At 41.6% G+C, this 60,948-nt stretch overlaps 1 protein-coding gene across 1 annotated transcript; it reads right to left on the bottom strand.

Annotated features, from left to right (window-relative positions):
• Positions 1 to 21,658: 21,658 nt before the first annotated feature.
• Positions 21,659 to 39,335, bottom strand: LOC147861896 (nuclear pore complex protein). The gene is made up of 25 exons (XM_087322162.1): positions 39,170 to 39,335; positions 37,590 to 37,860; positions 37,384 to 37,459; positions 36,857 to 36,926; positions 35,144 to 35,259; positions 34,955 to 34,989; positions 34,736 to 34,855; positions 34,491 to 34,649; positions 33,917 to 34,009; positions 33,679 to 33,846; positions 32,470 to 32,571; positions 30,777 to 31,012; positions 30,075 to 30,132; positions 29,829 to 29,917; positions 29,608 to 29,739; positions 25,101 to 25,223; positions 24,910 to 25,005; positions 24,644 to 24,829; positions 24,374 to 24,545; positions 24,036 to 24,186; positions 23,748 to 23,950; positions 22,568 to 22,706; positions 22,271 to 22,422; positions 22,042 to 22,158; positions 21,659 to 21,958 (listed from the first exon to the last, which is right to left on the bottom strand). The coding sequence occupies exons 1-25, from the start codon at positions 39,250 to 39,252 to the stop codon at positions 21,893 to 21,895; spliced, it is 3,213 nt and encodes a 1,070-aa protein (XP_087178288.1). The 5' UTR covers positions 39,253 to 39,335; the 3' UTR covers positions 21,659 to 21,892.
• Positions 39,336 to 60,948: the final 21,613 nt, after the last annotated feature.

Below are 60,948 nucleotides of genomic sequence, written 5' to 3'. Positions count from 1 at the left end.
AACAAAAGTATGTGACGAAGATCCTAGAAAGGTTCAACATGTCGAACGCAAAGCCGGTTGGCTCAATGTTGCCGACAAATTGCAGATTGAATGCGAAGCAGTGTCGGAAAGGGCAGAAGGAAAAGGCTGAGATGAAGAAGGGACCATATGCCTCAGCCGTCGGCAGTCTAATGTATGCTATGGTTTGTACGAGACCGGACATAGAATTTGCTATGGGAGCAATAAGCCGATATATGAGTAATCTAGGGAGAGAACATTGGGCAGCAGTGAAGTGGATACTCAGGTACCTGAAAGACACCTCAGAGGTGTGCCTAAGGTATGGTGTCGGAAAACCTGTGCTGGAAGGTTTAATTCGGACATGTCTGGATATACCGACTGAAGCCAATCCACGTCAAGGTACATGATGACCTATGTAGGGGGAGCAGTGTCGTGGCAATCATGACTGCAGAGGTCTATAGCCTTGTCGACTACAGAGGCAGAGTATATCGCGGCGGTAGAGGCCGGAAAAGAGCTGATCTGGATGAGAAATTTTCTCATCGAACTAGGCATGGAGCAAAAGGATTTCTTGCTTCACTATGGCAATCAAAGCACCATACACCTAGCCAAGAACGCGGCATACCACTCCTGGACCAAGCACATACAGAGAAGGTATCACTGGTTGTGGGAGAGTGTCGAAGAAGGAGAGTTTTCCCTTGTGAAGATCCATACCGACGACAATGGATCTGACATGCTAACGAAGAACCTACCTATGGACAGACTCAGAGTCTGTCGACAAAATACAGGACTGACAGATTTCCTCCCACAGGAGTGAAGGGGGAGTTTGTTGGGAATATGCCCCTCCAGTGGAAGGAAGAGCCGACTATTCGGAAAGCCGACAGTCGAAGAGTCGAAAACAATGAGTCGACTGTTTGAGAATTCGGCTATTATTATTATGGTAATAATAATGATGATGTTAGGAAACATGTCTCTCCGGATGGGGAGAGAGAAGAGCCAAGTTGATGGGCCTCGGTCGAAACCGGAATCGTGTACATAGCCAACTCGGGAGACTATAATTGTAAATAATCTAGATGTGCTCCCCATGTGGGCTAGGTATGTAAATAGCCAGAAAGTTGCGTAAGTATATATGAAACTAATGCAAACTTTTGGTTTGTGTGTCAGTGAGACGAACAGAGTACTGTGCAGGAGAGCGAAAAGAGAGTGTGTGTGTGTGAGCCGCACCATAGCTGTGTGAGTAACAACAGACGCGAAGAGTCTTGTGCGGCTGATACACTCAACAGAGTGTTGTATTCCTCTCAGTGTTGTATATCCACTTTGTATAGTGAAGATTCTGTTCATCCGTGGTTTTTCCCCGTTTTAGGGTTTCCACGTAAATCTCTGTGCATCATTGTTCATTGTCTTTTTTTTCTTGGCATATTTCTATAATTCGTATTTCAGCGCGTAGTTCATTTATTGTGATCTATTCCGCATCGATTTCTCAACACTCCATCGGTTGTGACGCCTTATTATGCTACATTTTGTAATTCTTATTCTACTTGTGCAATATACACCTTCTTCTTGAGTATTCCTTTTTCTATCTATCTTGTGTTCTCTCATCTCTCCTCTAATTCCTCTCACTCATACACATAAGGCACATCTCTCCTGCTACACAACAATCATACCCAATTCTTTACATGGTATCAAAGCAATTTGGTAGCTCGATCTAGCCCACTCGGCTCATCGTGATCGTGTGTTGTGCTCTACGCCAACGTTCAAGAAGAACCGGCTCATCGCTATCGCAATACCACTACATAGCTCGTGTTTGAAAGAGAAGGAAAAGAAGAAAGGAAGCTTAATCGACAATGAATACTCAAGTGGAGAGCGCTCTCCCTAGCGAGAAGTTGGACCGAAACAACTTCGCATCTTGGGAGTACAAGATGCACCAATACCTTGTCGGCCAAGGCTACTGGGGTTACATCAAGGGAGCACAGGAAAACGGACCCGACCCGGAAGACGCCGACTATGCAACGTGGGCCACAAGAGCCCCCAGGCGATCAAAGCACATCTCGGTCGTGTCCGAAGCTGGACAAAGGGAAGGCAAAAATGCCGAAGTATAAAGATGATCACTTCGACAACAACAAATCGACTCACTCCCTCAACAGTGAGTTCGAAGGCCTTGAGATCCGGACAAATGGAGCGGAGAAAGTTGTAGTATCCGCAAACGAGAAGCTCCGTCGATCCTCCCGTGAAAAGAACCCCGTAAGCCGATTCGGCTACAATGATTATATGGCATACCATTATGCCTTTATGATGAAGGTAGCAACACATGGAATCAACTATCAAGAGACCTTTGCCCCAATGGCAAAGATGACGATAGTGCGGACCGTGATTGCACTTGCAACAACAAAAGGGTGCCACCTCCACCAAATGGACGTCAACAACGCCTATCTTCAAGGCGAATTAGAAGAGGAGGTGTACATGGTACAACCACCCGGCTTCGAATCGCGTACTCATCCGAAAGCCGTGTGCCGACTCAAGAAGCCACTCTACGGCCTCAAGCAAGCACCACGTGCTTGGCATTCGAAGATTACGCAATATCTTCATCAAAACGGCTTTCGAATGTCGAAATCCGACACCTCCATCTACGTATGACACGACTCTAGAAGCCTAATTGTCATCATCCTATACGTGGATGATCTGGTCATTGGAGGTGAAAGTCTAGTCGACATCAACAAGGTCAAGTCCCTCCTCTCCGGCTAATTCAAGATGACGAACATGAAGGAGCTCCATTACTTCCTTGGCATAGAAGTAATTCGAATTCCGACCGGCATTTTGATCTCTCAACGGCACTACATCCTCAACTTGTTATAAAAGTTCTGGATGACTGGATTGACGATCCCTGACTTGCTGAGCTTGAGGGGGAGTACAAGCGAGAACCAGATACCGTCCGAACCAGTTACAAGCCGAAATGGACACCGGAGATCGTCCGAACCGGATACCAGCCGAAGCGGACATCAATCAAAAGGAACCGACCCGAGTTGAGCTTCAGGGGGCGTGTTGAGAATCAAGCTCAACATAGCACAACGTGTGCACACACCTTTTGAGAATCAAAGGTCAACAGACACACCACCACCCTCTACACATTAACTATGTGTCATAGAATCATATTCTATGACACATAACTAATGAGTTACATATTCCCCATGACTATGAGTCTTCACATTCCCCAAGAGAGAGAGTGGTTGTTGTAGTTAGTTAATGAAGAGAGAGGGTGACTATATATAAAGCACCCTCCTCACACTTCATACTAAGTCGGTTGTGACTCCTTATTATGCTACATTTTGTAATTCTTATTCTACTTGTGCAATATACACCTTCTTCTTGAGTATTCCTTTTTCTATCTATCTTGTGTTTCGTCATCTCTCCTCTAATTCCTCTCACTCATACACATAACACACATCTCTTATGCTACACAAGAATCATAACCGATTCTTTACACTTTCAAACTCAATACTTCTGGATATTTGGAATTCGAGGCCACAATTGTAACCCAATACATGTAGATTATATCACCACCAGGATTTATTTCTTGTATTTGTCAATTCTGAGACTTTTTTCGTATAAAATGCAACCAAAACTAGACTTAATGTTTCCATTGCCAGGACTTGAACCCAGGTCACTCACGTGAAATCCAATTATCCTAACCAACTAGAGTTGATCAAGTTGAAGTCTCTCTAAAATAAAAGAAAATTTCAATTAACCATAAATTGTGAAAACGCAAAATGATACATGATATCCTCGTGTTGCCATCATGGTTCTTGGTTTACTAAAGGAGAGCTTCAAGTATGTTTCCTTTTAAGTGAAATTTGATTTTATCCCCTTGAATGAATTATCGAGAAATGTCGTTACTTTAATTAAACAATATACCTTGTACCTTTCATACGAGTTAAAATGAGTTCAATCGGCTAATATGTTAAGGTTTATGTTGTAGAAGACAAAGTCTTTAAAAAATTGAAAGAGTCATCCATGATTGGGAATAGAGTTAATATGATATTTATGGTAAGACCTAATTTTGAATATGCAAGACACATGATACGCTTTAAGTTTTTCAACAAGTAACGTAGTATACTTTTTAATTCAATACTTATGGATATTTGGAATTAGAGGCAACAATTGTAACCCAATACATTCAATACTTATGGATATTTAGAATTAGAGGCAACAATTGTAACCCAATATATGTAGATTATGTGACCGCAAGGTTTTATGTCTTGTATTTGTCAATTATGAGACATTTTTCGTGTAAGATGCAACCTGAACTACACTTCATGTTTCCATTCCCGAGACTTGAACCCAAGTCGTTTGGGTGAAATCCAACTATCCCAACCAAGTAGACTACAACAGAGTTTACAAAGTTAAAGGATTTTTCTCTGAAATTCAAGAAAATCTCAATTAACAATAAATGGCGAAATAACGTGATACGCTTTAGCTTCTTTCTGGGACTTGAACCCGGGTCAATCGGGTGAAAGCCGAGTGTTCTAACCATCTAGACTACAATGACGTTGACAAAATTGAAGGATGTTTCTCTAAAATAAAAGAAAATATCAATTAAACATAAATTTCAGAAACGCAAGATGACACATGATATCCTAGTGTTGCCTTCGTGGTTCTTGGTTTACCAAAGAAGACCATTAGGTATGTTTCCTTTAAAGTGAAATATGATTTTATCCCCTTGAATGAATTATCGAGAAATGTTGTTACTTTAATTAAATAATATACCTCGTTACCGTACAGTGCATCACAGGTAAAATATTCCCGCTAACCAGCAATTAAACAATATACCTCATAAATTTCATACGAGTGAAAATGAGTTCAATCGGCATTTTATGCTAAGGTTAATGTAATAGAAGACAATTTTTTTATCAAATTAAAAGATTCCTCAATGATTGGGAATAAAATGAATAATTCTAACCTACTATAGCATACAAGATTTAATAAGATATTTATGGTTAGACCTAATTATGAATGCGCAAGTCACATGATATGCTTTAGGTTTTTCAACACGTATTATACTTTCAAATTCGATAAGTATGGATATTAGGAATTACAAGCCACAATTGTAACCCAATACATGTAGATTATGTCACCGTAAGGTTTTATGTCTTGTATTTGTCAATTATGAGACATTTTACGTGTAAGATGCAACCTGAACTACACTTGATGTTTCCATTCCCGGGACTTGAACCCAGGTCATTCGGGTGAAATGCAAGTATCCCAACCAATTAGACTACAATGGTGTTGACAAAGTTAAAGGATTTTTCACTAAAATAAAAGAAAATGTCAATTAACCATAAATTGCAGAAACGCAAGATGACACATGATATCCCAGTGTTGCCTTCGTGGTTCTTAGTTTACTAAAGCAGAGCTTCAAGTATATTTCCTTTTAAGTGAAATGTGATTTTATCTCCTTGTATGAATTATCGAGAAATGCCGATAGTTTAATTAAACAATATACCTCGTACCTTTCATACGAGTGAAAATGAGTTCAATCGGCTAATATGTTAAGCTTTATGTTATAGAAGACAAAAATTTTATCAAATTAAAAGATTCCTCAATGATTGGGAATAGAGTGAATAATTCTAACCCACTATAACATACTAGATTTAATAAGATATTTATGGTAAGACCTAATTATGAAGTCACATGATACACTTTAGGTTTTTCAACATGTATTATACTTTCAAATTCGATAAGTACGGATAGTTGGAATTACAGGCCACAATTGTAACCCAATACATGTAGATTATGTCACCACAACGTTTTATGTCTTGTATTTCTCAATTATGAGATTTTTTTCGTATAAGCTAAAACCTTAACTACACTTGATGTTTCCATTGGCTGGACTTGAACCCGAGTCGCTCCGGTGAAAGCTGAGTATCCTAACCAATTAGACTACAATGGTTCTTGGTTTACTAAAGGAGAGGTTCAAGTATGTTTTCTTTTAAGTTAAATGTGATTTTATCTCCTTGTATGAATTATCGAGAAATGTCGATACTTTAATTAAACAATATACCTCGTACCTTTCATACGAGTGAAAATGAGTTCAATCGGCTAATATGTTAAGCTTTATGTTATAGAAGACGAAATTTTTATCAAATTAAAAGATTCCTCAATGATTGGGAATAGAGTGAATAATTCTAAGCCACTATAGCATACAAGATTTAATAAGATATTTATGGTAAGACCTAATTTTGAATGCGCAAGTCACATGATATGCTTTAGGTTTTTCAACACGTATTATTATACTTTCAAATTCGATTCGTATAGATATTTGGAATTAGAGGCCACAATTGTAACCCAATAAATGTAGATTATGTCACCACAAGCTTTTATGTCTTGTATTTGTCAATTATGAGACTTTTTTCCTATAAGATGCAACTTGAACTAGACTTGATGTTTCCATTGTCGGGACTTGAACCCGGGTCACTCGGGTGAAAGCCGAGTATCCTAATCAACTAGACTACAATGGAGTATGGAGTTCACAAAGTTGAAGGATGTTTCTCTAAAATAAAAGAAAATCTCAATTAACCATAAATTGAGGAAACGCAAGATGACACATGATACCCTAGTGTTACCTTCGTGGTTCTTGGTTTACTAAAGGAGAGCATCAAGTATGTTTCCTTTTAAGTGAAATGTGATTTTATCCCCTTGAATGAATTTTCGAGAAATGTCATTACTTTAATTAAACAATATACCTCGTACCTTTCATATGAGTCAAAATGACTTCAATCGGCTAATATGTTAAGCTTTATTTTATTCAAGACAAATTTGTTATCAAATTCAAAGAGTCATTGATGATTGGGTATAGAGTGAATCATTCTAACCCACTATAACATACAAGATTTAATCAGATATTTATAGTAAGACCTAATTTTGAATGCGTAGGAGACATGATACGCTCTAGGTTTTCAACACGTATTATACTTTTTGTTGAGAATCAAGCTCAACTTGGTCTAGTGTGTGAACTCACCTTGAGAGTGAAGAGACACCTCAACGATCAAGAGTCACCATTATGTCACCACTTTGTATTCTAGCATTTAGTATGAGTCATAGAACCATATTGTATGACACATAACTTATGAGCTTTCACATTCCCCATGCTCCATGAGCCTTGTAGTTAATGAAGAGAGAGAGTGACTACATAAAGCACCCTCCTCCAACCTTGTATAATGTTGAGTCTTTCTCCTTTGTCAATATACCTTTACCTTGCGTATTCCTTGTCTCTCTCACTCTCTCTCTCTCTCTCTCTCATACACACACATAACTCATATCACTTCTGCTTCACAAGAATCAATCTCTTGATCCTTTACATGGTATCGGAGCGATTTGGTAGCTCGATCTAGCCCATTCGCCTCATCGTGATCGTGTGTTGTGATCTACGCCGACGACCAAGAACCGGCTCATAGCTATCGTAGCTTCGCTACATAGCTCGCATTCGAAGAGAGAAGAAGAAGAAGAAGAATTGACATAATGAATACTCAAATGGTGAGCGCTCTCCCTACCGAGAAGTTGGATCGAAACAACTTCGCATCTTGGGAGTACAAGATGCATCAATACCTTGTCGGACAAGGCTATTGGAGCTACATCAAAGGAGCGCATGAAGACCGACCCGCCGAAGCGGCTCCTGGATACGCGACATGGGAGCAAGCCGCAAGCCGCGTGATGTATTGTTTGGCAACATGTGTTCACGACCACATGCTCGGCTACATTCGAGAAGCCAAGACGCCGAAGGAAGCGTGGGAAAATCTACGAAAGATTTTCGCCGCCAACACGACCGCGAGGAAGCTTCCACTCCGCCAAGAGTTGAAAAACATTCAACAAAGGGACATGTCCATCACGACATACACCTTGAAGATCAAGGAGCTTTGCGACTTGCTCGGCTCAATAAGCGTAAGTATAGATGATGATGAGGTCCGACCTACAACAGCAACTCCCAATTTCGGTCGCAAAACCGAGGCCAACGAGGAACCTTCGCAAGAAGGGGGAGCTTCCACTCCGGCCCGAGCCGTCAAAACACAACCGAATGTGGATATTGCGGAAAGCTCGGCCACCACGAAGACGAGTGCCAAAAGAAGATGCGTGAATCGGCTTCCACAAGCCGACAACTCACGAATTACGCACACAACTCCGACTACGAAGATCGTGGCGGAATGTATGCGCACAACTCCGACCGTGGCGGAATGTTCATGATGAAACATAGAGCAAACTCTATGTCAGCCACTACCTCAACTAGTGCCTCCGGTCCGGAAGACGTATGGTTTGTTGACTCCGGAGCCTCAAACCATATGACATCCCACAAAGAATGGTTTCTTGAACTTCGAGAGCCGGAGCGACCCGGTTATGTGGAAACCAGAGATGACACTACGCACCCGATTCGGCACATCAGCAATGTTCCCTTCAGTGAAAGAGGTAAACAAACATACATTAAAAATGTCTTGCATGTACCCACCATCACAAAGAATTTGGTCTCGGTCGGCCAAATGGTTGAGCAAGGGATGCAAGTACGATTCGACCAAGAAGGGTGCTTCATCGAAAAAGAAGGCTGAATCATCACACGTGGAAGAAGAGAGGGCCGGATGTTCATTCTCAATTCGCACGAGATGAAATCCGCCATGGTCGCGAAAAGCACAAAAGCCGACTCCGACATAGAGCTATGGCATAAGCGAATCGGCCACATCAATCTCAACAAACTCAAACCAATGAAATCGAAAGGAGTCGTCATCGGACTCCCGACATTCAAAGAGAAGGAGATTGAAGGTGTATGCGAAGCGTGCCAATTCGGCAAGCAACACTGACACCCATTTCCGAAGGAGCGGAATGTGAGCAAAGGCGTACTCGACGTAATTCATTCCGATGTATGGGGTCCAGCTCAAACGGCGACATTCGGCGGATGCCGCTATTACGTGCTCTTCATCGACGACTTTTCTAGGCACACTTGGATCTACCCGATGCGGCAAAAGAGCGAAGTGTTCGGACACTTCCAAAATTTCAAGAATGAAGTCGAGAAAGCCACGGGCCGACATGTACGATGCCTTCGATCGGATGGCGGCAAGGAGTACTTCTCGGACGATTTCACAGCATATCTCCGAAAGGAAGAAATTCAACGAGAATTCACTTGCCGACACACTCCGCAACAAAACGGAGTAGCCGAGCGCAAAAATCGGCACATCCTCGAAGTAGCGCGGGCCATGATGAACGAGAAGCATATGCCCAAGTCATATTGGGCCGAAGCGGCAAATACGACCATCTACCTAATGAACCGGTGCACGACATCTGGAAAGAAGCCGAACTTATCACATGTTCGGATATTCGGCTCCATTGCGTACGTGCACATCCCCGACGAGAAGCGTCAAAAGCTCGACCCGAAGTCGGAGAAATGTATCCTCGTAGGATACTCACTGGAGCAAAAGGGGTACAAGTGCTACAACCCTTCAACTCGACAATCTCGAGTAAGTCGAGACGTCGTCTTTGACGAGTCTGCATCCTGGTACGCACCAGAGACAACTTCGACTCCGACCCCGCTCGACCCGGAATCCATCGAACAAGAGATAGAGGATGAAGATCACCTTACGCGCATGTTCGAAGAAAGTCCGATCACGACCCGACTGAGTGGACCACAAGAGCCTTTGAGCGATCAAAGCACATCACGGCCTAGCCCGAAGATGGACAAAGGCAAGGCGAAAATGGTGGAATACGAAGACAATCGCTTCACCAACGATGAGTCAACTCACTCACTCGACAGTGAGTTCGGCGGTTTCGAGGTACCAATCGGAGCAAAGAAAGCCCTCATCTCTGCAAATGAAAAGGTCCGCCGATCCACTCGTGAAAAGAACCCCGTAAGTCGATTCGGCTACAACAATTACATGGCGTACCATTACGCCTTTATGATGAAAGTAGCGACAGTACGGGAGCCGGAAACCTTTTCGGAAGCCGTGAAGGACCCTCGATGGATCGAAGCAATGAATGAGGAGATGTAGGCACTACGGAAGAACGAGACGTGGGATCTACAAGGTGAAGTATAACGTCGATGGTTCCGTCAACCGCTACAAAGCTCGACTCGTAGCGAAAGGATACGCTCAGACACATGACGTCGACTACGAAGAAACCTTTGCCCCAGTGGCAAAGACGATGACGGTGCGTACCGTAATTGCGATTGCCGCGGAGAAAGGGTGGCACCTCCATCAAATGGACGTCAAGAACGCCTTTCTACAAGGCGAATTAGAAGAGGAGGTGTACATGCTACAACCACCCGGCTTCAACTCGAGCACCCATCCGAAAGTTGTATGCCGACTCAAGAAGCCACTCTATGGCCTCAAGCAAGCACCGCGTGCTTGGCACTCGAAGATAACGCAATATCTTCATCAAATCGGCTTCCGTATGTCAAAATCAGACAACTCCCTCTACATACGAAGCGATTCCGCAAGTCCGATCGTCATCATTTTATATGTGGATGACCTAGTCATTGGAGGTGAGCATCTCGTCGAAATCAATAAGGTCAAATCCCTCCTTTCCGACAAGTTCGAGATGACAGACATGAAGGAGCTCCACTACTTCCTCGACATCGAGGTAATTCGGACTCCGGCCGGAATCATGATCTCTCAACGGCACTACATCCTCAACTTATTATACAAGTTCGGGATGGCTGAGTGCAAATCCGTGGCAACCCCGCTCGATCGTAATCTCAAACTAGATGCAAACTCCGGCACCAAAGCGTGTGAGCCGACTCAGTATCGGCAACTCATCAGGAGTCTCATCTACCTCACGATCACTCGACCCGATCTCAGTTATCCGGTCGGTCTCCTTAGCCAATTCATGCAAACACCGCGTGATACTCACTTGGATTGCGCTAAGCGAGTTCTACGGTACGTGAGCGGCACAATGGATTGCGGCATCCTCTACAAGACCGCGATGCCAATACGACTCGAGGGGTACACAGACGCCGATTGGGCCGGCTACAAAGCCGATAGAAGATCAACCTCCGGATTTGTTTTCTCCCTTGGCAGCGGAGAATTATTCTGGAGTAGCAAGAAGCAGCCCATCGTCGCTCTTTCGAGTACGGAGGCGGAATACAGGGGCGCAACCGTAGCTGCGTGTGAAGCCGTATGGCTCAAGAGGATTTTGAAGGATCTGGGCGTACCCATCAAGGATCCGACTTCCCTTTACTGCGACAACATGAGCAGTATCTATCTGGCTCGGAACCCGATGTTCCACGCGAGGACAAAGCACATCGAAGTGCACTATCACTTCATCCGAGAGCGCGTTTTGGCTGGCGATGTCGATCTACAACACATAAGCACCAATCTTCAAACGGTCGACATCTTCACTAAAGCCTTAGGAGCCGACAAGCTATGGCAATTCATGACCGATCTCGGATTGACGATCCCTAATCTGCCAAGCTTGAGGGGGAGTACTGAAGACACTACGCAATAACGCGTAGATTCCGAAACCACACACCGTAGCAACAAAGAGCCGATCTACCGCGCAAAGCCGCGAAGAAAGACACAAGCCGAAACACAGACTTCGCAACTACGCACGCAAGCCGAAGCACAGACTTCGCAACTACGCACGCAAGCCGAAGCACAGACTTCGTAACTACGCACAACTGGAGCACAGATTCCGCAACTCCACATAAAGCGAGTCGACGCGGACTCCCGAACGTGAATTGAAGCGGATTTCGGATACCGTCTGAAACTGACCCGACTTGAGCTTCAGGGGGCGTGTTGAGAATCAAGCTCAACTTGGTCTAGTGTGTGAACTCACCTTGAGAGTGAAGAGACACCTCAACGGTCAAGAGTCACCATTATGTCACCACTTTGTATTCTAGCATTTAGTATGAGTCATAGAATCATATTCTATGACACATAACTTATGAGCTTTCACATTCCCCATGCTCCATGAGCCTTCCTCCCACCTTGTATAATGTTGAGTCTTTCTCCTTTGTCAATATACCTTTACCTTGTGTATTCCTTGTCTCTCTCTCTCTCTCTCTCTCTCTCTCTCTCTCTCTCTCATACACACACATAACTCATATCACTTCTGCTTCACAAGAATCAATCTCTTGATTCTTTACACTTTTAAACTCAATACTTATGGATATTTGGAATTAGAGGCCCAATACATGTGGATAATGTCACCACAACGTTTTATGTCTTGTATTTGTCATATGAGACGTTTTCCGTAGAAGATGCAACCTGAACTAGACTTTATGTTTCCATTGCCGGGACTTGAATCCGGGTCGCTCGGGTGAAAGCCGAGTACCTTAACTAACTAGACTACAATGGAGTTGACAAAGTTGAAGGATTTTTCTCTAAAATAAAAGAAAATGTCAATTAACCATAAATTGTGGAAACACAAGATGACACATGATATCCTAGTGCTGCCTTCGTGGTTCTTGGATTACTAAAGAGGAGCTTCAAGTATGTTTCCTTTTAAGTGAAATGTGATTTTTTCATCTTTGATGAATTATCGAGAAATGTTGTTACTTTAATTAAACAATATACCTCTTACCTTTCATACAAGTGAAAATGAGTTCAATCGGCAATTATCTTAAGCTTTGTATTATAGAAGCCGAATTTTTTATCAAATTCAAAGACCCATCGATGATTGGGAATAGAGTGAATAATTGTAACCCACTATAACATACAAGATGTAATAAGATATTTCTGGAAAGACCAAATTTTGAATGCACAAGACACATGATATGCTTTAGGTTTTTGAACATGTATTATACTTTTAAATTCAATACTTATGAATATTTGGAATTAGAGGCCACAATTGTAACCCAATACATGTAGATTATGTCACCACAACGTTTTATGTCTTGCATTGGTCAATCAATTATAAGATTTTTTTTTGTATGAGATGCAACCTAAACTAGACTTGATGTTTCCAATGTCGGGACTTGAACCCAAGTCGCTTGAGTGAAAGCCGAGTATCCTAACCAACTAGACTACAATGTCGTTGACAAAGGTGAAGGATGTTTCTCTTAAATAAATGAAAATGTCAATTAACCATAAATTGCGGAAACGTAAGAGGACAGATGATATTCTAGGGTTGCCTTTGTGGTTCTTGGTTTACTAAAGGAGAGCTTCAAGTATGTTTCCTTTTAAGTGAAATGTGATTTTATCCGCTTAAATGAATTATCGAGAAATGTCATTACTTTAATTAAAGAATATACCCCGTACCCTTTATTCGAGTGAAAATGAGTTCAATCGGCAATTATGTTAAGCTTTATGTTATAGAAGACGATTTTTTTATCAAATTCAAAGAGTCATAAATGTTTGGGAATAGAGTGAATAATTCTAACCCACTATAACATACAAGATTTATTAAGATATTTATGGTAAGGCCTAATTTTGAATTGACTTTGATTGGGAATAGAGTCAATAATTCTAACCCTCTATAGTATATAAGATTTAATAAGATATTTATGGTAAGACCTACTTTTGAATTGAGTGTGTAATATGTAGAAAGCAACGTGCGGAAGCAAGTATGAAGACTGAACAGAAGGAAGGAAACTCAGGTTCAATGGAGAGCTTGAGCTTACACGGTATACGCGGGAGAGACAGAGAGAAGACACAAAAAGCTATATTCAACAATAATACTCAGTCTGTACATAAGACGTGCTTAGTGAACATTTTTATACAAGTCCTAGAAGGACTGACCGAAGTACTGACAGTACTTCAATGCTCATCAAGAGCTCCTGCACTAACTCCCAAATATATTCCTCACAGAATATCTTTCCTAAGGACCTCCCGGTGTACGCACTTGGCCTAACCGATCGGTCCCAACCGATCCGGTCCTCGGCTTCTTCAGCCGAACCGGCCGATGTTGAGCTTGTCTCTCAACACTCCCCCTCAAGCTCAACTCGAGGCTCTTCGGGATCCTCGGGCTCACAGCTCTGGTTCCTCCTGGCTTCACGCCTCGCTCGCGCTCCTCGACCTCTTCGACTCCGCGCACTTCGACCCTTCCGGTCGGCTCGTCTGCTCATGCGGCCCTTATCAGCTCTTCTGTTATTGCGGTGTCGACACTTCTTCTGTTGCCTTTTCTTCCGCTTGGGCCTCGGTTGATTCAATGTGTCTGAATCAAACATCCGAACCGACTCGGCTACCTCCGATCGGTTTTCGCTCTTGTCCGAGTTGGCTGTCTCCAACTCGTCTTCGGTCTTCTCGCCTTCGATGGCGTCATCTTCCCCATGCGTGGTTGGCTTCGGCTCTCTCCTTCGGTTGCTCCCCTTCTGTCTGCTTCCGAACTTTTTCGCGGGTCCGCCCTCGACTTCTTCAGCCAATCCGATGTCGAACTTGTCAACTGACTCGGTGTCGCGGTGTCCGCTCCTTTCCTGCTGCCTTGCTTGCTCTTTCAGGACTGTTCTCCCCCTCAAGTTTGGCACGTCAAGGTGACGCAACCCGAGCGCACCTGAGAATTGCCGCAACTTGTCTAGACCAAGAGGCTTGGTGAAGATGTCGGCAGCCTGCCAATCCGTCGGAACGTACTGAAGTTCGACTTCACCGGAAAGGACACGCTCACGGACGAAATGGTAGTGCACCTCAATGTGCTTGGTCCGTGCGTGGAAGACGGGGTTCTTCGCGAGTTGGATGCTGCTGAGGTTGTCGCAGTAGATCGTCGTTGGATCGGTCACCTCCTCTTGCAGGTCCTTAAGTAGCCGCTTCAACCATATGCCTTCGCATGTCGCGACAGCCGCTCCTCAGTACTCAGCTTCGGTGCTCGACAGAGCAACTGTCGGCTGCTTCTTACTGCACCACGCAATCGCGGCACTCCCGAGGGAGAACGCGTATCCAGACGTGGATCGGCGATCGACGGTGTTGCCAGCCCAATCAGCATCGGTGTAGCCGATTAACTGCGCGGTTGCACCGGTCCGATATAGCAGTCTGTGGTCCTTAGTGCCGCTTACGTACCGAAGTACATGTTGCGCACACTGAACCTCGTCGGAACCTCGTCGGGTCGCATACCTTTCCCGTATCGGGACGAAGCTTGACGGTTCTGTCCAGAGGAGTCGAGATGGACTTACAGTCGGCCATCTCGAGTTTGAAGAGCATACTCAGCACGTAATGACGTTGGCTGATCAATATGCCTTGGGGGGTACGGATCACTTCGATCCCGAGGAAGTAATGAAGGTCTCTCAGGTCCTTCATGTCGAACAATGCCGCAAGCTGGAGCTTCACGCGGTCGATTTCACCTAGGTCGGCGCCGGTGATGACCAAGTCATCAACATACAGTAAAATACTAACCGGTCCGAGTCGACCTTTCCGGATGAACAAGGAAGAGTCCGATTTTGACGTGACGAAGCCCATCCGACGCAATTGTTGCGTGATCTTCGCGTTCCAGGCACGCGGGGCTTGCTTCAATCCGTAAAGGGACTTCTTTAGTTGGCATACTGCCGAGGAGTTCGTTCCAGAGTGAAGTCTGGGGGGTTGTACCATGTACACCTGTTCCTCAAGGTCACCTTGCAGGAACGCATTCTTTACATCCATCTGATGTAAGTGCCACCCCTTGGCCGCGGCTACTGCGAGCAAGACACGGACAGTCGTCATTTTCGCGACCGGCGCAAATGTCTCATCGTAGTCGATGTCGTGCTTCTGCGCGTAGCCCTTTGCCACTAGCTGAGCCTTGTACCGGTTGACCAAGCCATCGGTGTTGTACTTGACCTTGTACACCCACCTACACCCGATCGATTTTACCCCTATTGGTGCGTCAACCAGGTCCCAGGTCTCATTCTCCGCCAACGCATGCATCTCTTCCTCCATCGCGGCGCGCCAATTCGCATCCTTCGCCGCTTCTGCGTAGCTCTCCGGCTCACGCACTTCCGCTACACGGGTCATGTACGCATAATGATGCGCCATTTACTCGTTGTATCCGAACCGCAAAACAGGATTCTTCTGGCGGGTAGATCGGCGTAATCTCACATTAGCCGATGTCGAGGCCTTCTCAGTCGACGCGGCCTTCGCCTTTAAAGACCCGTCACCGGTTCCCTCGGAGTCGGACTCGAGTCGGTCTGACTCGTTCCTTTCCGTGCTGGAATCCGACACCTTCTTCTTCCCTTTCTCTTTGCACGTAAGCCATCTCCTCGGCCTCCTGCGCGGGGAATGCACGGCCGAGTCTCCACTACTCGCCGTCTCTTCATCGGACTGGTCGTACCGACTCAGTCGTCCAATCGGTCCACTTAAACAGAGCGAAATCGGACTCTCTTCGCGGGTCTCGATTTTGGGCTCATCCGGAGGCATCTCGGCCTCGCTGACCTCATCGTCAGAGCTCGGATTGGAGTCAAGGTTCGTAGTCGGGGGCAGGTACCAGGACGCGGACTCGTCAAACACAACGTCGCGGCTAACACGCGCTTGTTTGGTGCGAGGGTTATAACACTTATAACCCTTCTGCTCGTCCGAGTAACCAACCAAGATGCATTTCTCGGCCTTTGCGTCCAGCTTCCTCCTTTTCTCCTTCGGTACATGCACATACGCAATGCTACCGAACACCCACAAGTGTCGCAAGTTCGGCTTCGTTTCGAAATATAGCTCGTGCGCCGACACTTTGTCTCCGATCCGGTTTTGGATGTATACCGCGGTCCTTACCGCCTCGGCCCAGTAGAACTTGGGCAAGCTCTTCTCCTCCAGCATTGCCCGTGCCGCTTCCACAACTGACCGATTCTTTCTCTCGGCCACGCCGTTCTGCTCTGGCATGTATCTACAACTGAATTCGCGGCGAATTCCCATTTGTTGTAGGTAACCGTTGACTTGACCGGAAAAGTACTCTTTCCCGCCATCCGACCGCAAGCACTTGATCTTTCGTCCCGTTTCGGCTTCCACGAACCCTTTGAGGTCCCGGAAACAGTCGAAGACTTCGCTCTTCCTCTCAATGAGGTAGATCCACTTGTGTCGCGTGTGGTCGTCGATGAAGGAGACGAAATATCGACTCCCGCCAAGACTAACGTTTTGTGCCGGTCCCCATACATCGGAGTGTATAAGGTCGAGCTTGTTCTGGCTCCGGTTTCGCTCGTTGGGGAAAGGAAGTGGGTGTTGCTTCCTGAGTTGGCAAGCTTCACAAACTTGTGCCTTTCAGCCACTAAACTTGGGCAATCCAAACACTACCTGTTTCGATTGCAGATCTTGAAGTCGTTGGTGGTTGACGTGGCCTATCCGCTTGTGCCACAAGTCGATGTCCGACTCGGTCTTTTGTTCCTTCGCGAACATTGCGGTGCCGCCGTCAGTGGAGTCGAGGATGAACATCCTCCCGTCTCTGCGCCCTTGCGCAATCACACGGCCTTCTTCCTCAATGAAGCACCCGAGGTGTGTAAACCGAACCTCCATCCCTTGGTCGACGATCTGTCCGACCGAGACCAAGTTTTTCGTGATTGTCGGGACGTGCAGCACGTTCATGAGTTTCCCTTTCTGCCCGACATGGCTAAGGGGAACTTCTCCAACATTCGCGATCGGATGCGGAGTATCGTCTCCTGTTGCGACTACTCCAGGTTCTATCGGTTTTTCAAGGTACGAGAACCACTCCTTATGGCTCGTCATGTGGTTTGACGCGCTGGAGTCTACGTACCACACCTCGTCCGATCCCGGGGTGCTTTGTTTCATTGAGTTTGCTTCGTGTCTCATCACGAAGGCATGCCCTTCTCCGGCTCTCCCGGAGTCTTCGGCGTAGTGCGATCGCTGCCAATTTCCCTTGTCAGTATGTCTGGAGCCGTTTCCAGAACCAGTTCTCTCCGAATCGGCGCGCTTCTTCCAGCACTCACTTTCCCTGTGGCCTTTCTTGCCACAGTACCAGCACTCCGCGATGGCCTTCCCTTGCCGGTTCTCATCGCTTCGACTCCCTCTGTTTCCGGAGGGTCCGGAGTTGCTGTCGGCATCACTTTGGTGCCTTCTTCCTTGATCTCGTCGGCCGCTTCCATTGCGTACCGACTCGCCTCGTCCGCCACTACCACGGGGCCTTTCTCCCTCCGTGTACAACATCTTGTTGTCGGTGTGCGTGCTCGTCGACGCACCCGCGTGGTTCTCCTCTACCAGGAGCATCGACTGTAAGTCGAAAAAGGACGGCTTATTCTCCCGGGTACACACAGCTGTTCGGAACGCTCCGAACTTCGACGCCAAACCTCTGAGACAGATCTGGACCATCTCGCTCTCCTCGATGTTCATGTTGAGAACTCGACGTTCCTTATGTCCGACGCTCGGCCACAACCGAGATTCTTTTCATACAAAGAAAAACAGGTAATAAAAAAAACGCGACACAAAGGGAAGAAATGGTACACAGGAGGTTTACGTGGAAAACCCCAAAATAGGGGAAAAACCACGGCAGCCCATGGGCTGCAAACTGTCACTATGTAAGAATATACAACAGTGAGTTCACTGAGGCAACGACCTCGTGCTCTCAGATCTTCGCCACAGGCGGCGGTTACAACAGAGGCAACGACCTCGTCTCTCTCTCTCTCTCTCTCACTCTGTACAGTTATGCGCTCACTCTTCTTCTTGCACCAACAACAAGAATGACAACAACAAAACGACACACATAAAAGTTTGCCCTAAGTCATATTCATACTAATATGACTTTTCGGCTATTTACAAACGTAGCCTCGATGGGCTCTCAGAGACATATTTACGAATATGTCTTCTCATCCGGTTCATACCGGGCCTACACCATCCGGCTCTCCGCATGCGGGTACTCCTCATCCGGTTCATACCGTTTCGGTCTCGGCCTGTCGGCCTCGGCCGAGTTTGTTCGTCGGCACTGTTCTTCTCCCTTCCCATCCGGAGGGACCTGTTTCCTAACAGTTCACCTCTATGGAGGCGAGGGAGTCGCAGATATCCTTGATCTTCGAGGTATAGTCCGCCACCGACAAGTCGAGTTGTCGTAGGTTGCTCAACTCCTGTCGGAGCTGAAGCTTCCTAGCTGTGGTGCTCGCAGCGAAAATCTTCTTCAAATTTTCCCACGCACCCTTCGGCGTCTTTGCATCCCGAACATAGCTCAATAGTTGTTCGCCCACACACAACGCGAAGCAGTACAATACCCTGCTCGCAAATTGCTCCCACAACGGGAAGTCTCTGTGTGTTGATTCGGGTGCCGCGTCATTAGCTCCTTCGACATAACTCCAGTAGTCGTGCCCGAGCAGGTACTGGTGCATCTTGTAGGACCAAGACGCGTAGTTGGTTCTGTCGAGCTTCTCTGTTGGAAGCGAGCTCGCCATGCCTCTATCCATCGTTCTTCTCGTTCTTCTTCGTCAAGCTGTGTCGGCTGCAGAGAGGTTCTCAACCCTCGCGCTCTGATACCATGTAGAAAGCAACGTGCGGAAGCAAGTATGAAGACCGAACAGAAGGAAGGAAACTCAGGTTCAATGGAGAGCTTGAGCTTACACGGTATACGCGGGAGAGACAGAGAGAAGACACAAAAAGCTATATTCAACAATAATACTCAGTTTGTACATAAGACGTGCTCAGTGAACATTTTTATACAAGTCCTAGAAGGACTGACCGAAGTACTGATAGTACTTCAATCCTCATCAAGAGCTCCTACACTAACTCCCAAATATATTCTTCACGGAATATCTTTCCTAACGACCTCCCGGTGTACGCACTCGGCCTAACCGATCGGTCCCAACCGATCCGGTCCTCGGCTTCTTCAGCCGAACTGGCCGATGTTGAGCTTGTCTCTCAACATAATATACGAAACATTTTTTCCCTAAGATGTCTAGAAACATCACATCATCCTTCCATTGCCATAGTGGAACCCAATTTTCTGTAGTGAAAGCCGAGTATCCCATCCAAGTAAACTACAATGGACTCGCTAGAAATAATTGAATATTCTTAACAAATAAAATATGTCATGTATCGATTAAATGCGCAAGACACATGATACGCTTTAGGATTTTGAACACTATTTAGCCTTTAAATTCAACGATTAAATGTGCAAGACACATGATATGCTTTAGGTTTTTGAACAGTATTTTACTTTTAAATTCAATACTGATGGATAGTTAGAATTAGAGACCACAATTGTAACCCAATACATGTACATTATGTCATTAGACATATATTATGGTACCACTAGGTTTTATCACTTGTATTTCTCAATTATGAGACTTTTTTCATATGAAATGCCACCTGAACTCAACTTGATGCTTGCATTGCCAAGACTTGAACCCAGGTTGCTCGAGTGAAAGCCAAGTATCCTAACCAACTAGACTACAATGGAGTTGACAAATTTAAAGAATTTTCCTCTAAAATAAACGAAAATGTCAATTAACCATAAATTGAGGAAACGCAAGATGAGGCATGATATCCTAGTGTTACCTTCGTGGTTCTTGGTTTACTAAAGGAGACCATCAAGTATGTTTCCTTTTAAGTGAAATGTGATTTTATCCTCTTGAATGAATTATCGAGAAATGTCATTACTTTAATTAAACAATATACCTCGTACCTTTCATACGAGTGAAAATGAGTTCAATCGGCAATTATAGAAGGCAAACTTTTCATCAAATTCAAATCTCTATCGATGATTGGGAATAGACTCAATCATTCTATCCCACAATAGCATATAAGATTTAATAAGATATTGATGGTAAGACCTAATTTTGAATTGACTTTAGAAGATACGAAACATTTTTGGCCTAAGATGTATGTATAGAAACATGACATCATCCTTCCATTGCCGGAGTGGAACCCAATTTTCTCTAGTGAAAGTCGAGTATCCCATGCAACTAAACTACAATGGACTCGCTAGAAATAATTGAATATTCTTAACACATAAAATACATCACGTATCGATTAAATGCGCAAGAACCAAAGGACACATTGGACTTGTCCCTCGTCATCCTTAGCCATATCAACCTCTTCTTGCATGATCGCATCCTCTTCCTCCATCCGAGTGTGAGTAGAGCATGTGTACTTCCAATGCATTGCTCATTCGGACATGATTTTCTTTGACCAATAGCATCGACTGGAGATCAAAGGAGGGAGGATTCTTTGCATTTAATATACATGATCTTTGCGCTTTCTCTCTCCTTTTGTGACATTTATGTATATTCTTGAGAATAAATGTGTTCTAATTTTTTCAATTGTATATTGATATGCATCATATGTTTTTTCCAATATAGGGATCACGGAAAGACAACAGGATTAGACCTCGAGGAGCCACCATGAGCATTCAAAGTAGGGCCAAGGAAAGACAAGTTTTGAGTTTTGGGTTTAAGGAAAATCGAAACCTTATAAATGCTACTCCTAAATATGAAACCCCATAATAGAGCCCTACCCATAATAGAGCCCTATTATAGAATAATACATATCACTATGATCTTGGGCCTTAACGAATTATAACCAATCAGTGGCATTTTCTCGAATGTTCTTGATTAATTAACCAAGTGAACTCATATGGGTATGAGCAATATGGATGGGGAAGGGGTGATGGATTGGGAATGTCATGCAAGCATTTGTGAACTTTCTTACCTAAGATGAAACGGATGGAAATGATCCTGTATATTCACTTGTTCCAATTGACCTATGCAATTCGACCAATCACGTATTGCTATTTATCTAACATCAGGCATACAGACCGAATTGGGTAAGAAAATCTTAAATGCAAGATTTACAGTCTAAAAACTTACCATATGGTAGAATTAAACGTTAAGAGAATAATCCATATACAAAAAGTTACATATGCATCATGTTTCTCAACTTTGTATTCCTGTCTTCATCACCAGATGTCATCATTTACATGAATGGTAGTTTCTTTCACTCCGTACCCATTTCAAATGGAATTTTCCCCTGAATCCATGTTATACCATAGTTTACACTTCACCTCAATAGAAAGCACAAAATCCCTTTTGATGATATATGCAAAAACACAGGATTTAGCTATCGCTTTCTGCCATGTCCATAATTTGCAATGTGTATTCTCGTTCCAAGAGCAAGAATTCCTACATCAAGTAACAAAACTATTTGTATAAACATTTGTAAGGAGTTCAGACATGCCAAGGAAAAAAAGGGTTTGATCTATCACCTGCAACTGTTGCGGACTGAAGAATTGGTGTATATTGTTTTCAGATGATGCAACGTATTCAACCAGATCATCATCATCATTTACCAGACAATCTGACTCTAGTAGCGAAACCCTCATCTATAAAAACTCCATCAATTTAGTATATTTGTTATCCTTTTTATTAAGTGAACAATTTTTCGTCAAAAGTATACTTTTGCCATAAGTGACCCTAATTTTGTGTATTTTCTACCTGCATACACCGTAGTATAAGCTCTGGAAGGCAACAAAGACGGCATAGACCTTGTTTAATACAAGCAGCAGGTAGATACTTTTCGTCCTTATCAACAAACCAAGCATCCAATCGTGAAATACTCAAAGCTGCTCGAAAATGATCTAGTTCTCCTGATTCACCATCAAGAACAAAATAGCATTTCAACTCTTCCTCAAACACATTCACCGACTCAACAATCTATCAATTTCAAGAACACGAATCATAAATTCATTGAGCTAAAGAAGGTAAAGCACTTTTTATTTTTATTCAAATCACCTTTGACTGAAGTTGATAAAACTGCTGCAAGCAGACCACCATTGGAATCTAAAGAGCTCCGAATTTCATCCCCCTTCACAGAGAGACATCGTAAGTGCACATTGATAGCATTTGCACTTCCACACTCCGCTATTTCAACCTGAAACAAAATCAATTCAAATTCGCACTTCAGATTCTACAGACTCGTGAGTCGTGGTGAAAAAATGTTCATGTTTGATTATAGTATCATATAGTGTTTCAGAAATTATCTTTTCAGTCCCGATCTAGGCACACAAGTAGGGCATCAATTATGCCGACAGCTTATTTTGCTTATAACCTTCCTAAAGAAATAACAAGAGCTTTATTCATACAGAAGTCCAATTCATAGACCTACATAACATCATTTTGAAAGCCAAAAGCTTCAGCATCACACAATACTTACTTCATAGAAAAGAAAAAGAAAATTCTGTAATGGCAACCCAAAGTGAGTTCCTTTTTCATCATCAAACCTTAAAAATTGTCAGCGGGATCCGTGCTGTTGATTTTCCCTCAACTTCACATGCTATAGGTACTTTTAAGGTAAACCAAGTTAACTTATGCATACTAACTTGATTGTGTGTAATACACAAACTTGGGTTAACTCCTATACTGTTGCAGTTAAGTTCAGATGCCCACACTATGACACTAGGATGGAGCACTAGCAAAGAGATTTATGGTCCGAGATGTTCGAGGTAGCAGTTAGAGCTCCACACTACTAGAAAAGGTGCAAGTTCAAGCAACTCAAAATACTATCACAATGAAGTTGTGAATACCTATGCAACACATGTGCATGGCTAGTTCAAGGGAACTAGGAGAGCACATACAATGTTCAACTGCAAACTACATATTTGCATGGAAACATACAGTATATCCCTCTCAAAAAACACATATTGTCATCGTTACATCACTTTTCTCATGATAATCTGTCCATCAACTCATGCATATTGATTTCCGTCATGCTTTACCTTATAGATGTGATCCAATTAATGTATCCAACCCTTGTAGCACACTCCAGAAGGACAGTCAGCCTGGTGTTTTGTGATATTGTTTTCCGGCTCTCTTTTATGCATGCTTTACTACTGCTATGCATTAAATTTTGATATTTGATTATCTATATTGGAACCAAAGAAGAGAAAAGAATGGACCACGGGAGAATCCATACCTGTAGTTGTCGGAGAATCCCAATTTCCTTATCCACACAAGAATAAAGAGAGGTTTTTAAAGCTGTGCATATTGCTGCATCAGGCACCACACACTGTCCAGACGGTGAAATAAGTACCCCAACTGCATGCAGCTCAATCCACGCAGGGGATGGATAAAAATCAGGCAATGATTCTTGACCTGACATCCATGTGGAACCTCTCCCTACAAATTCAAATGAAGCATACAATAAGCCAAGACATTGATAAAGAATTATTGAACTGATGGGACATGACTAGAGAAATCATACTCTGCAAAAATGAAGTTGCTGCACCAATAGCTTCTGTGGCAGCAGCAGAGGCTATCTCTTTCTCTTCTATAGATAGAGCTGTGATTTGTGTGTTTGAGACTTCAATTTTCAACCAATTACGGTACAGTGCATCACAGGTAAAATATTCCCGCTAAGAAGCAAAAGACAGCATGGAAACATCTTAAAATGCATTGCTATTCTACTAAATTAAAACTAACTTGTAAATATGACTTCACAGAATAAAAATTACATAAAGATTTTGATCTTGAATGTATGACCCCCTTTTTGCAGAAAGAATTTTTCATATTGAAATAAATATCATCAATAAGAAGTATTACCCATTCCTGAATCTCATCAATATTCTCCTTCAGAATATGCTGAGGATATAAAGAGTATTCAACAGATTGTTTCAATGGCTCAACCAGATATCCCAATAGCATGTGTGCAGCAACAGGCATCCTGATATTTCTTTGAAGTGAAGTAAGTGCAAACTCACAAAGAAGAATGTTGCTGGAAAATACATAAACAGACATTGAACATCACGTCACTATTATACAGTTTCAATCAGCCACTATATAAATTAGTGCAATCAATATTTGGTATGAAACCTATGTTGAACAGCCCTTGCAAGCAGCTCCACACGTAGTAGCTCTGCACTTTCCAAGCTCGGAGGAGGACTAAAACAAAGCCATTGAGCAGCAATCGCCTTTTGCAATCTTTCATGCTCTAGACGTTCTTCAACCTCTTCACCTTTGAGTTGGACTTTTGCTGGTTCCCTGGATCTACTTAAAACCCTGTACAAGTATGTTTACGCAGTAAATAAATCACTAAGTAGGGCGCAATAAATGAGTCCCCATGAGATTGAAAAAGTCACCGATCAAGAATGCTTGAAACACATCCTTTCAATGGGTCCCCTTCAAATGGAAGATTCTCCAAAGCTGATCGAAAAATCTTATATTTGACAAGTTCGCTATATAAACAATAAAAGTTCTAAATGTTAAAATAAATATCAGAACGTTCAGTATCATGAGTGGAAGAAAAATAAATTAATGTAAAATGTATCACCTCTCATTTTGTCTCAGCTCCATCATGTGCAAATACAGCTCTTCACACAAGTATGGAGCTAGTTGAGATGCATAGATGCCCACAAGCTCTTCTCTTCTCTGTGTAAAAAGAAAAATGGCATACCTGCACACATCCAAAAGCTATTCTAAATTCTTAACAGAATACACACTGATCTGCCAGCTGCAAATACAGCCATAATTTCTTGGCATTGTGGAGCCTCTCTATGAGGGAAAATGCATTTGCCCTTATAAAGTTACTAGCATTTTTGGCTACTTGTCTTCCATCTCTTGATCTTTTAGTTTCATTAGTTCACTTGTTTGTTTAATTAATTAGTTTCAAACTTTCTATCCTTGGTTGTATTAATTTGTTTTTTCTCCATTCTCATTCTCATTCTCATTCTCATTAGATTATCTTTTTCAATTCCTTTTATGGCCTAGTGATTGGACACTAATTCCAACTATCGTTAACCCTAAATCCCAAATCTTAACCCTACAATCTAATCCCAAATCTTTTTACTCTCCTCAAACCCTATAACCCTAATACCCTTAAAACTTTAAAACACTACAATTTTTCTTAACCATCTCCTCTCCACTTGCATCTAGTTTAGGCTCATTGGAGTTTAATCTTAATGCATTCTCTCTTATCTCTAAAGTTTTTAAATAAACTTCATATCGAAGCAACCGAGTTACTTCGGGCAGCTTACAATCCTTTTCTTTTGGTCATGTGTAGCACGACTATTGAAGATTAATAATTTTAACCATGTGAATACTCCTAAGGTTGTAAGTCCTGCCCATTCGAAGACCACAAAATTTGAAGTCAACTTTAAAAGCCTCAGAATGGAAAGAAACAGCCCCAACACCCCTGCTCTAGACAAATCCATTCCATTACACCCAACACCAAAGGTGCTCCCCTCACTTCAGACCCAGCATGGCAAGCCCTACGATTGGACTACAAACTTTGCATAAAGGTGGAAATGTAAATAAAATAAACAATTATCAGATATGGCCAGCTCTCTAAATGAAAAACTATTTGGATATATAATAGAATCAAAGGGAAGTGCATGGGCTATAAAAAAATGGTAAGACAGCTTATGGACAGGCTAGCTTGAAAACACCATAGCATCATCGATCACCTTGTCAACCTTAATAGTATTAATGGAAGAAAGTCTCTTGAGAGGTAAGGGTCTATATTGTTGCTTCATGCACTGAAGAAAGTTGTTGATATGGTGCCTCGTGCATATTTTCAAAGGCACATTGAATAACTTGGTGATGAAATGTCGCTGTTAAGAAAGGATGCCCACCCTAACCAACTCGATTTGGTCGGTCCATTGATGATTTAGAGCAAATGGTTGCAGAGTTTGTAGACGAAAAAGGCATTGAAGAATTTGTCATAAAGGATGTTAGTCATCATGCTTTTGTTGTATGCAAATGATGTGGTGGATTTTGCAAATATTTTTAGGAGATGCATAAAAGCTTATGAGGGCATTGGAAGAGTTTTACATGCATTCTAAGTTGAGCGTCAATAGCTCTAGAACAAAGATTATGCATGTGCAAAGCCAAACTAAGGATAAACCATATATTATGTACAATAATGAGCCACTTGAAACTATGAAAAGGTTTATACCTTGACTTCAAATACTTTAGATAGAAGGAACGAGCTATCGGCTTCTTAAAGGTGAGAACGAGAGCATATTATGAATTTGAGAACACATATGTAAGTGGTGGGTCCTCAAGAAATACCCTTTCAACACTTTGGTGACATCCTTACTTTATAAGGTGAAAGTACGGGGTGGTCACATCCCTAAGTCCACCTAGAAAGTTTGAAAATGTCCAAAAGCATTTTCTTATAAAGTTTCTCCGAGGCAAAAAACAAACACCATATACAATCCTACTTCTTGAGATGGGATCCTTTCCATTGAGATCTTGTCCATGAAAAGAGTCAAGAACATCCCTCACATCGACTTCCTAGAATCACATGGGAAGCAAGCAAAAAGATCCAAAAGACACATAAAAGCAAAATTCTGTGTTCCAATTGGATACAAGATATGGAAAAATATTTAACATACTTGCTTCATGATGCATCAATAGATTCCTTTGTGAAAATGAGGCCTTTTTCAACACCAATGTATCATGATATGAGGAAAATGTGGAGGCTAATGATTCACACATTATACTACATATGTAACACCAAACTACAAACGCATATCCTTCGCCAAACAAGGAAACAGCACATGTCAATATATGTTAAGAGCCCATCTTGTTATCTATCATCCAAGCTATTGCTTCCAGGCGACGTAGCGCACACTCACTACGATGTAAGATGGGGGCATTGGGGCAAAAGTGATGAATTGCACACTTTTCCCTAAACAAGTTTGGGAGTCTAAGACACTTTGATACAATGTTCTATTTTTTATAACATTCGGCTATGCATTCCACATATCTTCAACCTAACCCAATCCTTGCATGAATGTCTCACAATCCTAGTGTGCACTCTCAATTGTCACATTCATTAGTAATGTTCTTGAACATCAAGAATCGTTAGTCACTTCCACATGTATTACATGAAAATGTTAAATCTTTGGTCTCATGGGTCATAAGTGACCTCTGCTCTACCTTTGATAACATTCAGCTATGCTTTCCACATATCTTCGACCAAACCTAATCTTTGCACGAATTTCTCTCACAATCATAGTGTGCACTTTCAATTGCGGCTTTCTCTCACAATCATAGTGTGCACTTTCAATTGCGGCTTTCTCTCACAATCATAGTGTGCACTCTCAATTGCGGCATTCATTAGCAAAGTTCTTGAACATCCAAAGTCACTAGTCGCTCACATGTATTACGTGAAAATATTATATCTTTGTCTCATGGGTCCTATTTGACTTCCAAAGAAAATAATAAGACCTCTCTCGCTCACACACATGTGCCAAAAACCAAATTCCCTCATTTCTTTTCTTTTCATGTTATTTACTTTTATATTTACTGTGTAATATTTATTTTATTTTGATTTGTTCTCAAAGACAAGACAACACTTAAGATGTAATCTCTTATTTGGTCTTATAGGCCATTTTGGCCTCTTAAAAGAAGTTAATATATCTTTCTTTCTCTCTCTCTCTCTCTCTCTCTAGTGTCAATGATTGCTCGCATGATAAGGAGCAAAGCATCGGTGCCCCACGATATAATCCGGACAAAGATGGGAGCAGCACCTATAATAACCGAGGCGTTGTTCCAATCAATGACATTTATCCAACGTCTTTGGGAGCTCCCTAAACGAAAGTACCCAAGGTTGGCACTCATGTCATCAAAACAACTGACTGAAAATGGAGACACTCATTGTTGGTATGTTGAAATGCAGCATTGGTTCGCGTCACATGGCATGAGTATAAATGCACTACCCCCATTCCAATATAGCTTGGACTGTCCCCATCTAAATATGACCAAAGTGGAAAAGAATAGAGTGATCCGAACTTATATTATTAACTTGGAAAACAAGATAACATGGATCAGCCCCAAAATACCACTTGGTACAAAGATGGCCCACTATAAGACACTTCTTACATACATCGGAGGATGGATTTGTCATCAAGCCACCTTATATGGACATACATCTAGCCTATGCGCTGCATAGTGTGATAGGGCAGCTGCGAACTTCATCACATCCGCTACAGATTGAGGTAGGCAAATATACACGACTACCTCTAGAAGAGAGAATTTGCCAATTGTGTCGTCAAGGAGTGGAATCTGAAGAACACTTATGTTTGTCATTGTAGTGTCTTGTATGAAATCAGAGGGAGATACCATTGCCTCTTTAAACAAGGCTTTGGCCCACTACGCAAGGTAATGGAATATGAGGACCAACGATGCCTAGGACTTTTCTTGTTAGAGCTCAAGAGACATCGGGAAAAGTTGTTGAAGAATACAGCCACACAAGCTCATCCACAAAGAACAATCACAACTTTCTTTAGCCCCATCACTCCTACTCCTATAAGTCCATCACGGGATACACAAATGGGCTCCAGACCAGGACATAACAAAGGGGTTACAATTGATCGGGCAATGGTAATTTGCCGTGCACGTAGGCCTCGGCCCCATGGACCACGACCTCGACACCCTTGTCATTGACAGATAAAAGCCATTATCTCCCGCCACTGTAAGTGCTTCCCTCACTTCGGAGACATTTCCATTCTGGATCGACCTATGCTAGAGATCTTTCGAAGACAAAAGCTACAATATACCTAACTTGAGGTTCTCACATGTGCCAAAAACCAGATTCCCTCATTTCTTTTCTTTTCATGTTATTTACTTTTATATTTACTGTGTAATATTTATTTTATTTTGATTTGTTCTCAAAGACGAGACAACACTTAAGATGTAATCTCTTATTTGGTCTTATAGGCCATTTTGGCCTCGTAAAAGATGTTAATATATCTTTCTTTCTTCCTTTCTTCCTTCTCTCTCAAAAAAAAGAAAAAAAAATCCAATTTTAAGTTCATCTCCAAAACACTCACGTGTTCAATATTAGGTCTCCTACAAGCCAAAGCTTCTCTCTAAACTGTTGTTTCACATCCTCATCAAGGATATGCCGCAACACAAGTATTAAATGAGCTCCAAAACGAATCATCTGTGGATGGCCATGTGACCTGTTCCAAAGGACAAGAAACAAGTTTCTTAGAAACTTTGCTAGTATTATATCAGAAAATTAGTAGATTATAAAGAAGTTTCGATCTACCTCCAATGATCATTTTGGTGTTCAGGAGGAACAATCCAAGATCTTAGAAGATCCAATAGATGTCCAACTTCCCCAAGAATAATACTGATCTAGATTTCAAAACCAAATGCCTTTGTCAAAACTAGCAAAGTAAAAGAAATCCACATATAATGTTTGCATAGTTTCTTTTAGTCTTTTGCATGCTGCTTTTTATTAGCTGTAGCTTGTCATAAACAAAGTAGCATAAAGTAAAACGAGACAAGAGACCTGAATTTGGCGTTGCTGGTCCTTGCAACTCCTGCTAATATTCTCATGCACAAGATCCCTGCATTATACCAATATTTAAACAGAGTGCCCCATTATATTGTCACAACAATAAGGGAAACACCTTCAAACCCATAAAGGATGACAATAAAATTAAAATTGAGACATTGAGTGCACCTATAACATTATGATTCTAATATAAAATTACATGCATTCTATAACATTAAGTTCAGGACAAAGTATTCTGAACTGAGCAATAAGAAAACTCCAAAATCAACCAGCACACCTACATCTCCATTACAGGTCACACATACATGAAAGAAAATTATGTTAAAACGCAATAAACATTATAAGCCAAAGGAAGAGTGTGTATTCGATATAATAAAATTCGGTCATTGTTGACATGAAAAAAAACATTCAGGATTAGTTTGCATATTACAGAAGTACAGTAATACTGGATCAAATAGAGAACTTATCAATTAAATATTAATACATAACCATCTGAAGGATATCCATATTAATGAGCATGGATCTCAGAAATATATAAATAAATCATCCGAAACATGACTAAAAATTTTAGTGACTACAAATATTTCAGAGAACTAGAGAACGATATACTCACTTGAAGACAGGTGCAGCAATAACCTACTTCAATTCTATTGTTTGATAATGTTATATTTTAATCATGATCAGCTTTTAGCTTACCCAGACACCAATTTCTGAAACAAAGATGGAAGATCCCGAGGTTGTTGATCTAGAACATGCTGAGGCCACATATCAGGTCCTCTCATGGAACCAATATTGAATTCGACAATAGACTCGCTCATTTCCGGCAACTCTCCATCACTTTTCAATTGGTCTGCTTTTGAAGGATGAACTCGAGCAAGCTCCATGTCCACTTGCACGTCTAGCCAAGATTTAACGAGAGCCCAACATGCTGACTGGAAACACAAAAATATTTCACTCTCATCAGATTGCACACCATTCATTGAATTGTTTGTGGAGTATCCACTTTTTGAAGTTATAGCCACTGAATTTTTATTAATCATAAAGAGATTCCTAGAAGAAGAACACTGCAAAATACGTCGTTTCTTGTAAAAACGTAAGTTCCATGGTTAGAAAACAAATCTTTCAACCATAACAGATAAAATGTGATGTTCAATCTCCAAGATTCCACCACAAAGCAACTAATCAGGGCCGAAGCAGCAAGCTATGACAAGAAGGGACATAATACCAAGGGGAGAGCTGATCAAGAACCAATAGAAGCAATAAAAGAAACAGTAAAACTGAAACATCAACCAGCATATCTATCCTCAGAAACAGCAAAACACAGCCTGAAGCATTTAAATGTGGCCTCACAGTTAAATGCTAGACTCTCTTAGGAAATTGAAAAGATACTGAGGATTTGTAGTTTCTGAAGACAGTTCGGTGTCAGGGATGAGGAAGCTCTTGATTTCAGAATGTAAGATCCAAATTTTTTCCCTGTAGGCTTCTGTATAGCATATACTTGTTGAGTTTTTCGTAACCTACTAAAACTTTGAGCGGCATTAACTTTTTTAAACTGGATTTTTCACAGGCCTAAAGGACAGAAAAAATGTGTCTGGAATTGGATGACTTAGGATTGTATGCCCGCATATGTGCACATTTGGTTAAACAATCAAATGTGAATGAAAAATAAACTATGGTCATGGAGACTCTTGACATAGGAGCCTACTAATACGAATCCAAATTTAAATCACACAGCTGGTTCAACAATCAAATGTGAATGAAAACTAAACTATGTACATGGACACTCTTGACAAAGGATCCTACCTAAAGGAATCCAAATTTAAACCTTGCAGCTGTAGACGATGAGTGTCAACAGCACAAAGGGTACAAAGGTTGACTCTTACTCTTAAAAATGCTATTTTGTATCAAATACCTACAACTAGCCTGAATTACTGCAAGATAAAGTGACTACTCTATTATTAAAATGAGCAAAACACCAAAATGCACAATCATATTATTGTTTTGATTTGTATGAGATGCCCCCAATAGCTCAATACACATTTTGTACTCGATAAGACGACATCTTTCAGATTCTGTGGGCTGTAATAATCTATCTTTCAAAATTTTTGAAAGAAAGAATTAACAGCCACAAGATATAATAAACAAATTCATGTTACGGGATCGACTGAAATTTTGTATTTATTTTGCTGAAGTTTTAGATTGTACTATGACCCTAATCAGACATTTATTCTTACTTTTTTCTCCACAAGATATGAGATTTTTCGAGCAACATATTATACATGCTCCAACTTTAATCTTACTTTCCTCACTTCAAAAGGTATGAGAATTTTTAGCAACATATTATACATGCTCCATTAATCAAATAAGAAGCCTTTTCCCTCCACTTTACCTCCCAATCCCTACAAACAGATAGCATTCTTCTTATATTCCCACATTGTGCAGCATATATAGCAGCTTCATATCTACTTCCATCAGCATTTTCAGATATTTTCTGCCCAAAAATGAAACTTTCATATATCAGATGTGAACACTATCATAAATATTAGATACAGAGGTAAGAAACTGTGAGTGTTAGTACATTCAAATATCATCACCATATTTGTAAATTTACAGGACGCAGTGTTAGCAAATCAAGTTCAAAAAATTGTGAAGCAACTGTCTCCTCAGTCCATGTCAACAGGTTGTACATACCATCAGCTGTTATGGCTGTTCAGAAATGCTTGCATGTTTATGAGAGCACATCATGAAATTACAGGTATCCTGGGGTATGATATTCCGTTTTTTGATAAGTCAATTAAAATTGGGTCAACAGGCTCTACATATTATCAGCTGTTATGGCTGTTAAAAAAGTTTGCACATTTAGGAGAGGACTTCAGGAAATTATGGTATTCTGATTCATGATATTCCATCTTTTGAAGTATATGCAAAAATTAGAAACATAAAGGAGTAGATATGACTATAATCGAAGTACCTGAGGGTGATCACGTCCATTCATTACCTCCTACCCTAAACCCCATTGCAAATATTTTAATCACTTGGTTGGTATTACAGGCCATTTTGGCCTCTTAAAAGATAACATGGATCAGCCCCAAAATCTCATTTGGTACGAAGATGGGCCCACTACAAGACACACTTCTTACACACATCGGAGGATGGATTCATCATCAGGCCACCTTATATGGACATAAATCTATCCAATGCGCTGTGCAATGTGATAGGGCAGCTGCAAACTTCATCACATCAGTTACAGATTGAGGTGGGCATACACGAATACCTGAAGGAATTTGGCAATTGTGACATCAAGGAGTGGAATCCAAAGAACACTATGGTTGTCACTATAGTGTCTTTTATGAAATCAGAGGGAGATAGCATTGCCTCTTTAAACAAGGCTTTGGCCCACTACTCAAGTAATGGAGTATGAGGACCAACGGTGCCTCGGACTTTTCTTGCTAGAACTCAAGAGACATAGGGTAATCACTGTTCCGGACTACATTAACACATGATACATAATACACATATATCTCAAATGCTACTTAGGATCAAGCATTTACATAATGCAAAAAAGAAAAAGAAAAAATACTTGACAAGAAGAGGTTACCTCAGATGCTGAATAGCATGCCCATTTCCATAGTCGGCGTTGATGACCCATTCCACTTTCTAGTTCAACTGCTTGTAATTCCATGTCTTTCCCTTGATTTCTTAAAGACATTGGTGATGGAGAAGAACCTAAATCACTGCACCCACCCAAAGTTGCAGCTCTCCATGACTGTCATTCAACAATCTCAGAGTTTTAAATTATATATGCAACTAATGAAAAGCTGAAGCCAGAATTTTACCTGGCCAGCTGATCGACAAAGTTGCCTGGCCTCCTGAAGCCTTCCTGCTTGTAGTAGCTTCCAGATATCCTCAAGCAATTCTTCCTCTAGTTTCTAGAAATGCATTCCATAAATTGACAAGATTCAGAAAGTGAGACTGGTATGAAGAGGAGCACTGAAGAATTTGTTAAAGGAAAAAAATTAACGAAAAAATACAAAGATGATGAATTTTGCAATAGGCAAGCTCAATGCATCAAGTACAGCTATTCAATATGACACAGGAAAGAAATGGCAGTTCGTATACTTAGTTACCATATTTTATCAACCATGACATCTATCTAATATGCTTCATCAAAGATTACATTGATATTTATCTTCAAAACTTCAATTGCACAATTTCATCCACCACAATTAATCACAACGATACTTTTATGATTCCCATTTTGATTGCATATTCAAATTTCACAATGGCACTCATCAACATAAAAGAAGAGATGGGAGATGGACTGAGGTGTTTCCTTGTGCATGTAAATCTCCACCTATATTTTAAGAGAAGTTTCATCACACATACAGAAGTTGACACTCAAATAGCAACCTGATCTTCTGCCTGAAGCCGAGCTTGTTCCCTTGTGGGTGCATCAGGATCGAGGTGCTGAACTAAAAGTGCTTTTCCAGCCATCTTTCTGATAGCACGCTGAGTCTGATGCCAAACACCAAGCTTCTGTAGATAAGATCCAGCATACCAACCTTTGTGCTGGTCACAAAATCCAACATAAAAATCTATTTATTTTTTTTACTACAGAAAGTGCAACGTATCAATATTAATGAAGCAAAAAACACCTTCTTGTCAAGCTCAAGGTTTTTGGATGCCAACCCTTCCAACCACTTGAGTACTCTAAAGCAAAGTTGTGCTGTCTCATCAGTTGCTATAAACTCACAAGCTTCATGTTGAGATGTGGACTAACCAAAATATCAAAATGAGAAAAAAATTATCTGTCGACATGCTTTCAGTAAAAACATTGTTTGAAGATATTGATTCTTGATAGAATGATCAAATACCAGAATATTTTCCTCCAAATCCATCTCAGAAGCCCCTGCACAAGAAAATTCCAATTACTATGATACTGCTGAAATGTTGAAAAGGAACAGTTGTTTCATTATGCATTACCAAATTTCCATTTGCACTAGAAAAGAAATAAATAGCAAGGTAAGGGCTGTAAAAGGCATCCCAAATAGTAAGGTGATTACCTTTCCCAAACAAATGCCAAATAAGTGACCATGTTGCAGCTTCATCATGTAGCATCTGAGCTTTTTGCCTCATCAAACGATCTTCTATGGCTCTATGCCGTTCAGTAGCCTCTTCTCTACAAGGTTTTCATACAAAATATGATGATATTAAGTTTTACAACATTTCAAAACAATATGTAAAACCACCAAAGAGCATGAATTGTCGTTTTATTTGAAACTTTTGCTCTATATTAATGAATAAGCTGTTCATCCAATCTCATAAAATGTGCATTCATTCACAATGGGAACTAATATACCTATAGACAGTTCACAATATAGACTACAATTAGATCAGAAATTAGAAATTGCAGACTTAAGGATCACAACTTGAATTCCCTTTGAGCCAGAATCATAATATGACATGAATAACACTAGATAAATGCATACACACCAAATGCATCATGCTGAAGTAACAGTGCAACAAAGAACGACAAGATACCCACACAGGTCCTCCTATTTAGAGATGTATAATTCATTAGTTAATATTACATTCTAATTTACTACTGAAATTAGATGTTTCACATTCAATGGTCATTCTACTTTAACTATTTGAGTATATACGGAGCAAGCTGTTACAAGCAAATGCTTAGAGTCATTACGTCAATGTCTGTTGTTGAGAAAAGAAGTCCGATTAAAACAAGAAGTCCATATTTAGACTGCATTCTAGAAAATGTTTGTGAAACTGATTGAAATTAACACATATTAAATGCACTTCAAATCTTCTGCCTAGTATTTTCAAAGCTATTAGGTTGAAATGAGACTTTTCTGCTGATTTAGAAGGCTACATCAGGAATTTTCATAAATAAGGAAAGCTCAGAGGCATATGAGAAACAAAGAAAAACTTGTGAGTATTTCTGCGTCTCTTCCCTGTTTTACGTAAGAAACAGCTACTTGACATTTTCTTTTATTTTCCCCATACAATTGGGAAACTATCACTGATTGTGCACTAACTAAATTGATTGCCTTTTTATCAGAAACAGACTACACTGGTTTTATAGACTTTTCTGCTGATTTAGAAGGATACATCAGGAATTTTCATAAATAAGGAAAGCTCAGAGGCATATGAGAAACAAAGAAAAACTTGTGAGTATTTCTGCGTCTCTTCCCTGTTTTACATAAGAAACAGCTACTTGACATTTTCTTTTATTTTCCCCATACAATTGGGAAACTATCACTGATTGTGCACTAACTAAATTGATTGCCTTTTTATCAGAAACAGACTACACTGGTTTTATAGACTTTTCTGCTGATTTAGAAGGATACATCAGGAATTTTCATAAATAAGGAAAGCTCAGAGGCATATGAGAAACAAAGAAAAACTTGTGAGCATTTCAGCGCCTCTTCCCTGTTTTACGTAAGAAACAGCTACTTGACATTTTCTTTTATTTTCCCCATACAATTGGGAAACTATCACTAATTGTGTACTAACTAAATTGATTACCTTTTTATCAGAAACAGACTACACTGGTTTTATATGTAGTTTACCAGCGGAATCACACTATTCAGTCATCCTATTTGTTAGTAGAACTCCTGGCATTACAACTCCATCTGTTGATATTTTCCTCTTTCACATCATTGCACAATCTTTAAAATTCTTCACCAAAGAATGAGACTGTAGAAATTGTCTATTATCTGACTGGATAATTGCAATAAAAAATATGTCAAGTGGCATACCTTACATGCTCAGCAAGATCTTTGCAGCAGGCCTCAAATTTAAGTATCAGATCTGGGAAGGGCATATAACCTAAAATGAAAGTATCATCTTAGGAAAAGGAACGCATTGAAATTTACTAACAGACTATAAAATCAGATCCAGAATATATGTGCTTTAAGGAGTGTATGCATTACCCTCTACTAGTGTGTTTCAAGAACAACAAAAAAGAAAAGAGAACACTACAGGTGGAGCTCTGCTCACTCTAATAACAAGCCAAAGAAAAAAGGAAATAGAAGAGATGAACGAAGAACTGCAAAACATTCTGAAATCGAAGAATATATGAGAATACTTTCATACAATCTTAATATGAAGGCTAGTTAGAATGATAACCCAGCAGCATAGATACAACTAGTAAGAGCCACAAACTCCAATTACACTAGTTGCATCTACTATGTTTACTGCTTGGCTTCAGAACAAGCATTAACCACTATATTTCTAAAAAGGGAGTTAAACAAAATGAAAATCCTGATCCATTCCCATCCAATACCTTGTAAAGCAGCTTGTAATACAGAACCAAAGCGAGAAAAGGATGATTCTCCACTGTCAGAGATTTCCTCGGGTTCCTACACACTAAAATTGATGAACAACCAACCATGGAAACTTTCAAGACACAACAATGTTTTTCAGACAAGTAACTATCAACCTTTTTGGATTTTAAACCTCTCATGTTCAAATACAAGGACATCTTCAAACCTGTTTTACAAGCTGGAGAGATGGCATTGTTCCTCCTGTCACAGGTACAGAGAATTCATCATCTTCATAGAGACTTTTTATAGGAATATGCCCGTCGCGTAAGTCAGAACCAGGTGATTTCACTCTTCTACTACTAGAAGGGCTATATCTCATGTATGTTACTCGCTCTTCTTCAGGATCATTTTCTTCTTTCACAGTGTCAGCAGACGTGAATGAGTCACCTACTCCACTTTCTTGAGGGAACATGAAACCTGCAGATGATCTCCTTTTCCTGGGAGACAACAGATTCAATTGAAATTCAAATGCATTGTAGGCTAAATTGATAAAGAAGTTATTGCAACAGTACAAATCAGTTTTAGAGCTCTTTCAACCCACCTTAAAAGTTCATAAATCTTATATCATACTCATAGTTTGCACGGGTGACGGTTATGAAGTTTATAGAAATCATGACATGATTCAGAAGACAGAAACTATATGTAGATGGGATCATGCCATTACAGGCTTTAGACCTATTTCTATAATACATTTGGTATAATTGACCAATCTCCATTGCATTCTTAATGTTCATGCCATTACATGCTTTAGACCTATTTCTATAATACACTTGGTATAATCGACCAGCCTCCATTGCATTCTTAATGAGCATGGAGGTTACTTCTTAACAACTTCAAGGTATTTTAATTTCCAAACCACTGTCCTGCCTTTGTTACTTCTAAACTTAGTGATGAATCCAGATCTACCTTACATACATATATCTTATTAACCAAATATGATCAAAGTTACAAACAATAAACTGTGCCTACACACACTCTAAAGATCATACTTTCATATGTAATGATTTGCTTCATGTTTCCAGCAAATTACCACTAACAGTCGGTTTACCAAATTTTCCTTAAGATTGAAGGATCAAAAAACAGGTTTAAATTTATTTTGGTTGCATGAATCTATTATTGATAGGATTTATATTCAATCTCACATTATTCCAGCAAAATGTACGAAAACTGCCCTAAATCTGAAAAACAGTTCACAACCCATTAGTCATGAATAGATTCAAAACAATTTATTGCAGTACATAAAAAATTGCAAATTTAAAAACACATCTACATTTTTCGGATCCATATTTTCAAAACCATTTCCTAAACCTTCACAAAAAAGAGTTTATATTTTTCACGAGAATTTTCTAGATTGACTTCCACACAAGAATGTGACTATAAGCATTTTCTAAAATAGAACCCAAAACCGTTTCTAAAACTTCACACAATTTGTTAAATTTTCCCGAGGTAATTTCTAAATCTTCATATATAACATTTCCTAAAGCTTCGAGGTAGACAAATGTAAAACGAATTGAAGATTGATTCAACTTTCCATGTGAGAGCACACGGAAACAGAAACAGAAAGATAAGAAAAGGAGATTAAGAAAATAAAGTCTAAGGTCAATGTGAACAAGAAGAATCACATATTAGAATGGCGTAGAAGAAGACAGTTAAAACAGACAGAGATTATTTTCTAACGACAAAGAAAGGCAAGCGAGAGAGAGAGAGAGAGAGAGAGAGAGAGAGAGGAAGGAATTTTCACTTTACCTGTATCTGCGATAAGACTCGCGTTCTCCTCCGTGAAGAAGAGGAGTCTGCTCCAGGAAACCTTCGATGAACCCTCCAGCCATGGAGATGGCGATGGAGATGGAGATTGTGCACTAGGTTTCTGCTCAGAGAGGGGAGGGTTCTTCTCCTGAAAAAAAGGGTTTTGGCTGGAGGAGCTCTTTTCTCAGTATGTATGTAGCATATGTATGTATGTATGTATGTATGTATGTATGTATGTAGTGGCAGAAATAGTAGTAGAGACTCTAGTAATAGTAGTAATAGGTTGGATGATCCTGCATACACTCTCTCTCTCTCTCTCTCTCTCTCTCTCTCTCTCTCTCTCTATATATATATATATAGATATATATATATGTATATATAATACATATATATGTATATATGAGAGCGTGTGCTTATCTGATCAAACTCGCTCAATTGTGTTAATCGTCAGAACCGGTTCAAGCAACATCGAAAGTAATCGACGTCATGAATACTCAGATGGGAATCGCTCTTCCTACATAGAAGCTCGACAGAACAAACTTTGCATCTTGGGAATATGTAAGATGCATCAATACCTTGTCGGTTAAGGTTACTGGAGGCTATATCGAAGGAGCTCACGAAACGCAACCCAACCCAACATACACCGACTACCCATCGTGGAGCAGGCCGCAAGCCGTGTGTTGTATTGCCTTGCATCATGCGTTCATCATCACATGCTCGGTTATATTCGAGAGTCGAAAACGTCGAAAGAAGCGTGGGCCAATCTCAAGAAGATTTTTGCGGCCAATACGGCTGCACAAAAGCTCCAACATCAGTATTGAATCGACATGTATACAGTTACATTTATGGCCTCTAATTCCAAATATCCATCAATATTAAGTTGTAACCTCTAATTCCAAATATCCGTCAATATTGAACTTAAAACTACATGTTACAATTATGGCCTCTAATTCCAAATATCCATCAGTATTGAACTTAAAACTACAATACATGTTGGAAAACCTAAAGTGTATCATGTGTCTTGCGTATTTAATCAATATGTGAAGGGTATCATGTGTCTTGCATATTTACTCGATACGTGATGTATTTTATGTGTTAAGAATATTCAATTATTTCTAGCGAGTCCATTGTAGTTTAGTAGGATGGGATACTCGGCTTTCACCGGAGAAAATTGGGTTCCACTCTGGCAATGGAAGGACGATGTCATGTTTCTAGATATCTTAGGGCTAAAATGTTTCATATTTTACAAATTCAATTCAAGAGTAGGTAGGTCTTACCATCAATATCTTATGAAATCTTGTACACTATGGTGGGTTAGAATGATTGACTCTATTCCAGATAAAAGTCAATTCAGAATTAGGGTTTACCATAAATAACTTATTAAATCCTATATGCTATAATGGGTTAGAATTATTGAGTCTATTCCCAATCATCGATAATGTTTTAAATTTGATTAAAAGTTCGCGTTCTATAACATAATGTATAACAAAATTGTGGATCGAACTCATTTTCACTCGTATGAATGGTACGAGGTATATTGTATCAAAAGTATGAGGTATATTGTTTAATCGATACGTGACATATTTTATGTGTTAAGAATCTTCAATTATTTCTAACAAGTCCATTGTAGTTTAATTTGATGGGATACTCAGTTTTCACCGGAGAAAATTGCATTGTAGTTTACTTGGATGGGATACTTGGCTTTCACCGAAGAAAATTGGGTTCCACTATGACAATGGAAGGACGATGTCATGTTTGTAGACATCTTAGGGCAAAAATGTTTCGTATCTTACAATGTCAATTCAAAATTAGGTCTTATGATAAATATCTTATTAATTCTTAATAGTGGGTTAGAATTATTGACTCTATTCCCAATCAAAGTTAATTCAAATTTAGTTCTTACCATCTATATCTTATTAAATGTTATATGCTATACTCGGGTAGAATTATTGAGTCTATTCCCAATCATCGATGATTCTTTGAATTTGATAAAAAATTCGTCTTCTATAACATAAAGCATAACATAATTGCCGATTGAACTCCGTTTCAGTCGTATGAAAGGTATGAGGTATAATGTTTAATTAAAGTAACGACATCTCTCGATAATTGATTCAAGGGGATAAAATCACATTTCACTTAAAAGGAAACATACTTGAAGCTCTCCTTTAGAAAACCAACAACCACGAAGGCAACACTAGGATATCATGTGTCATCTTGCGTTTCCGCAATTTATGGTTAATTGACATTTTCTTTTACTTTAGAGAAAAATTCTTTAACTTTGTTATGTCCATTGTAGTCTAATTGGTTAGGATACTCGGCTTTCACCCAAGCAACCTGGGTTGAAGTCCAACAATGGAAACATCAAGTCGAGTTCAGGTGGCATCTTATAGGAAAAATTTCTCATAATTGGGAATACAAGACATTAAACCTTGTGGTACCATAGAATATGTCTAATGACATAATCTTCATGTATTGGGTTACAATTGTGGTCTCTAATTCCAAATACCCATCAGTATTGAATTTAAAAGTAAAATACATGGTCGAAAACCTAAAGCGTATCATGTGTCTTGCGCATTTAATCGATACATGAGATATTTTACATGTTCAGAATATTCAATTATTTCTAACAAGTCCGTCATAGTTTCGTTGGAAGGGATACTCGGCTTTCACCGGATAAAATTGTATTGTAGTTTAGTTTGATGGGATACTTGGCTTGCATCGGAGAAATTTGGGTTCCACTATTGCAATGGAAGAACGCTGTCATCTTTCTAGATATCTTAGGGCAAAAATGTTCCAAATCTTACCTATTCAATTCAAGATTAGGTCTTACCATAAATATCTTATTAAATCTTGTTTGTTATAGTGGGTTAGAATTGTTGACTCTATTCCCAATCAATGTCAATTCAAAATTACGTCTTACCATAAATATCTTATTAACTCTTACATGCTATAGTGGGTTAGAATTATTGAGTTTTTCCCCAATCATCGATAATGATTTGAATTTGATGAAAAGTTCGACTTCTATAACATACGGTATAACATAATTGCTGATTGAACTCAATTTCACTTGTATGAAAAGTACGAGGTATATTGTTTGAGTAAAGTAACGACTTTTCTCGATAATTCATAAAAGAGGATAAAATCACATTTCACTTAAATGGAAACATACTTGAAGCTCTCCTTTAGTAAACCAAGCTCTCCTCTAATGACATAATCTACATGTATTGGGTTACAATTCTAGCCTCTAATTCCAAATATCCATTGGTATTGAATTTAAAAGTAAAATACATGTTCAAAAACGTAAAGTGTATCATGTGTCCTATGCATTTACTCGATACGTGACATATTTTATGTGTTAAGAATATTCAATTATTTCGTGCGAGTCAATTCTAGTTTAGTTGGATGGGATACTCAGTTTTCACTAGAGAAAATTGCATTGTAGTTTAGTTGGATGGGATACTCAGCTTTCACCGAAGAAAATTGGCTTCCACTACGACAATGCAAGGATGATATCATGTTTCTAGATATCTTAGGGCAAAAATGTTTCGTATTTTGAAAATTCAATTTAAGGTTAGGTCTTACTATAATTATTAAATCTTGTATGCTATAGTGGGTTAGAATTATTGACTCTATTCCCAATCATAGTCAATTCAAAATTAGGTCTTACCATAAATATCTTATTAAATCTTATATGCTATAATGGGTTACAATTATCGAGTCTATTACCAATCATCGATAATGATTTGAATTTGATGAAAAGTTCGCCTTCTATAACATAAAGTATAACATAATTGCTTATTCAACTTATTTACACTCGTATGAAAGGTAAGAGGTATATTGTTTAATTAAAGTAACGACGAAATCAAAAGCATTTTCTTTTGCATGTGTCTGTTGTATTCGACGAAGTATATTCCGAATTATTATATCCAAAAGACTGCGATTCAGAACTTTAACAGAATGCGATTGAAGGAAACAGCTCTAGGGCAACATGGGAAGTTTGGCTTGTACATATGCAACACCTACAGAGGCAATGGAGAGTATTGTTTTTTATTTAATGGATATGTATTCAAAAGCTGTTGGGATTGATCAAGTCAGAGATATAGTCCATAAGGTCTCGTTTCGTGATGTGGTGACATGGAAGGCGTTACTAGCATGACTGGTCTTCATGATAGTTCGAAGGTTTACAACATATGCAATGTAAAGGGATCATCTCATATGAATAGTTGACATGTTGGATCACTTGAAAAAGCAAAAAGAGGAGTAAGGTGAGGATGCGTTGATCAAGTCAAGAAGATGCAACTTCAACGAAATTCTGGAGATGAAGTCACATACATGAATTGTTTCTTATGCTTCCCGTTCGAAAGATAGTCTACTGCAATGTTCTTATTATAGGATATGTTTTTGTTGAGAATCAAGCTCAACCTAGTCTAGTGTGTGAACACACCCTTGAGAGTGTGCACTCAAAGGTCAAAAGTCACCACTCTTATCTACACATTAACTATGTGTCATAGAATCATATTCTATGACACATAACTAATGAGTTTTCACATTCCCCATGACCCATGAGTTTCGGTAGTTAATGAAGAGAAAGAAAGAAAGAAATATTAACGTCTTCTAAGGCCAAATTTGGCCCATGAGACAATAGGTTTACAACAAAAATGAGTGTTTATCCAATCATCAAAACTAAAATAAAAGAAAATAGCTTAAGCTAAGAAAGTTCTAAGTGTACAAAACTTTGCATTAAGCCTAATCTCATTTCCACCCAAGTCTCTCTAAAAGAAGTGGGAGGTCAAAAGTTTTTGGTGTGGGTGTGACCCATGGTCCCCATGCATAGAGTGCCCTAGCCATGGCTTCTAGGCGGTGTAGTTCACTTTCCCTTATTTTCTTTATTGCTTCTACATCTCGTCGAGTTGCTTTGAAACCCAACATCCAAGGGCGTTTGGTTCTTCTTTGATTTTCTGCTTCATCAAGGAAAAGCCCGAGTGGTGTAGGTGTGTCGACATTCATTGTCTCCCCTTATTCCTGAAAAACTTCATTTGTTACATGTTGGTAAACATTAGCAACATTATTATCAACGTTTTGTAACTTATTCTCTCTGTGTTGTTTCAATTCTAAGATGTATCTACCTAATTTCTTTATATCTAGTGTATCTAATGTCAGGAATAGTACTAAAACAGAGATGGAATTAGTACTAAGAACAGCAGTACTATTAGTACTAAGAGGACGGGACTGCGTAAGATTCCCGAGAGAGGAAGTGAGAAGAGGAGAGAGAGAGAGAGATAGCGAGAATGAGAGAGATGATGACAGCAGCTATATATTATGTGAAAAGATAAGTACAAGCGGCTAAGAGGCTTAAGACTGGCGTTGAACCAATTTGGTTCAAAACAATGCCTTGTGCCTCCTTTTATAGTGTTTTTAGGAATAATCTTGAAGCTTCTAGAATGTTCCAGAGAGATCTGGAATATACATCAATTTTCTATGATAAAGTATAAATGAAAATAATATCCTACAAAATACAACTCCTAATCTAATGGTAAGAGCTCGACCCATGTAGCATAAAGTCATGGGTTCGAGTCTTGCCATGACACTATCTCCCCCTTAAAGACGACGAGTGGAACGAGTCGGCGCTAACTGCGGACCGGGTTTGTCCGGATACTTTCGGTGGAAATCAGCAAGAAGATCTTGTGCATTGGCAACATTCTCGACGGGTTCCCAAGTACGTTCGCTCGGACTATAACCGAGCCAATCGACCAAGTAATAAAGTTTGTTGCGAACAAGTTTGGAATCGAGGATGGCAGCAACTTCATACTCCGGGCCGGTGTCCAACTCCAGCGGGGGCGGCGGTGGTGTCACACGATCGGGAATGGTGTTTGTTTTATAAGGTTCAAGAAGAGAACAATGGAAAACCGGATGTATCTGAAGCTGCGGAGGGAGATCCAGGCGAAAGGTGACATCATTAATCTTCCTCGTAATACGGAAAGGACCGAGTCGTCGATAATCCAACTTGTCGCACGGTCGAGTAGTCTTGATGTGACGACGTAAGAGCCATACTCGATCTCCGATGGCAAAAGAGGAGGGAATCCGATGACGATCCGCATAAGTCTTCTGTGTGTGTTGAGCATGACGAAGGTGAGTAGAGAGATCCATCTGGATCTTGCGTAGCCTCTGCAAATGGTCCTCGGCACGAGGGTTGGTAGGTAGCTCCGGAGTGTCGATCACCGACCAGCGAGGATGGAAACCGGTATAAGCGAGAAATGGGGAGACCCGAGTCGAGGAGTGAATAGCATTATTATACGCAAACTCCGCAAAGTGGAGAATCTCGGCCCAATCGTCTTGTTGATAACTCAGGAAACACCGGAGATATTGCTCCAACGTTTGGTTTGTTCGTTCCGCCTGTCCGTCAGTTTGAGGATGATAGCCGGAGGAGAGGTTGCAGGAGACCTTGAGCATCCTGAAGAGATGCTGCCAAAATTTGGAGACAAATTGTGGGCCTCGATCACTGATAATACTGTCTGGTAGGCCATGATGCCGAAATACCTCACGCATAACAAGAGCGGCGGTTTCCTCGCTAGTGATGGCTTTAGTACATGGCACAAAATGTGCCATCTTCGTATATCGATCGACGACGGTTAGAATAGCATCGAACCCCTTCGAGACCGGCAGATCTGTAATAAAATCAAGACAAATAGACTGCCATGGCTTACTTGGAATTGGTAAAGGTTCCAACAAGCCATATGGATGGTGTCGTGGCATCTTTGCTCGGCAGCAAGCATCACAGGTCCGAACATAGTCGTCGACAAAACGGCGCATGTGGGGCCACCAAAAAGATCGCTGCACTAACTCCAACGTCTTGGTACTACCGAAATGTCCCGCCGTATGGGTGTCGTGACAATGTTGGACGATTTGAAGGCGACAGGAGCAATCGGGGACATATACGCGCTTTTTAAAGAATAACAAACCATCATGATATTCGAATTGTCGGTAGTCAATACCTGGTTGTTGAGACTGAGAACAGGATGCCCGAGAAGTATCAATGTGCGCCAGGATGTCTTGAGCAAAACTATCCGTCTTCAAGGTTGCACGTATGTCATCGGTAATCCGTGAATCCATCGGGGTGTGAAAAATCCGCGTCGTGTGCAATCGTGTTGGTCCCAAGATTACTTGCTTTTGATTATCAAATGTTGCGTCACCAGGACGAGGTGCAAGATATGAACGCCGTGATAGTGCATCTGCTTTTCCTTGCTGCTTCCCCGGTCGATATGTGATTTCGAAGTTGAAACGCGTGAGGAATTGCGCCCACCGAGCTTGCCGTCGATTTAGTACGCGAGCGTTCTGAAAATAAGCAAGATTTTTATGATCGCTAAAGACAATGACCTGATGTGGAGAGCCCTCTAAAAAATGCCGCCATTGTACAAATGAATCCACGATGGCTAATAACTCCTTGTCATGTATTTCGTAGTTGATTTCTGCGACATTGAATTTGCGCGAATGGAAAGCCACCGGATGCAACTCTTCTTTATCGCCTTGTTGAGAAAGGATGCTACCGAGGGCGAAATCTGATGCGTCGGCCTCCATGATGAATGGTTTGCTTGTATCCACATGAGCTAGAATCGGTGCTGATGTAAAGGCTTTCTTAAGATGCCGAAAAGCCATATCTGCTTCGATGGACCAAAGAAATGCTTGGCCCTTCTTCGTAAGTTGTGTGAGAGGTAAAATAATCTTCGAGTAATCCTGTATAAACTTACGGTAGAAGTTAGCAAAGCCTAGAAAACATTGTACATCTCGTACCGACCGTGGAATTTGCCACTCTAGTACAGTTTGGATTTTAGCTGGATCCATGGCGATGCCCTTTGAGGAGATGACGTAGCCTAGAAATTCCACTTGCTTGCAGTCAAAGCTACATTTCTCTAGCTTGGCATAAAGACCATTCTCGCGGAGTCGCTTTAGTACTAATAGTACATGAGAATCGTGCTCTTCCTGGGTCTTCGAATAAATCAACAGATCATCCAGATAAATGATCAAACAGATATCCAAGAGTTCTCTGAATATATCATTTGCCATGTGTTGGAAGACTGCGGGTGCATTGGTTAGGCCAAACGGCATAACAGTATACTCGAAATGCCCATACCGCGTGCGAAAAGCGGTCTTCCACTCATCTCCCGGTCGGATCCGCACGAGATTATACGCTCCTCGTAGGTCGATTTTAGTAAAAAACTTGGCACCATTAACTCGCTCTAAAAGACTTGATATAAGAGGAAGTGCATACCTATTCCGGATGGTGACTTTATTCAATCCGCGGTAATCAACGACAAGACGAAGTGAGCCATCTTTCTTCTTGACAAAGAAGATGGGTGCACCGGCCGGAGATTTCGAATGACGGATGAACCCGCTTGCCAAGTTCTCCTCTATGTAGGCTCGAAGGACTTCTAACTCGGTGGGTGACAAGTTGTAAATTGGTCCCCATGGTGGCTCGGTTCCTGGTTGTAAATCGATGGGACAGTCATAGGGACGGTGATGAGGAAGGGTACCGGCTTTTACCTTGTCAAATACATCGGCATAAGGATGATATTTTGCCGGAAGTTGTATTGAGGAGTCCTTCTTAATAGTGCTAGAAGGATGTACTGATATGGCAAATAGGAACATTGCCTCCTTGGGTCCTTCTTCGCGTAGTTGATGGAGTGAAATGGTCGAAACTCGGTGAGTTGATTCTTGGGGTGGTCGATATCGGACTTCTCTTGTTCTCCAATCTATGGCTGGATTATGTAATTCAAGCCAAGGTAATCCTAGGACAATGGGATGCTCTGGACTACTAATTATATTAAATGATATTATACACACAAAACTACCTAGGACAACTTGAATGGGTTCTGATTCTTCTACAATATTCCCGGAAGCAATGGGACGACCATCAATGACCACTACAGATGCGGGACAAGGAAGTTTTCTTAAGGATATCTGAGAAGCTTGGGCAAAATTTCGATCCATGAAACAGGAATTAGCTCCGGAATCTAAAAGTGCTAGGACGGGTACTGGGGGAGTACTTTTAATACTAACAATGACTTGGGCTAGGAACACATTGCTAACTTGCTTGGAAGGAATGGAACCACTAATGGGCTGTACAGATCTAGGGCTGCTGTCCAACCAAATGGCTCCTATTTTGGCTGGACTCAATCGTTTAACTCTTCATCTAATTGACTAAGGATTTCAAATTTATTTGAGATACTTGGGCTATTAGTACTATGAATACTATCTGACACTCTATTAGTACTATTAATACTATCAGACACTCCAAAGGGAAGAATTGACTCGGGTTTAGTACAGGCGACGATTTGATTTACCTGTCTTCTTGGCCTATGGGGACAATTGATGGCGATATGTCCTGGTCCACCGCAATAAAGACATAATCGATTGGCACGTCGTCGTTGCTTTTCTTCTTCCGATAACGGGCCGCGTCGACGCATGGTATCGATCTCCATCGGTGTCGAAGTATTTGCTTGAGGTGTGTCTCGTGCAAACGGTTTAGCCGCGACTGCGGCGTAAGTGGGCTCTGGCCTAGAGCGTGGTATCTGTAATTGACGTTCTGAACGCCGTTCAAAAAGGCGGTTGTCACATCGAACTGCTCGACTGATTGCCTCCGTAAGAGACTTTGGTTCTTCGGGGAAAGTTAGAAGTAGATCTTTGACATCGTTTCGCAAGCCATAGCGAAACTGCTCCATTAGTGCTTGATCATCCCAGGGTATATCTGAAGCAAGTAGGCGGAAATCCGCCGCGTAGGCAGAGGCTGGACGATCGCCTTGACGCAATCGCCGGATCTTGTTGATCGCCGTCCTGATGCTGTCGGTGTCTCCAAAGCAGGCTTTAAACTCACCAATAAAATCTTCAAAGTTATTAAGTAAGGGTGATTGTTTTTCTAGAAGCGGAGCAAACCATGCCAAGGCTGAGCCGCTAAGTAGCGTGCCTATTAGGCCGACTCGAGATGCATCAGTGGGATATCGGGAAGGATGCATCTGGATGACTAAGCGTACCTGATTAAGGAATCCTCAGAATTGCGAACGCGTTCCATCAAATTTCACAGGAAGTCCAATCTTGGGCTCTTTATGAAATCCTTGGGGACTGGATCCTTGTTGTTGCAACGCTGCTTCGAGTTGTTGTACCCGTAACGCTAACTCCCCATGTTGTTGTTGCGTTTGTTGTTTTTCTAGAGCGATTTGTTGCAGATCCCCTATCAGCCGTTGGTTTTCTTGTTCCAGGGCAACAAACTTTTCTTTTAGGCACTGTAGCTCGGAGAAAACGGATTGGTATTCTTGGGCGCTAACAGTAGCCATAGTATAGGGAAAAGGGTAGGAGGATGAGGGAGAGTGACAAGTAGGTTAGAGGACAAATTGGTTCAAACTGTCAGGAATAGTACTAAAACAGAGATGGAATTAGTACTAAGAACAGCAGTACTATTAGTACTAAGAGGACGGGACTGCGTAAGATTCCCGAGAGAGGAAGTGAGAAGAGGAGAGAGAGAGAGAGATAGCGAGAATGAGAGAGATGATGACAGCAGCTATATATTATGTGAAAAGATAAGTACAAGCGGCTAAGAGGCTTAAGACTGGCGTTGAACCAATTTGGTTCAAAACAATGCCTTGTGCCTCCTTTTATAGTGTTTTTAGGAATAATCTTGAAGCTTCTAGAATGTTCCAGAGAGATCTGGAATATACATCAATTTTCTATGATAAAGTATAAATGAAAATAATATCCTACAAAATACAACTCCTAATCTAATGGTAAGAGCTCGACCCATGTAGCATAAAGTCATGGGTTCGAGTCTTGCCATGACATCTAATAGTTTAGGGAGGGTGGGAGAGGAACCAAGTATGTCTTGGTATTTTGCCCTTATCTCGGCATAGGTGGGGCATTTGCATGTAAAATGGTACTCATCCTCTATCTCTATGTGGCATAACCTACATATCCTTTCCTCCCTAGGGTCTCCATTTGTACATCCATATTCTCAATCTCAAGTTGGTGAGATGATATTCTAAGTTGACCAATGGCAACCCTTAGTGCATGTGGTAAGAATACATCTAGATATCTTGTTCGCGTGATAAAACCTAACTTAGAGAAGTGCATAAAGTGTTCCTTATAGTACGACATTTTAGATGGGAGTGCCTCTAGTGGGGTGATCCATTTATACCGAGTATAATTTTGCCATATTTCTTGGCGTATTACTTTATTATGGTCCTCATGAGAGATTAAAGTGTTATCAGTCGTGTGGTCGTACTTAAGGGGGGGGAGGTTATTAATGTCTAGACCATTGGCAAGAAGCCAACTCACCATCATGCCATACCATGAGCTAGTATAGTCGGGCTCATACAGTGCTCGAGAAGCCTTAAAGGCTTGATGGGATATTCTATCAAGTGGTTGGTTATGTATCCTGTGGATAAAGACTCCAAGTTGAAAAAGTGCTTCTACTAACATAGGGGGTAGAGTGAACTCAACCCTAATAATGTCATGTGGGACCGAAGATTTGCTTCGGAGTTGGCGTGATAACATCATCACCAATGGTCTCTCTAATTGCGTCCACATGAAAGATGGTAGTCTTGGAGCCCAAACCGCCGCTGCGTACATGAGAGAGGGAGTCACTAATGAGTCAAAGAGCCACCCTTTAGTTCGTGGCTCTTAGAAGTATGCTTGGTGGCATTGTCTCTCAAGGAGTGAGAGGGATGCATGTCCTCTTGTAAGTCTATCCTTCGTTGCTTGTGTCATCGAAAATTTACCTGAGCGGGCACTGAAAGTGACTCCGAGATAGACATATGATCCAACCACCTCAACTGGGCTATGGGAGATAGTTAGGTGACACTTAGCTCTAACTTGGGCTGACGTGTGGAAGATAAGGATTTTAGTTTTCCCTAGATTCACTACCAATCCTCGTTGTGTGTAAAAGTCATCTAAGGCATTAAGGTGCCTTTGTAGGTCGTGTTTGGATTCAGAGAGCAAAACTATGTCGTCTGCATAGAGCAAGATACGTACCTGCGTATCCCCAAGGACTACTCCATTGCGTCCCTTACGAGCAATAAAATCTGTGATCTCATCAATGTAGATCCCAAAAAGAGTCGGAGATAAGGGGCAACCTTGTTTTACACCAATGGTGCTAGTGAAACTATCGGATATGCCACATGGGCATCGAACACACCCGGACACTTGTTCATATAGTGCGTAGATGGCCCAAACCATGTCATCTGGTATCCTCAAGCTCTTAAGCCTATCAAACAACCGCTCTCTAGGGACCGTGTCAAAGGCTTTGCGGAAGTCCACAAAACAACAATATAGTTTCTTCTTGCAAGCCTTAGTCTGGTCAATTAAGCATCTAAGTGTGAAGATATGATCAATAGTGGAGAAGGCTCGTCTAAAGCCAACCTGTTCGGGTGCACGAAGATTTAAGGTCTCCATATAATCGCTAAGCTCTGCCTCCATTACTGCACCATATAATTTAGCAAGGGTATGACCTATCATAATGGTCCTATAAGTATTTGGGTCCATGGGGTCCCCCCCTTTATGTATGGGGGCCACTGTGTTCATGGTCCATTGTGGTGGAAAACCCTCTGCGAGGGCACGATTGAAGATTAGAGTTAGCAAGGGAGCTAGGCACTCTCTTGCATATATGATGTGTTCTGCTCGCAATCCTGTGTGGTCCATGGACTTCCTATGTTGTAATTTCTTTATGACCTTCGTGACCCTAGAGGTCGTGAAGAGTGTCCCCACAGTAGGTCGGGGTGTAGAAGGCATTGGAATGGGTGGTTGGTCTGGGATTTGGTAAAGTTTCTCTGTATAAGTGTGCCAAGTTTCGGGATCTTCGATGGGTGTTTGTGGTCTTGGTTCCTGTAATCTCTTCCATGCAGTGGCACAATCACTACTCATGAACATATGGTAGAGTTCCCAATATTCGGATGCCTCCCATGCTCGTCTCTTACGACGTATCATCTTGCGCATTTCTTTACGAGCTTGTATTGAGGTAATACTACCACTGAGTTACGATATTGTAAGTTGTCTATGTAAGCACCCACAATCCTCATCATACCATCTATTTTGTGGCATAGATCCTACTTTACCTTGATTGGAGTGTTTCGTGTATGGGAAATTGCTAACTGTTGCAGAGTGAAGGATGTGTGTGAGTTTCGTACTAAGGCTCTCTAAAGGTAGGGAGGGATCAAGGGAGGAGAGATGGGATTGAACATGTCGAGCATATATGTCAGAGAGCTCATGTGTGAAATGTAGTGTGATGTCATGGCGTGGTTGACTAGAGTTGGTGACGTTAGAGATATCACATTTTAGCTCGAAGTATAAGAAACTATGGTCCGCGCCAATAGGACATGGGGCCACTCAGAAGGAGTTAATCATGTGGGTAGCTTCAGGGCGTCCTATTAGATGATCGACTGTGCTTTCCCCTCCTCCATGTGGGAAACATGTGAGCTCTTCCGAACCTTGCCACTTGGCTAAACCATTATATATGACCATCTGGTGTCGACTACCAAGTTCGAGCAAATGATGGCCAAAGCTCGTGGCGTCCGCACCTTGATCCTTTGATCTACATGTGGTGTTTATGTCTAAAGGATCAACATTTACCATTTCTAGGTTTGTATTCATTTGAAATATTGTGCATTGTCGGAATTGGGTTCTTGCATTAAAGTTTCCTAAAAGGAATACTTCTCCTTGGGAAGAATATCGGATTATGTCATCTGATAGAGGTTCATATGGGGAAGGCCCATGTGGCACTCCTTCATCAACTAATCTCGCCTCGCCAGCAAGATTATAACGAGAGCCCTTCAGGGGAAAGTAACAAATGGCGAAAAATACTGCCTTGTCCTTGCTTGTGGAGACTTTCACCCACATAAAACGAGCTTCTGAGTCTGTGCTCAGTATTTATCCTATTATGTAGCTCCCTCCGAAACAATATTGCGACACATCCAGATCCCCTGGTAGTGCATCGACGTGAGGTTTGTCTAAAATCCGACTCCCAACGAAATCCTTCAACTCGTGGGAGTCCCCTATTTGGGCTTTGGTGTGTTTCTACTAGGCAAACTATATCTGATTCCTTTAATATCTCCTCTAGGCGGTCGGGGTGTGTCCAGAGTGCGCCGTTACAATTCCATAAGGTCATCCTAAGTGTGTTTTTTGTCACATGGGCCACACGCCGTCAATTAGTAGTTCGATCATTTATGATCACTCACCCATCTCAATAAAAGGCGCAATGCCCGTCTTTACGAGCTTGCATAACCTTTGGCATACAACTCTTGCGATGCTCAATATATAAAGAACTCTCCTCCTACTTTGTAATTAGGTCGATTAATCTCCTTTGTAACATACATCTTCTTGACTATTCTATTGTTGTTCTAATCTATCTTGTGTTTCTCTCTCTCTCTCTCTCTCTCTCTCTCTCACTCTCTCTCTCATACACACACTCACAACACATATCTCTAGTCTATTCTGCTGCACAAGAATCACCATCGATTCTTTACATGGTATCAGAGAGGTTTGGTAGCTTGATCTCGCCCATCCGCATGTGTTGAGTTCTATGCCGACGTTCAAGAATAACCGCCTCATTGCTATCGTAGTGCGACTACATAGCACGTATTTGAGAGAGAAGAAGGAAGAAATCTACATCAAACACCATGAATACTCAAACGGGGAGCGCTCTCCCTAGTGAGAAGTTGGACCGAAACAACTTTGCATCTTGGGAGTACAAGATGCATCAATACCTTGTCGGTCAAGGCTATTGGAGCTACATCAAAGAAGCACAAGAAAACCGGCCCGACCCGGAAGGCGCCGACTATGCAACATGGGAGCAAGCGGCGAGTCGAGTAATGTATTGTTTGGCGACATGTGTTCACAACCACATGCTCGGTTACATTCGAGAAGCCGAGACGCCGAAGGAAGCGTGGGAAAATCTACGAAATATTTTCACCACCAACACGACCGCGAGGAAGCTTTAACTCCGCCAAGAGTTGAACAACATCCAACAAAGGGACATGTCCATCACAAGCTACACCTTGAAGATCAAGGAGCTTTGTGATGCACTTGGCTCAATAAGCATCAATGTGGAGGATGATGAAATGGTGCAAATATGCCTCGGCGGCCTTGCACCATGATTTGGCGTGATGTGGACTGTCGTACTAGCACGGGAGATTCCACCATCCTTCTTCGATCTTCAATCTATGTTATTGGTTGAAGAAAACCATGTTCGAACAAGGAGCAACACCTCGGAAGGACACATGATCAACACACATTCGAATGGAGGAAGAGGACGCGGCCGAGCAAGAGGCTGATTTGGCCAAGGACGAGGCGGACAAGGTCCGACTTACGGCAACAACTCCCAATTTCAACAACAAATCGGAAGCCATCGAGGAACCTTCGGAAGAAGGGGGATCTTCCATTCCAGTCTGAGCCAACAAACCTCGATCGAATGCGGTTATTGCGGAAAAATCGGCCACCATGAAGAAGAGTGCCGAAAGAAGAAGCGCGAGTCGGCTTCCACAAGCCTGTCGACAACTCACCAATTATGGCACCAACTTTGACTATGAAGATCATGGTGGAATGTTTGTAATGACAGATAGAGCAAATTCTATGTCAGCCTCTACTTCGACTAATGCTTCCAATCCGGACGATGTATGGTTCGTCGACTCCGGTGCTTCGAACCATATGACGTCCCATCAAGAATGGTTCAAAGACCTTCGAGAGCTGGATCGACCAGGTTATGTCGAGACCAGAGAAGACACTACTCATCCGATTCGGCATGTTGGCAATGTCCCATTCGGGAAAGAAGGCGAAGAAACTTGCATAAAAAATGTATTACATGTGCCCACCATAACGAAGAATTTGGTCTTGATCGGCCAAATAGTGGAGCAAGGGATGCAAGTTCGATTCAACCAAGTGGTTGCTTCATCAAGAAGGAAGGCCGACTCATCGCTCGGGGTCGAAGGGAAGGTAGAATGTTTATCCTCAAGTCAAACGAGGTGAAATTGGCCATGTACGCAAATGGCCTCAAATCCGACACCGACATAGAGCTATGGCATAAAAGATCGGCCATATCAATCTCAATAAACTCAAGGCGATGCAATTGAAAGGAGTCGTCATTGGGCTCCCGACCTTCAACAAGAAAGAGATTGAAGGAGTATGTGAAGCATGCCAATTCGGCAAGCAACATCGACACCCGTTCTTGAAGGAGAGGAACGTGAGCAAAGGCCTATTGGACATAGTCCACTCGGATGTGTGGGGACTGGCACAGACGACCACATTCAAAGGATGTCGATACTATGTTACCTTCATCGACGACTCCTCTAGATACACATGGATCTTTCCCATGAGGATGAAGAGCAAAGTGTTTACACACTTCCAAAACTTCAAAAGCGAAGTCGAAAAGACAACTGGCCACCATGTACAATGTCTTCGGTCGGATGGAGGAAAGGAATACTTCTCCGATGCGTTCACGGCATACCTTCGACAAGAAGCAATTCGGCAAGAATTCACTTGCCGACACACACTGTAACTGAACGGTGTAACTGAACGAAAGAATCGGCACATCCTCGAAGTAGCAAGGGTCAGGCTAAATGAGAAGCATATGCCCAAGTCATATTGGGCAGAAGCTCCAAATACCACAGTCTACCTCATGAACTGGTGCACAACATCCGGAGTGCACGAGGTCACCCCGCACGAGAAATACTATGGGACGAAGCCGAATCTATCCCATGTAAGGATATTCGGCTCCGTTGCATACGTGCACATACCCGATGAGAAGCGACAGAAGCTTGACCCAAAATTAGAGAAGTGCATCCTCATGGGGTACTCACTAGAGCAAAAGGGGTACAAGTGCTTCAACCCCTCTACTCAGAAGACTCGTGTAAGTCGGGATGTCTTCTGTGATGAATCGACATCATGGTACAAACCCGAGCCGACTCCTCTCGAGCCATCTACGAACGACCTCAACAACACAGAAAACGATGATCAACTAAGGTCAGTACTCAAAGAGAGTCCGATCTCAACCAGATTGAGCGGACCACAAGAGCCTCCAAGCAACCAAAGCACATCTCGGTGTGGAAAGATATTTTCTCTTCCTCATCATCATCAAGGGGCTACTATGATAAACAAATTAGACGAAACTGACATACTATTAATTTACTACAACATAACTAGATGAATCAACAAAATTGAGATGAGAATCAACATGTATTTCAAACACATGTACTGGAGGATAGGTTGAAAAATGGGAGGAAATTATGTACAACAAATTATCTTAGCACAAAAAAAGCACAAAAAGATGATGAGAATAAACAAGAATAAATCACAAGGAGGCATGTATATTGCATTGTCTTGCATTATTACCTTTCATTTGTATTGTCATCTTATTTTAATATATACACTACTTTTTTTCTCTTGATCTTTTCCTTCAATATTGTTTGCAATATATTTGTTCCCTTAATTTCTTTTACATTTACATAAATGGATTTGCATGTGTGTGTAAACTAATGCGAGCCTTCCTCTTTCTTCTTTATTTTTTGATAGATTTGATACATGAATTTAATCTAGTACATTGCTTATGTGAGTTACAAAGTTTTGAAAAGTGAATTTTGTTTACAAAGTTAGTAAACGTTTTTTGAAATATATATATATATATATATATATATATATTTGGATCCAAAATTTTGCAATTTATTTGAGTTGGTATGTGCTAAAAAATATATATTTGATTTGGTATGCACTAAATTATTTTTTTCAACATGTCTCGGTTGACATTATTGCTTGTAGGAAAGTGATCGATTAAAATTTTTGAATTCTGGTTAAGATCATAAGAAGCAGGAAAAAATTCCAATAGGGGCTAGAGACTTTACCCAACACTAATAATGGGGATATTCCTTTTCTGACAACTGACTTGTCATTTAATATGACCTAGTTCCCTAGATACAAGTTAGTGCTCCTTAAAGTTAATGGCACATACTTCAAGACTAAGTACATCTTAACTTGCTCACTAAATATTCTTCTAGTTCACCTGGATAGTCAATCCTATAACCCTACTTCCCTCTTTCCTAAATACATTTTGTCATACTCATATACAATTTCCTACATTGAAACCTTGTCGACCCATATAGTTGGGTTGCACAATAGTTACTCCTCATTTGGGGTACTATCACAAAATGGGCACTCTAAGAATAAATGTGGGGATGAATTGATGACTTGGGGTTGATCATTGATTATATCTAACACCCCCCTCAATGGTCAACCCATTGAGTTGACTTGGCATCGGGGCAACTCCAAGTCATTGAAGGTGTTGTAGTTGTCCTACTCCAAGAGCCTTTGTGAAGATGTTTGCAGGATTCGCTAATGTCAGACAGTACTAAAGCTCAACGTTCTCATTATCTATTAGCTCATGACCATAGTGATTTTGAATCTCTATCTATTTAGTACGTTGTCGTGAAGATTTTCGGCAATAGTGTGAAAATCCCATAAAACGTACGAAATCGAGTAAGAATCACATAATACAATAATTGTGAAGATAACATTTTTAATATCTAAGTACAAAATGATGGAGGTTTCGAATGCACTTTATTACACGAGAAATGGACAACTAAATGTCAAGATATGAGGGTATAAAGTTTGTGAAAAGAAAAGAGAAAATTGTGAGATATCCCACGTAGGCACGACAAATACGGCTCTCATCATATATAAGGTGGAGCAAAAGATATTATCTTTGTGTCTATGTGTGGAGCATAGAGAGTTCAAGGTAGCTTGAACTAAGAGTGGAGGTGGGCTAGCTACTCGTAAAGGGTTTTGGCCAACCAAAACCGGACCGACGATGGAGACGGTGAACCGACGGCATCTGGCGACGGCGACTATATAAATATATATTCAAATATACATATACAAGGAAGGGAAGTAAGGATTCAAACCTTGCACCTCCGAGTTATGAGTCAATTGGCTTACCATTAAGCCATGCTATTTAGTTGAAATTATATTTCTATCATTGTACTTTTACATGTTGTTGAGCGGCAAGCTCAACCGGAGCCGGATTGGCTGAATAAGCCGGAGCCGGTAAGCGAGACGGATCGGGTGAAACAAATCGGTATGACGGTGAGCAACCGAACCGGCAAGCAGTGGAGGCCGGGTGCAATTCGTAACCGGAGGTCCAATCGGAAGCCTAGTATTGGATAGACTACTAGGTAGCTATAGTCTCGTAGTAAGTGTTAGATGCTCGTGTGAGCATTGAAGTACATGGTACTTCTGTCAGTCCCAAGAGGACTTGTATAAATAGTGCTACTTAGCACAATGTGTAGATAGAGTCTTGATATAATTTTGAAATTACGTTCTGTTCTCTCTGTCTCTCCCTCTCTCTCTCTTTGTTGTTCTCTGTTTTACGCTTCTGCAAACACTTACGTTTACATGGTATTAGAGCGCGAGGGTTGAGAACCTCTGCTGCAGACATTTACTCTTGTGAAGAAAACCCTAACAGGTCGAAAACAGACACAGTAGAAGACATGGATAGAGGCATGGCTACGTCGCTCCCGGTGGAGAAGCTCGACAGGAGCAACTACGCATCCTGGTCTTACAAGATGCACCAATACCTGCTTGGACACGGGTACTGGAGTTATGTCGAAGGAGCGAATGATGCGGCGCCCGACTCGACACACAAGGACTTCCCGGTATGGGAACAGGCGGCAAGCAGGGTGATGTACTGCTTCGCGTCCAGTGTCGGCGATCAACTGCTCTGCCACATCCGTGACGCCAAGATACCAAAGGATGCTTGGGGGAACCTGAAAAAGGTTTTCGCCGCAAGCACCACTGCCTGGAAGCTGCAACTCAGACAGGAGTTGAGCAATGTTCGACAGAAGAACATGTCCGTGGCAAACTACACGGGCCGAATAAAGGAAATCTGCGACTCGCTCGCCTCTATCAATGTTACCGTAGAGGAAGACGAGATGGTGCAGGTATGTCTCGGAGGCCTGGCGTCCAAGTTCGGAGCGTTCCGGACTGCGGTGTGTACAAGGGAGAATACCCCCTCATTCTTCGACTTACAGTCGATGCTCCTTGTAGAGGAGAACCACGCCGGTGCATCTACCAGTGCATCCCCGGACAACCAAATGTTGTACACGAGAACGGATCGGCACTGTGGGCGTGGTGGAAGAGGTAGGTCGGCACGCAATGGAGGCGGCCGGCAAGAGCAGGAACGGAGGCACTATGAGTGTGCCGACAGCAGTTCTGGGACTTCCACAAGCAGGGGGAGTCAAGGCGGTGTTAGAGGCCGACAAGACAAATCCTCTACGGAATGCTGGTACTGTGGCAAAAAAGGCCACAGGGAAAGCGAGTGATGGAGAAAGCGTGCCGATTCGGACAAATCCGGATCCGGCAAGACCGGTAAGGATGGCCGACAAAACTCGCACTACGCAAACGGATCAGGAGGATCCGGAACCGGAAAGGCCGGTAAGGGGCCAACCTTGGTGATGAATCACAAGGCAAACTCAATGAAGAAGACCACTTCCAAAACGGAGGAAGTGTGGTATGTTGATTCCGGCGCGTTGAACCACATGACGAGCCACAAAGAGTGGTTCTCCTTTCTGGAGAAACCGGATCAACCAGGAGTAGTCGAAACCGGAGATGACACTCCTCACCCAATCGTGCACGTCGGAGAAGTCCCTCTAAGCCACGTCGGACAGAAAGGGAAGCTGATGAACGTATTACACGTTCCGACAATCACGAAGAACCTGGTGTCCGTCGGTCAGATTGTCGACCAGGGGATGCAGGTGCGGTTTACGCACCTCGGGTGCTTCATTGAGGATGAGGGCGAAGTCATTGCGGAAGGGCGCAGAGACGGGAGGATGTTTATCCTCAACACCAATGACTTTGGCACCGCTCTGTTCGCGAAACGACAAAAGGTTAAGTCGGACATCGACCTATGGCACAAGCGGATAGGCCACGTCAACTACCGGAGGCTTCAAGACCTGCAAACGAAACAAGTCGTTTTCGGTTTGCCGAAGTTCAGCGGCCGGAGAGCCGAAATTTGTGAAGCCTGCCAACTTGGGAAGCAACACCGGCTTCCATTCCCCACCGAACGGAACCGGAGCCATAACAAGCTCGATCTCATCCATTCGGATGTGTGGGGACCGGCACAAAGTGTAAGCTTTGCCGGGAGCCGATACTTCGTCTCCTTCATCGACGACTATACTCGACATACTTGGATCTACCTCATTGAGCGGAAGAGCGAAGTCTTCGACTGTTTCCGGAGCCTCCAGAAGATGGTGGAACGGGAATCGGAGAGGAAGATCAAATGTCTTCGGTCGGATGGCGGAAAGGAGTATTTTTTCGGCCAATTCACCAGTTATCTGTAGCAGAAGGGAATTCGGCGAGAGTTCAGCTGCAGATACACACCGGAGCAAACGGTGTGGCCGAAAGGAAGAACCAGACACTCGTCGAAGCAGCAAGGGCAATGCTGGAGGAGAAGAGCATGCCCCGGTTCTACTGGGCGGAGACAGTCCGGACGGCCGTCTACATACAAAACCGCATTGGTGACAAGGTGTAAGCTCATGAGCTGTATTTCGGGCGCAAGCCGAACTTAAGACACCTTCGGATATTCAGCAACATAGCATATGTGCATGTGCTGGATCAGAAGCGGAGAAAGCTGGATGCAAAATCGAAAAAATGCATTCTAGTCGGCTATGCTCAAGAGCAAAAGGGGTATAAGTGCTTTAACCCCCGAACGAAGGAAGTTCGAGTTAGCCGGGATGTCGAGTTCGATGAATCGGCATCCTGGT

Source organism: Azolla caroliniana, unplaced genomic scaffold (genome assembly GCF_043228905.1).
Source record: "Azolla caroliniana isolate FFs.n. ecotype wild unplaced genomic scaffold, voAzoCaro1.0.p SCAF_7, whole genome shotgun sequence".
NCBI classification, from domain to species: Eukaryota; Viridiplantae; Streptophyta; class Polypodiopsida; order Salviniales; family Salviniaceae; genus Azolla; species Azolla caroliniana.
Note: the sequence above shows the minus strand (reverse complement) of the source record. Positions and strands in the feature narration are given on the sequence as shown.

Bases quoted from the DNA above. Each gene is read 5' to 3' on its own strand.
- LOC147861896 (XM_087322162.1), bottom strand. From the start codon at position 39,252: ATGGCTGGAGGGTTCATCGAAGGTTTCCTGGAGCAGACTCCTCTTCTT. The intron at 23,951-24,035 runs GTATGATTTCTC...TTGAATTTGTAG, and splicing joins AGCAACTTCATTTTTGCAGA to GGAGAGGTTCCACATGGATG. The intron at 22,159-22,270 runs GTAGAAAATACA...GAGTTTTTATAG, and splicing joins TTATACTACGGTGTATGCAG to ATGAGGGTTTCGCTACTAGA.